Raw genomic sequence first — 63,114 nt, 5'->3', positions numbered from 1 at the left:
TGGTCATGTGGTTACTTGACTTTTGCCTTAGAAGTATAGATGAGTGCCAGATTTTAATAAGGAAATGGAGAGTGGGTGTGTGTGATAAATAGACCGTGAGTGCTGGGCCGTGCTTCTGCCAGGAGAAGGTGTGCAGTACTTCAGAGGCCGTGAGTGGTATCCATTTTGCTCATTCTCTCTGACTTTTTCTCCTGGGCTTCCAATCCCAGAAGAACTTCAGGCCCCTTCCACCAGAATCAAGTCCTTTGCTACCTTCCTGTAAAGCTTGTCACCTCCTCAAAGAACCAGTGCTTTGATAGCTTCCTTTCCTCTCTAGATCTTCATCCCCTGTAGCCAAGGTCACCACACGCATAGAGGTGTGATCTTTCTGGAATTCATCTCTGAACGGTTCTTCAACTTAAGATCCCCTCCAGGTCCTCTCACAGCCTAGAAGACAAAGACTGGTTTCCTTATCCCTCTGTTGGAAGCTCCATGTTAACCCTGCTCTTGATGCTCCAGTTTGCTGACAGGTCCCTTGCCTTTGTGTTTTCTGTTTCATGTCTCAGGTGTGTGATTCCTCTGCAAACTGTGCCCCTCACATTCTTCATACCCAGATCATTGCTTGCTCCCCTCTTATGGAGCTTTGTCTAGCTAATGTCACTTGGGGCTCCTCTATGAACCCCCTCAGTACTTCCCTGGCAAGTCCTAGTGCTCAAAATGTACCAGGTTGATCCTCCTTGTCTTGTTTCAAGTTAATTCCAGTCAGTTTGTCCCAGGTTGACTCCCTAAATATGTCTCAGCCCTACTTAACCAAAACTTTCCCACCTTTCTGAGCTTTCCTAAGTGTATCATGTAGCAATCCCTGGTTTCAAGCAAGAGAAAACCCAACTCAAATAGAATTTATATAATAAAGAGAATTTATTTGCTCAATAAAAGGTTCAAAGGTAATCCTAACTTTAGGTTTGGATATGGTTTGAATGAGTCCCCCCAAGGATTCATGTGTTGGAAGCTTGGTCTCCAGTATGGTGAAGTTAAGAGGTGAAGAGACCTTTAAAATGTGGGCCCTAGTGAGAAGTGATTAGTCATCGAGGGCACGGCCCTCAGAAGAAATTGATGTAGTTCACGTGAGACCTTGGTTAGTTTTTGCAAAAGGGTTGTTGTAAAAAAGCAAGCCTGACCCCTGAAATCACTCTCAAAGACTAGTTTCCTAGTCTTCCTGTCTTGCCATGTGATCTCTCCCTCTTTCACATGCTTCTCTCATTATGCCATTCATACTCACCAGAGCCAAGCCATTGCTAGTAGCATACTCTTGAACCTTTCAAACTATGAGCAAAACCTTTTTCTTTATGAATTACCAGCTTCAGGCATTTTGTTGTAGCAATGGAAAATGGACTAATAAACTGGTATTCTGTTTATTAATAGTCTATTACTATACTATATTTATAGTCTATTTATCATACACTGCTGTCCACTCCCTGGCTATAATCTGGTAGGGCAAAAGGCAAGTCACCAAATAACTAGAGTCATAAGCTGGACAGCAGCCAACTCTCAGATCCTGGTCCTACTAGATAGAACTGAGAAATAAACAGGGTTTATTTCTCAGTTCTATTCCTTTGGTTTTCAGTACATTCTTGCCCATCTTGTTCTACACTGATGGCTCATGAAACTATATCCATCTAGGTTCAAATGCAATATTGAAGAGAGGGAGTCTGTTTATAGACAGCTTAATTTAAGACAAGAAATTAAATTTAACTAACTCTGATTGTCTGACTTTGATCATGTGCCTATCTTGGAAATAATCAATCACTGTGAGCAAGATGAATGCAATCTGTCTTAACCACACTATCAGGATGGCCACGTAGCTATCTAGTAGGACCAGGATCTGAGAGTTGGCTGCTGTCCAGCTTATGACTCTAGTTATTTGGTGACTTGCCTTTTGCCCTACCAGATTATAGCCAGGGAGTGGACAGCAGTGTATGATAAATAGACTATAAATATTACATAAATATAGGCCCCTACTGGAGTCAAGGATGAGGGCAATCCCAGTGCATCCCAAAGGTAGTAAATTCATGGTACTGTGTAGAAGGGGGAATCAGGAAATGGATGTTGGGAAGTTGTTCAACCAGTGTCTACTCTACCCATCTAACAACTTCTGGTCCAGCCCTATTCACTTTTAGGTAAATCTCATATACTTGTTGCCAGTAGGCATGACTCCTTCATCAGGACGGAGCTTTCTTAGACTTTCCCCCAGACACTCCATTTATCACACTGCCAGGCTGATGAATGTATTCATGATAAAGTACGGCATTCTGCAGGTAGCTTATCATGTTCCCTTGTTCTCTGACTTGGATGACTTGCATTTTAAATGGGGCACTCAGTGTATTAATCTAATAAATGAAGTACAACTGTGGAATTTGAGGAAGTGTAGCAGGTTAATGGAGAAGACACTTTTGGAGTTCCATTCATTGTATTCTCTTTTTGGCTTTTCTTCTTATGAGTAGAACTGGATACACTCTTCCCAATCAGGAGTAGCCTGATCTTCTCTGCCAGAAGGGATAAGGAGGCCTTATCAACACCTCACCATTCTCTATGTCAGTACCTGCTGTCTGTGTTCTGAGCTCTGAGTTCCAAGTCCACCTGTGTTCTCCTTTGCCCTTGCCACCTCACTCCCACACTCAGTCTTTGCTCTTCTGTCCCTTCTTGGAGTCTGACTTCCACAACTGACTTCCCAGTTCCTCATCATCTCATTTCTGTTTGGGTGAGACTGGAAGGTGGGAAAGGAAAGGATTTGGGCTATTTTTTCTCTGTTACTTTCCAGTTTCAGCATCATTTTTCTGATAATACTTTTGTTCCTCATAAATACAGCTTCCACCAGGCTCTGGAAACACTGTTCCTCCAGCTTGGGAGTGTTGATAGATTTCCTGCCATTGCTAGTCCCAGGATGCCACAGCATATCTTGTTTGATGCCTTAACCCTGCCTACCCTTCTGAATAGAACTCTGCATCCTAGTCTCTTCATCTAAAACATCTGCAGTGAATTCTGTGTGCTGCTGGGGCCCTAATTAATACAACCTAATTGATACAACATTGGAGGAAGAAGCAACAGACAATCCCCAGGCAAGGCAGGTGCCTGGGCCAAGCTTGTTCTTCAAGAGAATCCTGGACTAGGACACTGGGAAGTGGCCACTGCCTTGCCGTGCAGCTTTGGACATTTCCTTACCCTTTTCTGGGTCCAAGTAGCTCATCCAGCCAAGAGGGCTTGCATTCGATGATCTCCCTTCATCATCCTGAAAGGATGATATGCTATGTTCTTAAATGTCAAACTTGTTCTGTTTTTTTGGAGGGTACAGCTGACTCTTTTCTGTCTCAGGATCTCTTTTCTGTGTTCTGTGGGTAGAACATCATCCATAAAGGTGCCTCACAAAAAACAAAAACAAAAACCAAAAAATCCTCAAAGCATTATGGGTCTGACCAAAGTACAAGGTCCACATCAAAGGGAACAGTGGAAACTTTATTATAAGAGAGCACAGACCAGCTGAGTCTTGATTTCATTATCAGGGAAATCAGTGTAAAAGGAAACAATCTCCTTGTTTTCTGGGCTAATTGAGAACAGATGTAAAAAAATCCTGGAAACACACAAGGTGCTTGTGGGAAAAGGGAGTTTTTATGACAATGACTGTACCAAGATTTGCCTTCTCTTTGCTCTACCATGTATCCAAGGTGGGATGCCCATTGCCTGTTTTTTTTTTTTTTGAGCCCACTACCTGGTTTCTCTTTAGTCAAGTTTTGGGAGAAGTCAGTTAGGCATTCTCTTCTGTTTTCCACAACTTTGGAGGTTGCTGTCTCCACCCTATGGCACTCAGCCCAGCCTGGGCTGCTACAGGCAGCAGGGTGTGGTTGGGGGTGGGAACTGGAAGGATGCCTGGATCCAGAATATAAGGGAACCCAGGGCCAACTGGAGGCAGGTTGGATCTGGGTGCTGCAACTCTAGTCATGGTGCCCAGCTTTTTCTCCCTGAGCTTCTCTCGACTGGGACTATGGGTGTCTGGAGTGATCTTGGTTATAGGCTTCCTCAAGCTCCTTCGCCTGCTGCTGAGGAAGCAGAAGTTGGCCAGGGCTATGGACAGCTTCCCTGGGCCCCCCACCCACTGGCTCTTCGGGCATGCCCTTGAGGTATGTGGGGAGGGGTGGAGAAAGGAGACAGCTCCCTTTCTTCAGAGAATCAGGCCTAATCCCCTAGAGGGCTGGGGTGGGAGACTTGTCAGCTTAGGCAAGGATGTCCTGGGAGCCAAGATTTCTGTTCAGTTTTCCTAATGGGACTGGTTCCTCATTCATGCCTCAAACTGGCTTCAGAAGGAGCAAGTGCTTCAAATTGCGACCAAATCAGGTTACAGACTCCTTCCCACCATTGTGAGACCCAAGGTTCAGAAAAGTTTGTGCCAAAGGCTTGGCGATGACATCGGAAAGGAACAAAAGCCCCCAATAGTGCCCTAGAACTAGGCTATCAGGGTTAGAGCATCATCCATATCCTCTTTGCTCTGTGTAGTATAAAGATTTCCATCTCCAAGGCAGAAAATGAAAGTGAAGACAGAAATAAATGCTGCCATGAGAGACATTCCAGAGTGTTCGAGATTTTGGTGATGGGAAACTGAGGAGACATGACATCTTCCTGGGTTCAGATCCTGGCTCATTCTCCCATTACTGCTGTGTGGTGGGGACCACCATAGCACCCACTTTTAGAAATGTCTTCTGTCATGAGGATCTAGACTAGATATTTCTAAACACAGGATAGGGAATTGGAATCACCTGAGAGAAGCAGATTTCTGGGTTTCCAGCACCTGGAAATTCTAATTTGTCAGATTAGGACCAGGAATCTGAGTTTAAAAACCTCCCTCCGTGATTTAATCTGCAGCCAAGTTTGGGAGCCCAGGTGTGGATGCCAGTGATTAGGGCTCAGGGACATATTTTCTCCTCTTGTCTCTTGAATCATCTTTCCTCATCTTCCATCTAGGAAATGGCCTCTCTTCTGCTAGTGACACCAGGAATGAGCTTGACCGCAAGGTTTATTCTTGCCTCTATAGATAATCCTTTGGAGGTAGCCAAGTAACCTATGTGCATCTTGGGGACATCTAGGAAAAAATAAAGGTGGGTTGGGGAAAAAATCAGAACCTCTCTGGCTCTCATGGAGCTTACTATCTAGAGGGGAAGGCAGACACCAGAGCCCTGACTGGGTGAAGTACCTTCACAGGATTCCACATTAGGTCCATTCTTTTTGTCTTAGTAATTTTCCATCTTTTCCCCTAGTCTGGAGGATGGAGATCTATTCTGATTCATCCCCGGGCTTCCAAGGTTCAGCACAATACCTGGCACAGACCAGCCATCAACAAATGAGCTGACAGGGAATGTTGGAAAGTAATGAGGAGTATCCAAAGAGGAGAGAGAGAGAGAGTGATGAAGAAGATACATGCAGGGGTCAGGAGGGCTTGGGAGAATCTTTGCCAAGTATGGAAGGAGGGTCATGGGAAGGTTGAGGTCTAACCCTAATGAAGTGAATACGAGAGGCATTTAGGGAGACTTTCAACCCACCTTCCACCCCCCATTCTACCTCTTTCCATCAGAGTTTGGTTTGCTTTCAGATGGTGGACTTCCCCAGGATAGGGATCTTGTCCCTTCCACAATTCCGTGCCAGAGCTGACTGTCCTCTTCTCTCCTAACCATCCCCTCTCCCAAAACCTGGGAGTGTGAGGAGCACTGGAAAACAGCCCAGCCCTGGCTTCTCATCTCCAATACAACTACCTGAAGGACTTTTTCTTGGCACCAGGAAGGGCATGCGAGGATCAGAGGGGGGGTTGCTGATACACATTAGAAAGTTTTCCTGGGGAACCATGGCAAGCATAGAACCATTGCATATCTTCAGTTCTTGGCACCTCTGCTGTTGTTTGGATCCACACCTGAATCTGAGAAATGGGGAGGGTGGGGAGGGAGGAAGATTAATTTCCCTAGTGTAAAGATGTGGAAGTTGAGATTTGGAGGGAGAAAAATATTTGCCAAAATCCATACAGTGGCTCAGAAATTGAGTCAAGCCTGGGATCTGGACTTCTGTTTTTTAATTCAGAACATGATTGAGCCATAAAGAGTAACCACAAATTCCCTGGTGCAGATGGGAGCAGGACGGGAAGGAAGAGGATTGGTGGTTGAAGGGTGTGGGGTGTGGAAGAGTTGTCCATCCAGGATGGACTTCTCCCCTTCTGGTCTCCCATCATGAGGCCCTGGAGTGTCTACCTGTCATCCTACTCAGTTCTCAGAATGTGTTCCCTGGAGGTGGGTCAGGTCCTATTCTAGGATTTCCTCATTTTTCTCTGGGGCTTGAGGAGGACTTTGCACATATTAAGTGTTAATTGTGGTTCTAAGGTTGGGGTTTCTGGAAGGGGCTGACAAATTTGATGTGTGTATGTGTGGAGGGGAGCATGTATGTTTCCTCTGAGATCCTTGAGCCCTCATCTCTGGTCCTACCCATCACTGGAACAGTCCTCTTGACCCTGTATGGGATAGCAAAGACACTGGCCCATTTTATTCAACAAAACTGACCAAGGGCCTTTGCTGTGCCTTGTTGGGTAAGTCACTCCCCTCTCTATGCTTCCATTTCCTTATTCATAAAATGGAGATGATCACCTTCAACTTGCTGTATTGGAGTCAGAAGAATATCAAAGGGAATACTGTACAGTCTTAGCAAACTGCTGGGCAGATAAATATCTCATGTTGAAACATTGTAAAGGGATTCTTGATGCAAAACACCCTAAGACATTTGCTTCCTTTGTCCTCATCTTTCCTTCCAAATAAATCCAGTCTTTGGTCCTTCTTTTTCCATGCAACAAACATTTGACTAACAACTCCATGTCTGATCCTGAGCTGAGACCTGAGGGTGAAGACTAGAGGAACAGGATTTGAGGAGGAGATGGTTAACACAACATGTTTATGGATCCTAAGTCTTAAGAAGGGAACTCTCAGCCTGGGAGTCAGAAGAAGTCCAGGGAGGTGATGTTAAGGTGACTCCTACAAGGTCTGGAAGCAGAAGTCCATTGAAATGCAGCCTCATCTGTCTTAGATGAGGCTACCTGGGCATAGGAACAGATGCTGGAAAGAGCACTGTGTGTTTAGGACATTAATTTGATTTTTTTTTGTACTGGGGATTGAACCCAGAGGCTCTCAACCACTAAACTGTATTCACAGCCCTTTTAATTTTTTATTTTGAAATAGGGTCTTGCTAAGTTGCCAAGGCTAGTTTTGAACCTCGTATTCTTCTGCCTCAGCCTCCCAAGTTGCTTAGATTATTAATTTAATTTGTGAGGTCTAGTATGTGCCTGTGTCAGTAGTTCAGCACTTCTGGGAGGTGAGAGAGGGGACAAAAATGGAGAGGATGAGGCCAGAGAGGGCAGAGGTAGGTCACATAGATACTTGTGGTCATGCCAAGAGGCTTTGTTTTTTTCCCCAAGGACAACCATAGGGATTGAAGTAAGGGAGTTACTGAGGTCAGACTTGTGTTTGAGAAAGATTACAAAGCTCATGGTGCATAGATTGACAGAGACCAAACAGGAGTGGGAGAGGCCAGGGTAGAAAGCAAATAGGAGGCAAGAGGCCAGGGTGGAGGGAAAATGGTGGGTAGGAAGGTCAGGGTGCAGGGCAAATAGGGGGCCAGGAGAGTTAGGTGGAGATAATCCAGGCAGATGCTGAGAAGGCAGTTAGTGGGATGGAGAGGAATGAGGGGTAGAGTAGGCCAGGTCTTGACTTGGTGGGCAGAGGAGAGGGGGCATCAAGGCCTCTGCCACAGATGTGAAGGTATCCCCTTCACCACTAGGAATAGGTGACAAAGATGGCCCTTGGAGCTTTGTCAAATTGAAGCATCCATTCTCAATCATAGTGGGGTTTGGCACATGAATGGGATTTGGAAGATTGTAACCCGAGGAATGAATTTCTGTCCAGATTCAAACATGTGGATCTGAGGCCCAGGAAGAAGAGGCTCAGGGTTTGCAGCACATGTCAGTGTCAGGGTGTGGGAGCCTTGGGTATGGATTTGGAGAGTTTCATGACGGGAAACTCCTCCTGGGAGTTCTGGTTCTATTAGCTCTACTTTGCTAATTCCATTGTAAAAGTCACTTGGAGAACCTGCGGTGAGGAGGGTCAGATTCCACACAGGATAGCAGGGACCTTCCTATCACTATACACCATGGAAAGAAATCGCATTCCATATTTCTAGCTGGCACTGAGATTGGTGGTGGTTCCATTCCATGGGCAGGACTAGGTGCAGATTTTGGGGGAAAATATGATATGTATAAATACATATGTGTGCACTTAAATTTCAAAATGCTGGGTTCAATGCCCATGTTTTGGATGAATGAATGAATCCCTGGGTGATTCAATTCAGAGGAGCAAAGCCATTCCCAGGCTGAGCAGCAATGACAACATCCCCTGGGACTATTAAGCATCTCAGGGATCCCTTGATCTCCTGTAGTCTTAGGTGTTTGAATGCTCTCCACACCCCCTCCAACTTGGTCATTCCTGAGGTTGAAGTTTATTTTTGGATGCTGAAGACAGGAGGGGTGCTGGAGTCAGAGCACAGGCTTTGGAATCTAAAACCCTGGATATGGTGTTAGTTGCATGGCACTGGACGAGGTCATTGTCATTTCTTAGTCAAAATGTGATGACTAGGAAAGTCTTGGTAACCCATGTTAATCTCATCCTAAGTCTATTTGCTTCTGTCATTGAGCAGGAGGTTCTTTCTGTGACATGTGTGTTCACATGTGTTGACATGGGCATTTGTCCCTGAAAGGAGGGATGGAGAAGGAAGTCACTGTTAGTAAGAATGAGAGAAAGCCACTTCTCTGCTCCTTGGATCAGTATGCACTCTATCCCTTCTCTCCAGATTCTCTGCTCAACCCTGTTGTTGAATCCCTGATAAGTTTGTGTAAATTGAGTCTTATGTTTACTTCAGAAATGATGCTACTTCTTGCTTTTGGTTGGTTCTTCTTGGCAGGTGTTTTTAATTCTTCAACTTTCTTTGAAATCTCAATGATGGCTCCATAGTTTGGCTATTTGGATGAATGGATTAAGAAAATGTGGTATATATATTCAAAGGAGTTTTATTTGGCCATAAATAAAAATGAAATTACAGCATTTATAGGAAAATGGATGGAACTAGAGGCCATCATGTTAAGCAAAATAAGTCAAACTCAGAAGATTAAGGATCGCATGTTTTCTCTCATGTGGAAGCTAGAGAGGAAAAAGAAAAAAAAATGTGGGGGTGAATCTTCTAAAAATCAAAGGGAGATCAGTAGAGGAAAGGGACTAAGGAATGGGGGGTATGGAGGGAAGGGGGAAATGCTGGGGAGTGATATTGGCCAAATTATTTTGTTATATTGTGTGCCTTTATGAATGCATATCAACACACCCCATCAATATGTAGAACTATAATGCACCAATAAAAATGAGGAAATACAAAAAAAATCTAAAAAAAAAATCTTGTTGCTGACTTGGGCTCACACATACACTGAATCCTGACAATTTTCTGTGGAAGGGAATATGCCCGCATTGGGAAGATGACTGAGGTGATCTAGGGTACCTACAGGCACCTAGGGATGTCCATCCTGGAGGATAGAAGACACAGACCAATCCCTACTAGAATTCCGTGGACAGTGGGGAGCCTAAGTGGTTCCAGAGAGTAGAGCAGAGATGGATGGGAAAGGTTCCAGGCAGGTGACTTTCGGTCCAGTGACTAAGAAGTCTTGTTAAGAATTCTAAGACCAACATCATTCTTAATGGAGAAAAACTGAAACAATTCCCTTTAAAAACGGGAACAAGACAGGGATGTCCTCTTTCACCACTTCTATTCTACATTGTCCTTGAAACTCTAGCCAGAGCAATTAGGCAGACTAAAGAAATTAAAGGGATACGAATAGGAAAAGAGGAACTTAAGCTGTCACTATTTGCTGATGACATGATTCTATATTTAGAGGATCCAAAAACCTCTTCCAGAAAACTTCTAGACCTCATCAATGAATTCAGCAAAATAGCAGGCTATAAAATCAACACGCATAAATCTAAAGCATTTTTATATGCAAGCGACGAAAAAACTGAAAGGGAAATGAGGAAAACAACTCCATTTGCAATAGCCTCAAAAAAAAAAAAAAAAAAAAAAAAAAAAACTTGGGAATCAATCTAACCAAAGAGGTAAAAGATCTCTACAATGAAAATTACAAAACATTGAAGAAAGAAATTGAGGAAGACCTTAGAAGATGGAAAGATCTCCCATGTACTTGGATAGGCAGAATTAATATTGTCAAAATGGCCATACTACCAAAAGTGCTATACAGATTCAATGCAATTCAAATTAAAATCCCAATGATGTACCTTACAGAAACAGAGCAAGCAATCATGAAATTCATCTGGAAGAATAAGAAACCCAGAATAGCTAAAGCAATTCTTAGCAGGAAGAGTGAAACAGGGGGTATTGCAATACCAGAACTTCAACTATACTACAAAGCAATAGTAACAAAAACGGCATGGTATTGGCACCAAAATAGAAAGGTGGATCAATGGTACAGAATAGAGGACATGGACACAAACCCAAATAAATACAATTTTCTCATACTAGACAAAGGGCCAAAAATATGCAATGGAGAAAAGATAGCCTCTTCAACAAATGGTGCTGGGAAAACTGGAAATCCATATGCAACAGAATGAAACTAAACCCCTATCTCTCATCCTGCACAAAAATCAACTCACAATGGATCAAGGACCTTGAAATCAGACTAGAGACCCTGCATCTTATAGAAGAAAAAGTAGGTCCAAATCTTCACCTTGTTGTCTTAGGATCAGACTTCCTTAACAGGACTCCCATAGCACAAGAAACAAAAGCAAGAATCAATAACTGGGACAGATTCAAACTAAATATCTTTCTCTCAGCAAAGGAAACTATCAGCAATGCGAAGAAAGAGCCTACAGAGTGGAAGAATATCTTTGCCACTCATACTTCAGATAGAGCACTAATTTCCAGAATATATAAAGAACTCAAAAAATTCTACACCAAGAATACAAATAACCCAATCAACAAATGGGCTAAGGATATAAACAGACACTTCACAGAAGATCTACAAGCAATCAACAGATATATGGAAAAATGTTCACCATCTTTAGTAATAAGAGAAATGCAAATCAAAACTACACTAAGATTCCATCTCACCCCAATTAGAATGGTGATTATCAAGAATAAAAGCAACAGTAGGTGTTGGAGAGGATGTGGGGAAAAAGGTACACTCATACATTGCTGGTGGGGATGCAAATTAGTGCAGCTACTCTGGAAAGCAGTGTGGAGATTCCTTAGAAAACTTGGAATGGACCCACCATTTGACCCAGTTATCCCACTCCTCGGCCTATACCCAAAGGACTTAAAATCAGCATACTTCAGAGATACAGCCACATCAATGTTCATAGCTGCTCAATTCACAATAGCCAGACTGTGGAACCAACCTAGATGTCCTTCAATTGATGAATGGATAAAGAAACTGTGGTATATATATATACAATGGAATATTACTCAGCTATAAAGAATAATAAAATTATGGCATCTGCAGGTACATGGATGAAATTGGAGAACATCATGCTAAGTGAGATAAGCCAATCTCAAAAATCCAAAGGACGAATGATCTCACTGATAAGCAGATGATGACACATAATGGGGGGTAGGAGTGGGGCAAGAATGGAGTAAGGAGGGACTGTATAGTGAGAAAAGAGGGATGGGAGTGGTGGGGGGGAAGGAAAAAATAACATAATGAAGTAAACATCATTACCCTATGTAAATGTATGATTATGCAAATGGTATGCTGTTACTCCATGTACAAACAGAAACAACATGTATCCCATTTGTTTGCAATAAAAATAAATAAATAAAAAAAGAATTCTGACAGTCCTAAATATGACTGTTTTGAAAAGCAGTGAGTTTCCTATTGCTAAAGGTTTCTGAACTGTCAAGGCAGGGATACTCACAGGTTGGAGGTCTGGGGCCAGGCCACTGTGATGTTGAGAGTCTGAGATCAACATGACCTGCATTCAGTGGGCTGCAACATGCTGGGGAAGAGGAAATCTCTGTCTTCTCCCCTCCCAACTGTCTTTTTTCCTAAATGTCCATCACCATTTTGTGACAGATTTATTTTGGTTCTCAAGCACACCCTGGGAGAGCTGTGGCTACAGAAGACTGGAGAAGCAGGGAGTTTGTTCCTTGGACATTGGCCAGCTAAGCTCAGGACAACTGGTTGGTGGCCTAAGAAATCTTATTAACAAGAAAGACAGCAGGAAGAACCTTAGTCACGATTCTTGGTTGACTCTAACTTATGTAGGACTGTTTCCACACAAGTTCCCTTTGGTCTTTGGTCTGCATTGTTCCCACGTATAAAGAGAGATCATGGTTTGACTAGGCAATATTGACGTCTCCTTCTGATCTGATTCTTGGAGCAAAACCTATTCAGACTCTTGGGGAGTAGAGCAGGGAGGGATGACTGACGCCTGCTTTTCCTGGTTCCTCCGATTGTTTATTTCTATTAGGGTCAACAGGAGTACAAATGAGAGGATGAGGTGGGTGGGGCCGGGGAGCTGGGTTCGGTGAATTATCTCCATATCCTGATTTTCCCCTGCTTCCTTCCTTCTGGAGAAAAACAAGCTGTCCCAGAGTTCCCAGTAAGTGTCCCAGCTCCGGAAATCTGAGGACAAGTCTGATGCAACCTGTTGTGTAATCTAGAACTGGCCAGCAGTCATAGGTGACCCCAGAAGGAGGACATTCCAGCACTCTTGGAGTGGCTGCAGCTGCAGGACAGGGGCTAAGAACTGGGAGCTGTCACACTCACCCTAGGCTCCTTGGGCAGTCAGTGGTACAGGGAGACTATGGCAAGCTGACTATGATTGAAGTCAGGGTCACATGAGGTCAGGGTCTCCTGTCTGTGGCAGGGTGCTGAAGGACACAAGCGTGGCTGACAAGAAGGGGAGCAGGGCTCAGATGAACCATCGGCTCTTTTCAATGGGATACTGAGTCTGGCTTTTCTATGACTTAAGCCTTTTCCTGCCACATCCAATTTGGCTCCCTGGACCTGGGAGAATGGGGAAAGGGGAGTGGCCCTGGTGATCAGAAAACTGATTAGGAAAACCCAGGAGGGCGGATGGAAAGAAAAGAGACAGGATGGAAGGGAGTCCTTCCAGGGATAATAGCTTGAAAGGCATACTAGAATTTTCTCTCTTAATTGTAGGTAAAGATGATTTTTATCACTTTGTGGGTTGTTTTTGGTTTTATATATATATAAAACCAAACACACACATATGTACATATGTATGTATATATATTTTAAAAATATTTTTATTGGCATTATAATTATATATAATAGTATTTGTACATGCACACAATTTGGTCAATTTAATTCCCCAGTAGCTCCCCTTTCCCTCACTTTGTGCTTTTTGGCAATGTGTGCTCAAGGGTAATGAAAACTCTTACAACCACCTTGGGTTGAGCTCGATCCTGAGGGATGAACCTGTTGGGAGAAAACACCGAACTGTGCAGAGGGCCTGGGAGGAGAGGAACACCAGAGAAGGCACAGCTGATGACTGGAGACCAAAGTAGTCCCAATCCTCAGGAACCTGAGCAGGTAGTGGCTTGGGTCAGATGAGGATCCCTGGACTTAGAGCAGTGGCTGAGGGACTGGAGAGGGTACTGCATCTGGGCTGTTGAGGAGAGGGTGTGCAGGGAAGAGGGGAGAGAGCCTGCAGCTGCATGCGCTGCCTCCCTTCTTCTCTGCTTAGGGACCTGGGGCCTGGCTAGTGACACTGAGTTCCTGGCTTTCTGTTACCATTTCAGATCCAGCAGACAGACAGCCTTGATAAGGTGGTATCCTGGGCCCACCAGTTCCCCTATGCCCATCCACTCTGGTTTGGACAGTTCCTTGGCTTCCTGAACATCTATGAACCTGACTATGTCAAAGCTGTGTACAGCCGTGGGGGTGAGGTACCCCAGGGGCAGGGTGGGGCTTCCTGAGAGCAAAGGGCTCAGGGCCTGGGCCTCTGTCCTAGGTCTGGGAAGAGGATGGCTAAGGTCCTGATCCCATTCATCAATGAGCCTCCTCTGGGAACCCCCACCCCTGCTTGACCCACTTCTACTTCTCCTGCAGACCCCAAGGCCTCAGATGTGTACGATTTCTTTCTCCAGTGGATTGGTGAGTGAGCACCTGCCTTCCCTTCCTTTCCTTTCGCACCCTTGGTGCTGGGTAGCCAGGATCCTATCCTGTGTGCCTTATTTAGTCACTGATCCCATCCATTGGACAGACCAGCCCCAATGTGCCTGTTCTGGCTCAGTTGCTCAGTGGGAGAATCAGAAGCTCCTGGCTGGCAGGGAAAGTGGGACCAGATACCTGCCCTTACTGGGCCTGTTATCTTGCCTCCTTTCCAGGCAGGGGTAGGGCTCTGGGATACGTGTGGGTGTGAAGAATGACTTCCTGTAGAACGTGGCTCTAGAATTGCTCCTTCAGGACATTTTGGTAGGTTGTGCTGTCAGAGGAAAGTTATGGTGATAGGACCATGGCTGGTGTCACCAGAGGCAAAGAGCTCTCAGAGACTGGAAGGCAGACCTTAATTAGGAATGAGGCTGGGCAGGGAGGGTTGGTTACCCTGGGCTGTCAGGATGAGGGCTGTGGATTGATGTTGAGAACAGGTAGAAGTCATTGAGTATTCTTGAAACAAGGTCATATGCTTTTCCAAAGTCCTTTGACTTATGGTCCCCAGGTATCCTCAGGAGCTCCCTGGAGCTGAGAAGGGCAGGGCAAGAGGAAGAAAACAGTCCCAACACTATTTACTTGCAGAGTAACACAGGGACATCTTTTTGTGGACCTCAGTGATTCTTACTCTATTTTCAACTATCAAAGGGATGATAAAAAGAAAAGACAAAAGGCTTAGGAAAATGAGATGCAGTTTTGAAGATAGGAATGCATTTCCATGGCTGGGTATGTGTGAGTGGTAGGGGTCAGCGACTGGGAGGGAGGATAGGATTCCACCTGAGGCCACAAAGCACAGACATGGCAGCTTGTCCCCCAGGTCCTGAAGCTGCGGCCACAGTCCCAGCAACTGAGAGCCTAGACCCAGCTGGCTTTCGTCCTGCCTGATTGTTCCTAGGGAGCCAGATCTCCTTTGTGTGAACTCAGTGTCCTATGAACCCTGACTTTGTAAGTGCTACTGAGGGACAGAAATTGTGTCATCTTGTCCGGAAGAAGACACTTACTCAGTTAAGAACTGCTGCTGCCTCTGTGTCCCTAGTTGGTTGGGATACAAAGGGCAATATCAGGTCTGTTAGTGGCCCACCCTAGAGGGTTTCAGACTAGGGGATCAGAGATGGGGAGTGCTTGATCCCAGGTTGCCAGGGGGAGAGCAGGATTGCCTGGATTCACCAGCCCTCCATCTTCCATCTCCTCCCAGGGAAAGGCCTGCTGGTTCTTCACGGGCCCAAGTGGTACCAGCACCGCAAGCTGCTCACACCTGGCTTCCATTATGATGTGCTGAAACCCTATGTGGCTGTGTTTGCTGAATGCACACATGCCCTGCTGGTGAGCTCCCTATGGCAGGCTCCTGGAGCTGTGGGTGGCTGGGTCAGCCCTCTGCACCCTCATTTTGCCCTGGGGGAGGTCAGGTGCTCGGTAGCAGGGAGATCCCCTAAGTCTCTGAGTCTACCTTCTGCTTGCAATACGAATGCCCTGCTCTACTGCCTTCCTACTGCATGACACTATTGGCTAGTTGCTGAAACACCAAGGGTCCTGGTAGCCCTGGTTTTGTCCCTACCAGTAGATCCAGCCCTCTTTCTTGTCAGACCAAAGGGCTCTTGGAGGCCTCAATAAAGGCTCGACTGGAGCAGATTTGAGGGCTGCCTATATTTTAAAGTATCGGGAAAGCCCTTCACATGTAAAGTGTCTCCTTTTCATTTTCTGCTATCACAGTTCCTAACACTGATGTGGCTACAACTTATCTCTAAGATGGATGTAAAGTCAGGCTTGGAATCTCAGGGCTGGAGAATTCTTAGAGCCTCCCCACACTAATCTTTTCCTTTGTAGAAAACTCCTCTCCAGCATTACTGCAGGCCTGATGTGCACAGGTGTGCTGCAGGTGTGCTGGGGACCTCCCCTCTTTTTGGCACGCCTGTTCTCTTATAGGCTGCCCCTGACTGGTAGGAAGTGTCTGTGTGCTGTGCAAGATCTGCCTCTGGGTCCTGCCTTCTGGACCTGATGCCCAGAGGCTACCAAACCCCACATTCTAGCAGGATACAGGGCAGGGCAGTAACTGGGTGTTCATGTAGAAGGAAACTTGGTGGCAGAGGGGAGGTTATGGGTCCTGAAGGGGAGGGAGGGGCATCCAGCCCAGCTGACCCACACATTGTCTCCCATGTCTGGGTTCCAGGACAAGTGGGAGAAAAAGGCTCATGAAGATAAGAGCTTTGACATCTTCTGCGATGTGGGCCACATGGCACTGGACACACTTATGAAATGCACCTTTGGCAAAGGAGAAAAAGGCCTAAGCCAAAGGTCAGGGGGTACCTCAGGACAGGCCCCCTAATTCCCATCCCAAGCTAGCTCAGAGGGGAGAGGTGGCAGGGCTCCTGGGCCCTGACTGGAGAGTAGATAGTGCCCTGTCCTAGAGAGCCCTGCTGGGATGAGCCAGGTCTTGCTGGTGCTTGCTTTAGAGAGAAGGGAGGGGAGGAGCAGCAGGTTCTGTGCTTGGGCTGGATGCTTGGAAGGGAGCTGCTCAGGGCTCTGCCCTTGGTACACCCTCTGCTATGCAGGGACAACAACTACTACTTGGCAGTCAGTGACCTCACACTACTGACACAGCAGCGCCTCGAGTCCTTCCAGTACCACAATGACTTCATTTACTGGCTCACCCCACATGGCCGCCGCTTCCTGCGGGCCTGCCAGATCGCCCATGACCATACAGGTGGGTCTTCCCTGCAGGGCCCACTCCCAGGTAACCTGGGTTCTTCCTCCCTGCCCCTCTGCATGCCTCCTATTACAGGACCTCAGTTCCCTTTTGGGCAGAGGATGGGTTCCCAGGCAGTGACAACCTGTGCTCCTGGCCCAGACCAGGTCATCAGGAAGCGGAAGGAAGCCCTGAAAGATGAGAAGGAGCGGGAGAAGATGCAGAAACGGAAGCATCTGGACTTCCTGGATATTCTCTTGGAAGCACGAGTGAGTGTGCATTTGCCCACACCCACTGAGAGCTGTTTGCAGAGGGGTCTTCTGCCTAGGGCCAGCTGCACAGCAGAAGAGGCTTTAAGCACCCCTTACCTTTTTACCCGGAAAATATAACCTGCTCCTTGTCCTATCACACATATCAACAAAGCTGCAAAGGTTCAGGGTGTGTCGGCTATGCTGTGGCATCAGAGACCTGAGAGTTTGGGTCACTTGGTAGAAGCCTGAAGACATTTCTAGACTTCTAAAAGCCCCAAGAATCTTGGCATTGTACAATATTATAATTTAGAATTTAGACTTCATTCATTCATTCAGTCTTTAATTTCCGGGTTCTATAAACTCATTGAGTACCTGCATTGACTCTGTTTCTGTACTAGGGTACAGGGCTGGGAAAGATCTGGCCCGTCCCTCCAGGTTCTTGTAGTCTAGTGGAGGGAATATAGTTGGTGGTCATTGACAAAGATGTCTTCCTTTGCCAGGTGGCATTCTGTGTGTCAAGTGAGCAGAGCTGACAGTTGGGGTAGGGTAAGGTCACAGGTCATTTGGTGAGAGGGATCAGGGATTGCTTCGTGGAGTAGGAGGCATCCAGGCTGGGCTTGAAAGATAAGACTGGGGGGACATGTCTCTAACTCCCAGTCTGCGAAGCAGCTTTCTCTCCCTACCTCACACCTGCATTTGACAACTACTGTTTCAGGTTCTGCTTAATATCTATCTCAAATGCTTTGAGCTGTCCTGTTACCCCTTAACCCAGGATGAAAGTGGGCTCAGGCTGTCAGACACAGACATCCGGGCTGAAGTGGACACGTTCATGTTTGAGGGCCACGACACCACCACCAGTGGTATCTCCTGGTTTCTCTACTGCATGGCCCTGTACCCTGAGCACCAGCAGCGCTGTAGAGAGGAGGTCCGTGAGATCCTAGGGGACAAGGACTCCATCCAGTGGTGAGTAAGGTTGAGAGTGAGCCCAGTCTGTCCTGCTCAACCCAGGGAGAGGCTGTGCCCATCCTGTCCTGTGCCATCTGAGCATGACACAGCACCATCCTGGAGATGAGGTGAGGCGACTGACCTGTTCCCTCTGGTGTAGCTTTTGTGGGCGGCTGAGTGTGTATGTACCCCTGAGCCTACTTCCCCCAAATGGAGTCATTTCAGTGTCACACAGAGGCTGATTTTTATAAACTGACAGAGTAGGGAGGGCTAGGAGAGAGAGAAAGAGAGGAGGAAGCAGATAGGGCAGTAGGGAGAGCAAGACTTTGCCACCTGCCTCTGGGTGGTAGTACACAGCCTCTGGACTCCTACATCTTTCCCCTGGTGAGGGACAAAAGACTGTTTCCCAAACTCCATCTCTTTAAAACTGCCAAATGTTCCACCTTGTTTCTTGGCTAAAGACTGAAGTCCTAAACACAACAGCTGATTTGTCCCAACATTTTTTTGCAGTGTGATCTCTAGGAATCTCTCACAGCCTCTCCTCTCCTTTGACTGCCTCCTCCCCTCCTGCCAGGCACCTCAACTTTCTGGGCTTCTACACTGCCTATAGAACAGACAAGGTCCCAGTCATCCCACTCCTGGTTTATTCCAAAAGGACTTAAAATCAGCATACTACAGTGATGCAGCCACATCAGTGTTTATAGGAGCTCAATTTACAATAGCTAAACTATGGAACCAACCTAGGTGCCCTTCAACAGATTAATGCATAAAGAAAATGTGGTATACACAGGATGGACTATTACTCAGTCTTAAATAAGAATGAAATTATGGCATTTGCCAGAAAATGGATGGACTTGGAGAATATTATGCTAAGCAAAATAAGCCAATCCCAAAGAACCAAAGGCTGAACATTTTCTCTGATATGGAGATGCTAATTCACAATAAGGTGTGTCAGAGAGAATAATGGTATTTTGGACTAAACAGAGGGGAGTGAAGGGAGGGGAGGGGTATGGGGGTAGGAATGACATTAGAATGAATTGGACATTGTTACCCGATGTGTATATATGATTATATACCTATGTAACTCTATATCATGTACAACCAAAAGAATGAGAAGTTATATTCCATTTATGTATGATGTGTCAAATGCATTCTACTGTAATGTATAACAAATTAGAATAGACAAACAGAATAGACAAGGCACATAGCAGGGGTACAGAAAATGTTCAGTCAGTGGAGGAACTTTGGATTCACTAGAAGGGTCTGACCTATAATTCCAGGATTGGAGACTTGGAAGAGTCTCTATTATTCATTTTTATTGAATGTTGGAAACCTTCCAGCTTCCAGGGTGTCCAGTCAGGTGCCAGGTTATTATATGGGGTGCAAGTGGCAAGAGGAGGAGAAGCCAAGTTGCTGTGTTTGGGAGGTTTTTAGAGAGACAAATTCACATAACTGAAAATTCAGAAAAAACACAGGGAGGAGTAAGATTGAGGGGCCTGGATATTGAGGGGAGAGGCATCAGAAGGGGTGGGGCTTGACTTGACTTTATAAGGAGGATTAAAACTCAGGCAAAGAGAAGGCCAGGCATTCTAGGCTGGGCAACAATGTGAACACAGCCTGAGGCAGGTTGTTCAAACATTTTATTTTCACTTTATTCCATTTAGAACTTGAAGCAACTTAGAGGACACTTAGTCAATAAAATAGTGCAAAAAAATGAAAAATCAGGACCAGAGGGAAAATAACTTGGGTTTGGAGCTTTGTACTAAGGTATTGCACAGTAGTTATAGTTGGATCTCACATTTGTATCTGAGCTTTCTGGTAGGTGTGTGTGTGTGTGTGTGTGTGTGTGTGTGTGTATGCGATTTATCAGTTTATCATTCTGCCATTCTGCACCCATTGAACAATTCATGAATAATGATTGGCTAATTCAATCAACACAAGCTTCTATCCTTTCCATTCGAAGTCTACAGCAGAAGCTAGCAGCACCTAAAGAATTGTCCCTTGTGGGCTTCAGTGGGGTACTGAGATATATACATAGATCTGACCTTGTCTTCGACGGCCGGATGCATATATTTCTAGGGTATTTTGTCTTTCTCTCCTAGCAGCAAAGATGGGGAGGGAATGGAAAATAGTGGGACCAGATTTCTGGGTCTGAGTGGCCAACCTGTACCTGATCTGGTTGGGCAGTTGAAGCTTTTGTGCCCTCTCTGACTCTTGGATGGATGTTGGTGGTCAGATGGGAAGCTTGGGCTGGGGCCTGTCTTCTTCCAGAATTCCACTACTCCCCATTCCCAAGTGTCCTGTGTTGCTGGCAGGGATGATCTGGGAAAGATGACCTACCTGACTATGTGCATCAAGGAGAGCTTCCGTCTCTACCCACCTGTGCCCCAGGTGTACCGCCAGCTTAGCAAGCCTGTCAACTTTGTGGATGGCCGCTCGCTGCCTGCAGGTGTGATGGGGTGGGTTTGTGGTGGTAGAACCAGAGTCCTCTGGATCCTCTTCCGAAGCCTCCTATATCATTGGTCAAATCTTTGCATCAAAGGGAAAGAACTCAGGCTTTGCATTCAGAGCCCTGGGTCAAACCAGCTTCACAACATATGAATAAATTCCTCTACCTCTAAGCCTCCACTTCTTATTATGTAAAATGGGGGTGAGGAGAATAGCTACTTTTCAAGGTTGTTGACAGGATTTAAGAGACAATGTTCATCAGAGCTCTCAAGTACCAACATGCATACCCAGGTTGTGTTCTAGACAACTTCAGGGAGCAAGGTTTACATAGACTATGATGTTGTACAGCATACAACATATACAGCAATCTGTGATGACTTTGTAAAGAGTGTGTAGCCCTCCACCCAGCCCAACACGTAGTACATACCAATGAGTGGTAGCTATTACTATTGATAATATAATGTTACGAATAAGAAACTTACTGAGAGTTCATTGAAAGCAGAAAGGATATTAAGTCCCTGTCTGTCCTACTTAATGGTAGGGTGGGTTTATTCCTCCTTTATTTCTTTCCACAAATGTCTGTGTCAGGAGCGTATCAGTGCTGGGACTATAGGAACCAGGCATTATGATGATCAAGGTACTTTGATGAGTGAGTGTGGACATGAGCTCACTGTCACTGGCAGAGGTCAGGCAGGGGCTAGTGTCCCAGATAGGGAGGTAGTAGAGGATTTAGGCCCTGTGTGGAGGTTGGCCTGGTTGTCCCAGAACACCTCATCACCAGGCCTCTGTTCCACCTACAGGCAGCCTGATCTCTCTGCACATCTATGCCCTCCATAGGAACAGCGCCGTGTGGCCTGACCCTGAGGTACTCCATCGCCGAGCCTTGGGGGTCAGACTGGGTGGGAGTGGCTATGGGGCTTATACTATGCCAGGACCTGGTGGATATTTAAGCAAAGTTTGATCCCTCAGGTTTTTGACCCCCTACGCTTTTCTCCTGAAAATATGTCTGGACGCCACCCCTTCGCCTTCATGCCCTTCTCAGCTGGGCCCAGGTAGGGAGAGACCTGGTATCTTCAGGCTCTCAGGGCTGTGGAGGGAGGGTGGAGGACATCATGGGGGAGGCATGATTATGGGTACTCTACAATGAGAGGGGCCATGCAGGGTGTGTGGATATTGTAATGCAGGGTAAGCTCCAGGGACTTTTTTGCTATTGTATTCCTGTCCTGGGGAAGTGGGTGGGAGGAGAGACCCCAAACTAGAATCCCCAGTGTAAATCTACTCAGCATGGGCTCCTTATCCTTCTCCCAAGATCTGTTTCTTAAATTGAAGCCAATTAATCCACCAGCCAGTCATGCAGCCAAAAATAGTTATTGATATTTGTTGGCTGCTAGGAGCACTGAATTTCACCAATCTCAACGCCCCATAGTGCAATGTCTCTTTGTGCTGCTCACTGTAGGAACTGCATCGGACAGCAGTTTGCCATGAATGAGATAAAGGTGGTCACAGCCCTCTGTTTGCTCCGCTTTGAGTTCTCTCTGGATCCCTCGAGGCTACCCATTAAGATGCCCCAGCTGATCCTGCGCTCCAAGAATGGTATCCATCTCCACCTGAAGTCTCTTAGTCGTGGGCCTGGGAAGTAGCTCTGTAGAGAGCAAGGCCCGAGATAACCTAGGCAGTGGGTTCTCTCTGGCCACTCCCTTCAGGGTTGATGTGGAGTGGTGGAGGCTCCCTGGCTTCGGGAGGCTTATAGTTTGGGAGGGGAGTAGGCACTGACATAGACAGCCTCCTAGAGGACAGTGCCACATCAACATGTATGTCTACAAATGCTTGCTATGCATGTATTCTAGAACTGATTCATTCACTCAACAAAATCAGCACCTATTTGCTTAGAGGAACTTTGTGTCCCATAATTGGCAATTGTTCTAAAATGTAACAAAACATACATTCCAGCCTTAGTAATTCACAGTGATGCAATGGAAGCTTTGCCTCCAGATTCATGGTAACACATGACTCGGGGCATTGTCCCTTCATTGAGATGTGTTTTTGTGTGTGTGTGTGTGTGTGTGTGTGTGTGTGTGTGTGTGTGTTTGGAATATAACAGACATAAAGAAAAATCATAAATAAAAACTGAACAAAATAATGGATGATTCTAAAGGAAACTCTCCCACGGACATTGAAGAATTTGGAAGATGGTTTCTCCACAGGGACTCCTAGGATGGGTCCCTGAGGCATCCCTGCCATTTTCAGTAGTGGTATCTCACAATGCTCTGAGCATTCAGAGTGAGGCTGGGGAAGGAGGGACTTTCTGGGAGAAAGAAAGTCCTTCTTGAATCAGGTGTTGACTTATGGGTGAGATATGAAGGTGCCAAGAAGGACTTTCAGGGAGGACCTCAAACTGGGAACCACATGAAGACCCCTGGGTGGCACCCAAGCTTAATTCAATTCACTTCACTTATCTCTGGATCTTTAGCTTTCAGACAGTTACCTGGTGTCAGCGGGGTTGATGACCCTCTGATGGCAGTAAACTCTGGTCCCATTTCAATATTAAGGGGAGGAACCTGTGATGCTTATCTGGGAGAAATGAGCTGAGGCCTCCTGACTCAGGCATATTTTGACCAAGACTCCATTACTAGTACTGACAGTCTCCCTGAGAGTACGTCTGTGAAAAACTGATCTGAGAGCTCTGGTGCCAGAGGGGAGGAGAGGCTACGTGGGGGAGGGAAGATGGAGGCTGGGGCTGATGGGCTTCACAGTTGACTTCTACTTAGTCCATCTAGTTCTCCAAACGTACCCCTCTGTCTCCTGTAATCCCGGGCACCCATCTGCATGTGTGCGTGGGTAGAGTGTGGAGTGTGTAACGGGTGTGTGTAGGAGTGGTTTACACGAGTGTCTCTGTGTTTGTGTTCTGGGAGATGTGTACGTGAATGTGAACTCAGCCTGGGTCTTGCCTATTACTTGAAGCGATCAGGGTCACTTTTTTGGTAACACACTTTTTTGGAATCTTGTGGGTAGAACACCTGTCCATGGTTGGCAAACCAGAATTCTGAGCTTCTGTTTTCCTGTGCTCTCTAAGTATGGCCAGTATGAACCCTCTGTATCACCTGATACCAGGGAACCTGCTAAACATCCTACTGTGACATTCCCAGCTCATTCTCCTGCCCTGACTCTCTCCTATCCCCTTAGTCAAACACCAAATGTCCAGCCCTTTCCTGTCCTTCTTCAGACCAGGACTGAACAGTTTAGTGACTTGGGAGGTTCAGAAACGAGGAAGGCAACCTGGGGAAAACCCCTTCCAGGAAGCAGAACACTGGATAGTGAGGAAGCAGAGGACTCCAGGGAGGTCTGTCTGTGGCATCCAGAGCCCTGAACTAGGAACGGTTCAAGGAAATGGGAACCTGTGCTCAGATCCAGCAAGAAAGGCACAGTCTGGTTTGAGAGAGGATGACTGAAGTAGGGACACCAGCCCAGGGAACATGGTGGGAGCACGTGGGGATATGGGTGCTGAAGATCCAGAGATAAGGGAAGCAGATGCAGCTGTGTGTGGGCACCACACAGGGGTCATCCCAGGGTGAAGAACACTAGCACCCAGGCAGTCACCAGATGTGGGCAGGGGCAATGAAGCCTCTCCTTGGGATGGCCAGTCATTTGCTAATCTGGACTCCTCCCGGCCCTTGCTGGAAAACTGTCCACTCCTGAGCCTCCTGAGGAGGTTTTAGTTCCTATGGGTGAAGATGGAGGCTGGGACTGGTGGGCATCAGGTGTCTGATGCCATGGCCTGGCTGGGCTCTCTTCTCACATCTCACTGGGTCTGTGAAGAGCAGGGTCCCCAGGCAGGTGTGTTGGTGCATACTTATGATTCCAGTTACTCTGGAGGCCAAGGCAGGAAGATTGCAAGTTCAAGGCCAGTCTCAGCAACTTGATGATTCTCTCAACATCAAATAAATAAAAAGGGCTGGGGATGTAGCTTAGTGATAAAGTGCTTCTGGGTTCAGTTCCTAGTACCACAAAAAGAAAATAAAAATAATAAAAAAAGAAGAAGACACAAAAAAGGTCCCCCAGGTCTCATGCCAGACCAGGACTACAAGTCTTTCCTGCTCAGCTCAGCTCAAGAAGGGCTCTAGCTGGGACCATTCCTGAAAAAATCTAGGATGAGGAACACACCTTGAAAAGAGGCCTGGTCTCTTCTCCCGGTAGGTTTAAGCCTGTCCCTCTGAGCTCCCAGACAAGAGAACCTTTCTAAACTCAGTTACTACATGGGATCCTCAGCAGCTAGGGGGCACCAGGGGTCACATGGGTGAGACTGCCTGGAGAGGTGGGCCAGGCAGGAGTCCTGGTACTACAGGACAGATGTCATCTCCTGTTCCTTCCTCAGAAAAGACCAGTCTCTGCCCTTCTCTCTTCCCCTCTATCTCCTTCCAAGGAAAGAAAGACACTAAATGTGACATTGGGAACTTTATTGCAGGGAGATGGAGAGGCATGTGTGAAAGAAAATCAGGTAGATAGGAAGCATTCAGGAGAGGTTTAGATAGACAGGTGAGGTGCCATTTGGGGAAGGACTCTGCTAGGTTCATTACTGGCTTCTAATGTTGCTCAAGTACTAAACTTTAGAACCCATGAATATTTTATCCCATACGTCAAAAGGAACTCAAGTTTTAATTAAGTAAAGGATCTTGAGATGAAGAAATTACATTGGATCACCTGGATGGGCTTGATATAATTACAAGGTTCCATATAAACTGGAAGGAAATGTGAAAACAGTAAGAGAAAGAAGTTTGAAAACTATGCTGGCTTCAAAGAAGGACAAGGGATCCAGTACAGAGGAAAGCAAGGAATGCAGCTTGAGACTGAGAAGTCAAGGGTAAAGATTCTCTCTAAACCCTGCAGAGGAAGGCTGGTCACATCCACAACTTCTCTCCGTGATGCCCATTTTGGATTTCTGATCCCAAAACTGTAAAAGAATAACTTTCCATTATTTTAAACCACTAAGGTTGTGGTCATTTATAGCAGCAATAGGAAACTAAGAGAAAAATGAGCAGGTGGAAAGGGGAAAGAGGTGGAGGGCCAGGCAGGCTGGAGTTAGGTGCAGTCAGGGATGCAGGCAGGTGGGAGATAGGCAGACAGACAGATAAGTAGGGAGCCTGGAGGCAGGTGAGAGGGGACAGGCAGATGGGAAGAAAGGCAGGCAAGCAGGTAGGAAGCAGGATGTGGGCGGATAGGCTGGGAACAGGAGCAGGTGATAAAAGATGGCAGTTTGGAGGCCTTCAGAGCCTGCTCTTGACCTACCAGGGTTAGTGGAGTTTTCTGAGACGCAGGTGGATCCCATTCTTGGACTTCAATACAAGTTGTGGTATGAGAAAGGGGATCCTGGTGGGATCTGGCAGCAGCTCAAAGCGGAGCAGGGTCAGGGCCACAGCCACCTTCATCTCATTCATGGCAAATAGTTTCCCAATGCAGTTCCTGGGCAGGGCAGGAACAATGAAGTGAGCATTGGTCTCAGGCCCTGTTCTGGGCTGGGCAGGCAGTGGTCCCTGAGCACCAGCCTAGAGATGGACATTCAGGGTCCTCTTCCATGGGGCCTGTCTGACACCTTTACTTACAGGTCACACATACCTCTACCCCCAAGCCTTGCTTCACACTTTCCTGATCTTTAACAAGGCTTACCACTGTTTCAGGGCTAGCTCTGACCGTACTTCTGCTTTCAGAGGCATGAAGTCTCTATTGGGACAGTGCTAATATTCTAAGGGACAGAGTCCAAGCACATGAATAACTTAAAGAATTAGTTTTTGGTTAGTACATTCCAGTTAGGAGGATCCAGGAACTGAGTTCCTCATAGGGAAGCCAGATATCAGTGAAGAAGCTCCTAGAGTGGGTAATGGTTTGGGGATCCTCAAGCTGCAGCCCCATCTGCCTCCCACAGACTGGTTAGGTTCCTGCCACTCTCTAACTCCCTCATTCCACTAGGATCTGTAGCCTTCTCATTACATTCCAGAAATGTCCCCATTTGCCATCTTCATCTGAAGGTTGAAGTCCTCTCCTGGACTCCTCTGGTATTGCTGCCTCTCTCCCTACATGCTGAAGCCTCAGCCCAACTCAGAACTTCCCATGCCTTCCATCATGCCCTCCATGTCCAAATGCCCAGGCTCCCTCCACACCTCTCTCTGGATTATTGCCTTACCCACCTCTTGCCTCTCTGGCCTCACTTCCTAGTTCAACTCATGCTGTTGTGATCACAGAGAATGTTCTCCTTCCATCTCTGCCTGCATACCTTAAAAGCTCAGATTAGTGGCCAGTTTGCCCTCACCCTTGTGCTAGCTGCCCCTCTCCCTCCCAGACCTTCAAGGTGCCATCCAAGCTTTATTTAAGGACACACCATAGTTCGGGGCCATTCTGGACAGTGCCAGGGATGTGGAATATTCCACAAACTGCTCATTGAGTGATGAGTGAGTGAAAGAATGAAGAAGGGAAAAATGTGTCTTAAGCATAGGTATTTATTTGTCTCTAGAGATTGCATTTTCTTTCTTTGAATTCTTGGAGTCAGGGACAGTATCTTTCATCTCTATGTTCCTGTCACCTAGCCTATATAGAACCTGACACATAGAGGCTGGCTTAATGATTTATTTTACACTGACTTAAGTTAATTAATGTCGCTTGAGTTTAAAAATTCAGTTCACTTGAGTTTAATAATAGAATGTAAAATAGAATGGAATACAATGAAAGGGAATACAGGTTTTGACCTAAAAATTAAACTATGCGACACTCTCCTGCCCTCTAGTGGTAGCAACATGACTTGCAGTTATTGTAGGAAGAAGTATTCAATCCTGGAATTAAATCCCAGAAAATCAATTTCTGGAAAAACAATTTGCTTAAAGCCTGTTCTGTGAAAGCTGATTTACCTTTTTTTTTTTATGGTGCTGGGGATCAAACCCAGGGCCTTGTGCTTGCAAGGCAAGCACTCTACCAACTGAGCTATCTCCCCAGCCCGCTGATTTACCATTTGAAGGATTCATAGGAGTATGAGCTGAGAAAAGCCCATTTTTACTAGCTTTTAATAAAATTTATATGATCTTATGTCTCACTGGAAGATTTTGGCAGCTTTTGTAGATGACCACAGCAGCCTTTTGGAGTGTATTGTCCTGCTGCTTCAGGGGGGCTTTATGTTGCACACACTGGGAACCTTTCAAATGCTATGTGCCACATACCAAATAGAGTGGCTTTCTCTCAAAGGCAGTTTACTGTCCTCATTTTTATGCTTTTTGTCTGAAGTTGGATTATAAGTATTTCAAGGTATGCAGATCTTACTTCACCTGTCAAATTGTGACAACTGGGAATGTTGTACAAGGAACATGAACATTGACATGCAGTCAAACATTGTGTTGGGAGAGACTGCAAATGCTGAGGCTAAGAAACCATACACCCTGGTGTGACACTTTCTTCAAATAGCTAACTTTTCAAGTATCTAACTGAAGAGTTGGCACATTCCAGGCTTTGGGAAAACAAACACTGGCAAAGTAGTCACTTTCTTCAGTGATCTGAGGATTGGTGACCCAAAACAGAAAGGGTGGTGGGCTGAATTGAGAATGTGTGGGAAGAGAGGGATTCATCTGGTAAGAATCCTGGCAACTGAAGTGAAATTTATAAGGGAATTTCTAATTCACAAAGTCATAACCCTAAAGTGAGAAAAACACCAGAACATGCTGATGTGTGGAACACCCACTGACAATGAAATTTGTCTGACTCCTGGGAAGGGCAGTGGATCAACATCTCCGTGGTGCGCCTGCCGTGGTTCTTTTGTGCACTGAAACATGCAAATGAGGTTTCTTTGCCATAAATACCAACAAACAATGCCATACCTGAAGATGCTGTACAGTAACTTAAGGGATCATAAACTTTGAGAAGATGCCCAGACATGACTCCTCTTTTCCCCATCCCATGACCAACCAGTACAGGACCCCTCACCTGGCTCCTCCTGAGAAAGGCAAGAAGGAGTGGCTGTGTCGGGTAGAATCGGGTGCAAACCGGAAAGGGTCATACACCTGCAGAGAGAGCAGCAGGACCAGGATAGATAGAGGTCAAGCTCCTGATTCTAACCCATGCAGGGACAGGATATCAAGAAGTGGGTGTAGAAGGAGGTGGTGTCCTCAGAGATCATCCCCTCCCATCCCCTAAGGACCTCCATACCTCTGGGTTTGGCCACACTTTTGAGTTGTGGTGAAGGCCATAAAAGGACAGTACGACTGGGACACCTGTGGGGCAGAAGAATGATTATGCCCATGGGGTGAAGCCCTGGTTATTCAGCCAGCAGGGGACATGCATGTACAGAAGGCCTGGTGCTCTAAGTCATGACTTTGAGCAGGATGCTCCTGTTATGAAAGATGTTGGAGGACTTGGCAAAGCACCTGAGTACTGGCAAGGAGCAGAAAACCACGAATCCAAGAGAGAGAAGCAAGAAAGCACTGTACCTTTCTTTTTGGAATAAATGTAGGAAGAGCTTATATTTTTGAAAGATTCCCACTGAGGAGTATACATTAATTCATTTGGTTCTCACAACAACCCTCCAAGGAAGGTGGTTGGATCCCTGTTTTTCAGATGAGGCAACTAAATTTCAGAGAGGAATTACCTATGATCACATAGGTAGGATGTGGCAGGGCTGGGATTCAGACCTAATGAGGTGTGAGCCAACAGATGGTTGGCTACCATGGTTGGGTTCTCATATCTGGTCATCAGCTGCTCTCTGCCATCAATCTGAGGGCTCCTGAGAGACTGGGTCACATCTGACCCATGACATGGAATTTGCTAACTTTCTTTATTTGCCTTGACAGGACTAAAGAACCACCTCTCCCTAGCCTCTGTCTGATACTTCTCTACCTTCCACATCTCAGGAAATAGAATTTTAGAGCTAAAGTCATGAGATACCACATCCAGAGGCTAACATTTACAGATATGTACCTACAATTATTTGCATTTCATCAAGTTTTCTACACATAATACCAAATACAGAGGATGATAAAAATGATGTGACAATGAGGACATGGAATGACAGGGATGCACATGAATCCTACAGTGTCGAACTAGCGTCTAGAGTATTAGAATCAAAGAACAACAGTGCCAGCAAACTAGAATTAACTAGAACATCATAAGACTAGAGATTCTAAAGAAGAAGGAACATTAGCTAAAGAACAAAAGAAGCTTAGGATGCTACTTTTGTGGACTATTAGAATCAGAAGGAAACTTATAGGTCATCTGGGCATATGTCCCATACTGGGAAAATATAGTTTAAGAGTAAGAAGCACTAATTTGCTGACAAGAAAAGGGCGGCAGAGACAGGTTCAGAACTGCTGAAGCACATGTGGATTTCTGATCTTTTTGTCTCTGGGAAAATCTTATGTGAATGAGTCTGTGGAGATCATACCTTTGGGTAAAGAACGTCCATCAGGGAAGGTGACAGGTGTTTTGAGTTCTCTGACAACAACTGGTACTGGTGGATAGAGCCTCAGGGCTTCCTTGATACACATGGTGGTGTAGGGCATCTGGTCCATGTGGTCCCTGAAGCGAAGGCCATCCTGAGGGGCAGGTGAGGCCCAGGATGACCAGCAGCTTGTCCTTACCAGAGGCAGAGCTCTCCCACCTCTTGACCTCTCACTCACCAGGTGATGGAGGATCCGTCCCCCAGGAGGCTCTGGACCTCCTCCCTGCACTTCTGCTGATGCTCAGGGTGTGTGGCCAGAGCATAGAAGATCCAGGAGATACCACTGGCCGTGGTGTCATGGCCCTCAAACATGAAGGTGTCCACCTCTGCACTCAGGTCCTTATTAGACAGGCTGCTTCCATTCTCCATCTGGGGAGGCCATGGATGAGAGAGCAGGGTTTGTCCCTTGCTCTGCTCCTGGGGAAAGTCACAGGCTTCTTTCCCACACACTCACTTTGGCAAACAGGAGGATGTCCAGGAAATCCAAGTGCCTCTTTCTCCTGACCTTCTCCAGTTCTTCTTCATCCTGCAGCTGAGCCTTTCTCTGCCTGATCACTTTATCTGTTCCACAAGAGCAGTTACCAGGCAGGGCTGAGAGCTACAGCAACCCCCAGAATCCCCATGTGCCTCCCTGCACCAATTTGGGTGCCCTGTAGAACTCAGGATGAGTGTGGTATGTGGGGCAGGGGGTCCAGCACCATCTGATGCAGGTCAAACCTCCCCTCTGGAATACAGCACATGGAGTATCTCTATAAGCTTTCGGGATGGGTCTCATCAATATCACCAATGTGATGGCACAAGTAATCTCTTGCACACTGTCTTGCACCCTAACATCTCAGCTCCCAACCCTTGCATTAGGAAAGTGCTCAGCATTTGTGTGTCCAAGGTCCTGCAGGAATGCCAGGGGACCTGGCTCTGCTTGAGGAGTTGTGGCCAGCTACATAGGCTGCCCCTGGTAAAGAAGAGGAAGCAAGGAGGAGACAGAACCTGTGTGCTCATGGGCAAGCTTGCAGGCACGGCGGAATGAGCGGCCATCAGAGGACAGACTGTAGATGATATCATTCTGGTGAAAAGCATTTCTCATGCGGTCAAAAAACAGGTTGTTCATGTCCCCAATGACTTTGATGTAGGACTGGGAGTTCCTGAGGGAGAGCATGCAGAACATATTGGACTGTGAAGAGATGTGAACTGCAGGCAGAGTGGGCTTTGTGTGGGGTTTTCCTGAATTGTGGGGACAGACAATACTGAGATACACATTACTTCTGCCTTACAATCCTTGTGACTAGGCTGCCACCTATATTGGGGATCAGGGTTCTGTGGCTGAGACAGGGTTGATTTTGGTCAGGAATTAGGGCTCAGCCTGGGGCTGGGGTCAGAAACTCTCTTTTTTGTGGAGGTGTTCATCCATACTGCCCTATCTGCCTCTCAGGTGAGTCCATAACAATTGGTAAAAACAAGGACTCTGTAGCTGAAGGGTGGTCACTGACCTGTCCAGCTGGACACTGCCTTGGTAACTGAAGGCACATTTCATGATGGAGTCCAGGGTCATCAAGGAGATGTGTTGAAAGATCTCCAGTGGGGAGTCCTGGTCGATGTGTTTCCCCCATTTGTCCTGTGGTGGGATAGGGGCAATGATCTCATTTTCCCTAGAAGGCTTGTGCATCTCCAGATAACCTGTTCCTTGTCCCTGACTTTAGAGAGCAGATGCACTCAAAATAGCTAAAATAAATGTTTGTTAAATGGTGCCTATATTCTCACAAATTATTTAAAAATTAAGCATAGCATTCTGTAATGTTTTGAATTTTGAGAGCCAGTTATAATGTTTTGTTTGACCATTAAAATATAGAGCTGAGCTCCACCTGAAGACTTAGTGGGACTGTAATATTAGGGGACAAATGTCTAGAGGCCAAAGAAAATGTAGGTTGCCACTATGGGCACTTCCAATGGACCATTAGGGACTTTGATTTCTGTTTATTTAATGAAAGTTTGCTGACAACAATTGGGTCAGAAATCAGAGTTTTGACTACATTAAGGTTTTATCTCAATCCCATTGGAAGGGCAATTATCAAGAATGCAAATGACAATAAAAATCTGGTGATGATGTGGAGAAAAAGGTACACACATATATTGTTGGTGGGACTGCAAATTAGCACAACTACTCTGGAAATCAGTATAGAGGTTCCTCAAAAAAATAGGAATAGATCTATTGTATGATCCAGTTCCACTCCTTGGTATTTATCCAAAAGATCTAAAATCGGCATATTATAGTGATGTGGCCACTTCATAGTTTATAGCAGCATGATTCATAATAACCAAGATATGGAATCAGACCAGATGCCTGTCAACAGATGAATGGATAAATAAAATGTGGTGTATATACATAATGGAGTTTTTTGGAGCCATAAAGAGGAATAGAATTATAACATTTGCTGGTAAATGAAAGGGACTGGATAATAGCATGCTAAGCGAAATAAGCTAGACTCAGAAAATCAAGATTGAGTGTTTTATCTAATATGCAGAAGCTAGAGCAAAATAAGGAAAAAGGGGAGGGGGCATCAGATATCAAAAAGATATAGGGAAGATCAGTGATGTAGAAGAAGGGGTTGAGAGGGAGGGGGAGGGATGGGAAAGGGGAAGAAATACGGAATGAATTTGATGAAATCATGCTATGTGCATGTATAAATACAACATAGTGAATTTCACCTTTATGCATATCTATAAAACACCAATCAAAATAAGTAAATAAATGAGCAAAAGGAAGATCAGTAGAGAAGAGGAAGAATAGGGGGAGGGAGGAGGGGAGGAAGAGGAAGGGGCACCAGTCACTGAAATGGAGTAAATTAAATTCTTTGCAAGTATGATTTTGCCAAATGAATCCAACTATTGCATACAACTATATTGTGCTAATAAAAGAATAAAAAGAAATTGGAGTTTTGATTGGAGTTGATGGCATGGCAGGTTGGCAGTGAGAATACAGACCTGGTGTTCATTTCATTGCATATATTACACAAGTCCATGCAGAAGCCCTGGGCCTTAGGTTAGAACCTGTCTGAGTGACATCCTGGCAGTTCTAGACTGCCTCTGAAGATGCCATTACCCAGATCAGCCAGTCCTGCTGTCTGGCATGATTGACTACTCCTCCAGTTTATTGTTCTGAAGACTTGGAAGTGGGAGATGGGGCCTGTATTCACCATGATGCTCTCTGACTTGCACCATAAGCAAAGTGTGGCTCTATCCTGATGCCTGGGTCCTCTCTGTCCCATCTACTTTTTAGGAACCTACTCTCACAGTAAGATCCTGAGAGTGTTATTTCATGTGACTGTGTCTGATTACTATCTGTGTTAGACAGGGGAATCTGAGTGTGTGCCTTGAGTGGGTGAGTGAAAATGAAAGAAAGAACAGACTCACCAGCATCACTCGGACAGAGTCAGCCACAATTCCCACATAGGGCTTCAGGATTTCATAGTGGAAGGCTGGGGTCAACATTCGCCGGTGCTGGAACCATGTCTGCTCATTCAACAGGAGCAAACCATACCCTGGACCAGAGATAGGTGTGTATATGTGTACAGAGGAGACAGAATAAGAGATACCCCTGGGATAATTAGGAGGTACTGTGGGGTAGAGCTGGAGAAGGCAACACTGAAGAAGGTTGAATTTCTTGGACAAAAGCAGGAAGGGCATGGTGCATTTCAGGAATGTGAATTTCCTAAATGGGCTGGTACATTGGCTATGATCATGAAAACTGTGAGATAAGGGCTGAAAAAGTGTTGGGAGCAGGAAAAGGAAGGATGTAATTGAATGTCAGCCTGGGATGTTTGGAGAAGAGATGTGACAGAAGTTGAGGAGGTATCATACCAGCATTAGGATGGAATGAGGGTCTGGTTAGAAGAAATGAAACTTGATTTGGGGATGGAATATTCCTTGGCCTGGTGTTCCTGCGAGTCAGAGAATGGCCCTGGGAAACCTAATTTAGACATACATACCAATCCAGGGAGCCAGGAATCTGTAGGTACCAGGTGCCTTTGGATCTGAAAGATTTAAAGTAAAGGTTTAATAGGAAACCAGGGACCAAACAGTGCAGTCCCAAGGTAGCTGCGGTTTAGACTGTATGCTGCCCAAGTTCTCAATGACTGTCAGTTGGCAATTTGTTCCCTCCCATTTCCTTTTCTGTGCTGACAGTCAGCTGGGTCCAGGGAGGCAGCTCCATAGATCAGCAGCTGAACGCCTCCAGGACTGTGATGAAGAGTCAAGAAATAGGCCCTGTCCTCAATGCCAAAGAATAAGAGAGAGATTTATGGTTTTTCTTCAATGGATAGTGGCTTAGTCATCCTGTGACCCAAGACAGGTGACAATTTAGAGATTTCAAATCCAAGTTGGTATGGATATAAAGTTTATTTTTTGGGTCTGGGGCAATTAACCTAACAGATCGCCTCAAGATTTGATTTAAAAAGAAAGACTAAAAAGTTGAAAAAATTTGGCTCCACACAATTGTGTTAAAGCTTCAGTACGGACTATTATTGGCCATATGCTGGGTTGTGGCCTGGGTAAATGGTTCTCAGTGGCTAGGATTGATGGTTGAAGCATCACTCTGCTCCGGAATTTGACAGATAAGGGGCATATACAAAAGAGGGAGGAGCTTCTTTTGCCAGAATGAGGTTTCTCTCACCTGATCTCCCAAGAATCACCTTCATGTAGTCAGGGTCATAGATAACGATGCGAGCTCTGCTACCCCAGAACCAGCGGGGAAAGGCACTGGGGAACTTCTCTGCCCATGACAGAGTCTGTTGTAGCTCCTGGTCCTTTTGGAACTGTCACCAAAAGAAAGAAAAATGAGCCAAATATTTTGTTTAGGTCTAGTCCTTGCAATGGAGCGATGATCTGGATGACCACAGGGACATAGCAATGGAACCTGGAGCTGTTTTTTGCTACCCTATCTGTGCTGTCTTCCAGAACCCTGGTGTCTCCCAGGACTTGCTCAAAGCTGGGATCCTTTGGCCCTGTAGGATGGAGCTGTTGGCATCAGAGCCTCATTCTTGACAAGAGCTCCATTTCTTCCTATTCCTCTTAAGTGTGTTTAATGCACAATCCCTTGCTGAGCCCCTCTCTGTGCTCCTGGCTTTGTGCCTTCCACCCCCAGGACTGTCAGTATAGGGGGCTGGTACTGCTCCTCCACAGCCCTTTGGTTTCTCCTTTCTCTCCTTTTTCCTGTGACTCTGAATACCTGTGCCAGGCTCTGTGCTGGGCACTGAGGTACAGCAAAGGACCTCACAGTGCAGGGTGAGTGGGAGCTAAACAGACCTTATTTAATAGGGCAACTCAAACATCAGTCTCCCTCATCCGGAAGGCGTAGTGCTTCTGTCCCACTCTATGATCATCAGGGTTTCAGGCCCTAAAATCACCCATTTTGAAAATTCCGAGTCTTTGGCAAACCTAGCTGGTTGGTCCCTCCAGTTGACATTACCCGCCCACTGCAGCAAAGTGAGCTCTTTTCCTGTGGTCTGAAGCCTCCTGAGGTTCTTTTAAAGTCACCAGACAGCATAATTCCTCAAGGGAGGGGTTCCATAAAAATCCAGGTAAGATTGGGATTGGGCACTGATGGCATTTAGTGACTGGGGCAGGCAAGCATCTAAAAGACTGATTCTTTGAGAACAGCTGAGGGAGATAGGGTAGTCAGCTTGGAGAGGAGAAGACTCAGAAAGTGCCAACCATAGTCCTCCAAATTCAAGGCTTCCAGGACAGATGTCAGATCTGCATGGTGATGGAGTGAGGGACAGAGCTGAGTAACAACAGGACAGGTTGTTTCTTCTTCTTCTCCTCCTCCCTTCTCCTCCTCCTCCTCCTCCCCTTTCTCCTCCTCCTCCTCCTCCTCCTCCTCCTCCTCCTCCTCCTCCTTCTTCTTCTTCTTCTTCTTCTTCTTCTTCTTCTTCTTCTTCTTCTTCTTCTTCCTCTTCCCCTTCTTCTTCTTCCTTTCCTCTTCTTCTTCTCCTTCCTCACCTCCTCCTCCCCCCTTTCTTCTTCTTCTTCTTCTTCTCCTTCTTCTTCTTCTTCTTCTTTCTTCTTCTTCTTCTTCTTCTTCTTCTTCTTCTTCTTCTTCTTCTTCTTCTTCTTCTTCTTCTTCTTCCCCTTTCCCTTCTTCTTCTTCCTCTTCTTCTTCTCCTTCCTCACCTCCTCTTCCCCTTTCTTCTTCTTCTCCTCCTCCTCCTCCTCCTCCTCCTCCTCCTCCTCCTCCTCCTCCTCCTCCTCCTTCTCTTCTTCTTCTTCTTCTTCTTCTTCTTCTTCTTCTTCTTCTTCTTCTTCTTCCCCTTCCCCTTCTTCTTCTTCCTCTTATTCTTCTCCTTCCTCTCCTCCTCCTCCTCCTCCTCCTCCTCCTCCTCCTCCTCCTCCTCCTCCTCCTTCTCCTCCTTCTCCTTCTTCTTTTTGGTACCAGGAATTGAACCCAGGGTTTCTCAACCATTGAACCACATCCCCAGCCCTACTTTATATTTTATTTAGAGACAGGGTCTTGCCGAGTTTCTTAGGGACTCGCTAAATTGCTGAGGCTGGCTTTCATCCTCCTGCCTCAGTCTCTTGAGCCACTGGGATTACAGGCATGTGCCACCATGCCCAGCAGGGTGGGCTTCTTTTGAAGGAGTGGGTTTCTGGCACTGGGATGAGCCCAGCTGGGAGGTAATCTGGGTGTTCCTCAGATACCAAGTGCATGCAAGAGGCTTTGTCCTGTGGACTTCCTGGCCAGTCTTTGGGCTGCAACCTCCCTGCCCTCCTACTCCCCTTTCCATTCTTTCCTACCTTGTGCCCAAAGAGCCAGTGGGAGGGCGGGGATGGAAACTGCTGGAAGGCTTTGAGCAGCCACTGCCTGTGCAGGTAGAACTGGACAACCTTGAAGAACAGCAGAAGCAGGCCAAGCAGGGAGGCCAGCTGGAGGAACCCTGAGATTCCACCCAAGAGTCTGGTGAGGCTCAGTGCAGAGACACCCATGGTGCAGAAGCTTCTGGATCAGTCACTGAATGTCACTGTCACTGAACCCTTGACTTCCACTACTTATATTCTGGGAGGATCTCCCCACCCACCTGGGGGAGGGAGAAAGATGAAGGCGGAGTTTGACCTCAGAGTTCAGAGTTAACTGGAACCATTCACACAATTCACCCTGGGAGACAGAAATTTTTGGTCAGCTGAAAATGGTAACGGTCATGCACACATCCATTTTCCCCTCTCTATATTATTTTTTGTATATATTTATGGGGAATAATGTGATATTTCAGTACATGAATACAGCATGTTCTGATCAAATCAGGATAATTATCATTTCTTTATTCTTACATACTTATCATTTCTTTTTTTTTTCTACTGCAAAAGTTTTATATTTTACCCATCAAACAAGGTTATCACACAAAAATAGCTATTCTGCTAAAACTGTTAAAAAGAGGGGGTCGCCATGCCCTGGGCCTCTTCCAGACTTCATGGTTTATTAAGGTTGCCTCAGCAGAGAGTTCCTTGAGTTCACTCAGCAAGTCCAACACCTGCATATTTACATCTGAATTGCCAATGCCAAGTTCTCCTGGTAGGTGGTGAGTGATCATCAATTCACAGCACCTTAGTACTACTGCTGCCAGTCTCCCTCCAGGTGTATCCACTTCATGGGCAGCTGGTGCTGCCTGGTGTCCAGGGCTGTGGGGAATGAATGTCTTGTACTGCTCCTTGAAGCATTTAGCCACTGCCTGGGAGGACCGAGCATGCTCTGGGCTTTGGGCACATCTACCAGCTCCCGCTTCCTCTAATAGAAGTCTTAGCCTCAGCTCACAAGCCTTTTCCTGTAGCTTCTCCTTCCTTGGCACACTATCAATAAATTCTTTTGTGCCTTTTCTTTGAACTGAGTGAGGCTGTTCTCCATCACATGCTTTCTTTGCTTTTGTGGAGCAGGTCGGGTTTCCTTCCGCCTTTACTCACCTTCCACTGGTTTTTAACCCCTCTGCTGCAGGAGCCTTTTGGGTCATGTTCTTCTTGTACTGCAAGTAAGGATACTCGACCATTCTCTGATCTTGCACTCTTTTCCTTTTGTCTTGGTGCCAGTGGGGGTGTTGGAAGAGATCATGGAAGGTTGCTCAGCTGCAACCTGAGGAATCCTCAGAATCCCCTCTTCCACTAGAAGGCTGGCTCTTCAAGCTATTGTTTCTTTCTTTTGGGAACCTTTGAACTCTTCTACTTATAAAATATATAGTCACCCTGCTGTGCTGTAGTGGTACCATCTTTCCTAACTGTAGTTCGGTATCCTGGTTCTGAACTCCCTCGTATCCCTCTTCCCCTCACCCTTCCTAGTCTGTAGTGACCACTGTTTTACATTCTACTTTTATGAAGCCAGCTTCTTAGCTTTCACATTTGAGTGAGACAATGTTAGAGTCAGGCCCCTCTAGCAGGTCTGGTGTATGGAATATTCACAGCAGGAGGAGTGGGCACTCTCAGCTTCTGAGGGTCCTGAAAATATACATCACCAGTGAGATGCATTGACGGGCACAGGTGTGGTGTCAGTCAATTTCTAAGGGCTGCACACATGCCTTCATGGTGAGTTAGCCCAGTGGGTTATTCAGAGGGAGCTTCCTGGGTGCTTATCAGGGCTGCTGGTGGGTGGAAAGGCCACCAAGGTTCTTGGTGGGATGTAGTCTTGGCTCAGCCACGTAGGGAAGGCTGCCTGACTGCTCTGTGGTACCTTATGAATTTGGATGTGGTGACTGGCAGCATCATGGGACTACACTTGAGTGGGGCTCAAGGTGCTGTTGTTCAGTAGAAGCTTGTGTAGTGGAGGACAGAAAATGGGAGGGGCTCTTTCTTTGGGGCAACAAATCAGTGCAGATTCTCTGACAGCTCTGGACACCATGTGAGGGTTGCAGGCTTATCCAGTAGCAAATTCTTCAGGTGTCAGAGGGTTTAGTGGGGACTGCTGTGGGTCTCTTATTTACCCATTATTTACTGTGTGAAGTTTAGGTTTTATCTTGTGTGGCGAGATATGGTGGTAGGAACTGTGTGCTGCACTTCCTTTTTTACAAAGCCATCCTGGGTATATAGGCTCTGTGTGGTCTCCATCATGACACTACTGTACTCCTACACTCTCCTTAAACACTCCAGTGAAATGGGAGTATTGTTTTCTTTGCTTTGATCCTTGTTCATGGAGGGAAGTGTGCCCAGTACCTCTAATCTGGCATTCTGCTAATAACAATCCACCAGGCACTTCCTGAGAACCAGGTAGGATGTAGGTAGTAGGCACAACAGTAATAAAAATAGACAAAAATCCTGACTTAAAAGAATTCATAATTTAGTTTACCAAATATTCAGTAAACATGATTGGTTGAACTATCATTCTTATTTTAGTGATAAGAAATTGATGGCAGGGTGGCAAAGTGATTTTTTTAAAAAGGCAAATGACCATTGATAGTCTGTGGCAGGATTAGAATCTTTCTCTATTGAACTATAAAACTGCCTCCCCCAACAACTTGTGAAATGTCCCCAACAACCTTCACCATTATCTTTCCTAATAACAAGTAATCCATTACATAAACCATGGGCCTAGATGGTTTTATGTTTGTTTGTTTGGTTTTTTTTTCCTTCTTAATCCTGGGCTCTGTAAAAAGCAAGGGTAAAAGGGCATGCATTTATTTACATCCCATTTTGCTGAACTTTCCTCTAATTCTCTGGTTATTTTCCATCCTTATCTTTGTTCCTCTTCCCTAACTTGGGACACTTGAACCTTGACTTGTACCTTACTTGGCTCAGCACTTGCTTTTCATCTACAGGATAAGGGACAGTAATGGGAAGACATGTGGAGTCGGAGTCTGGCTTTGAATTGTGGTTGTGGGTGTTTCTGGCCCTCTCTAAATCCCAAATTCTTCTTTTTAGTTGAGCTCATAATATGATAAAAGCTAACATTTAGTGAGAAGAGAGTATACTAAGGGCACAGAGCAAGGAACTTTACCTGCTTCTCCTCACAACAACAGAACAGTTAAAAAGACAACAAAAAAACCCCTCCTATTATAGATGGAAATATGAGGCAGAAGCAGGTTAATTGCTTTCTTAGCATCAACCAGTTGATAAGAGGTGCTGTTAGAACTCACCCATCAGTCTTGATCCAGAGATTTAGCTGTTAGACATTAACACAAAGGAGATGAGGCCTAGGTTGAGCCTCATTACACTCCACTGGGCACTTACCTTTCACTGAAGGTCCCAAATGTTCAAGGAGGTATTTTGTGTTTGCTATCTTTTATCCAGTGGTCTAAGTAGCAGGAGATGTGATGGATTATCTAGTCCACATATGAGCATAAATTCAAGCCTCAATATACAAGGTAGCCCCCGTGAGATGTAGGGAAAATCATGTGATTAAACATGTATAGTCATTGAGAATGGTGTTCATGAAGAATTTTGAAGGATGAGTAAAGATTATAAGAAAGTGATAAAAAGAATATAAAACCGTATATAGATTATGAGCTTAACTCTTACAAAAACTTTGATTTTCATCATCACTATTTATTAATACATAAATACCTTGATCATTTATTTTGTATTCAGACATTTCAACCAAAGACTTTTGCAAAGTTGTTACTGGGTATTGTATGTCCTTATGTTTCCCACTGCATGGAACAGAAGTCTGTGCCTACTGATCCTGGGAAATAAATACTGACTAATTTGGTGAATGAGGGAGAGAGGGAATGGATAAAACTCTGGTGTGACTGGATTTCCATCTCCACCAGACTAAATTCAGATTTGGATGCCGTGGTTTATAGTAAAATGAAATCAATATTTTCCCTCTCACAAGCTTCCTGGTTGAGTTTATAAGCAAAGAAAGGCAGAAGAGAAGCTGTGGATTCTGATGGGGTATCTTGAAGCAGGTATTGCTTTGGGAAGTTCATCCCAGGCTTTACTTGTTTTCTTTTAAAGCCAAGTTTGATGCTGATACAATTTTGCTTATATTACTTACTCTTAATCCTCTACAAAGGCTGAATCTAGCAGAAAGAAACATTTTTATACAAACAGCTTTGTTCAGATATAATGTATATGCCATAAAATGTATTCATTTACTACACTTTTTATATTAATTCTTAAATTTTTTAATTATAGGAAACATATAGAACATAAATTAGATGCTTCTACCAATTTTTATTGTATAGCCCAATGGCATTGATTACAATTACAATGTTATACAACCATGAAAAGTTCAAATTTTTCATTATAAACAAACAGAAACTTTGTAACTGTAAGGCAAAACCCCCTGTTCTTCCCTTCTCCAGTCCCTGGCCATCTCCAGTCTACTTTCTACAGTCTACTTTTTGGCTTTATGAATTTGCCTATTCTACTATCTATTGGTGGAATCATGCCATATTTGTTCTTTTATGTTTGACTGTTTTTCACTTAGCATACTGTTATCAAGGCCATTCATGCTGCAGCATGTATCACAACCTAAGTCTTTTTTGTAACTGAATGTAATTCCATTGTATGTATGTATCACATTTTGTGTGTTCATTTAGCTGTCATGGAAATTAGGGTGTGTTCTATCTTATGTCTACTGTAAATAATGTTGCAATGAACACTGGCTTACAAGTGTCTGAATCTCTGCTTTCAATCCCGTTGGAATTCCTTCGTACTGGAATTGCCAGGTTATATGGAAACTCTATTTTCAGCTTTTTTGGGAACCACCAAACTGTTTTCAAATTGGATATGCCAACTTATATTCACTTGCAATGATGCATCAGAGTTCCAATTTCTCCACATTTTGCCCAACATTTATTATTTTCCATTAAAAAATAATTACAGTCACTCCAAGGTGTGTCTCATCGTGATTTTGCTTCTCATGTCCTTAATGAGTAAGGATGTTGAACATTTTTAAAATGTGCTGTTTATTGACATTTACATGTCACCTTTGGGAAAGTGGCTATCAAGAACTTTGCACATTTTTTCAATGGGTTATACTTTTGTTAAGTTGGGAGTTCTTTATATATCCTCTTCAGATTTGAAATTATTTTCTGTCATTCAGTGGGCTGTCTCTCAGTTTTGTTCTTTTTGTGTGTGTGTTCATGTAGGCAAGAATGCAATATCATTCTTTTACATTTGGACATTCAGGTTTTTCCCTCTAGCTGGCAATGCCCTTCTCTTGGATCAATGTCAGGTTTCCACTTCTCTTAACTTTCTGGGACCTGAACATTGACATTTTTGCTTGTAGGATTGAACTTGAGCTCCCTCTTTCACCCATAGGACTAGGGGTAGTAATGGGAGTGAGCTTCCAGTGTCCTGTGCTCTCTGAGCCTGGCCTCAGAAATATTCCCTGGGACTTGTCCTATCCACTTTCCAGTTATGTCCCAGGGTAGGTGGATGGAGCACTGTACTTGTACTTGAGGAGGCTCAAGGCCCAGGTCAGCTTCTTAGTTCATACGTAGCCAGTAACTTATCCTCTTTGTACCTCAGTGTCTGCTTTTATAACATGGGGTAGTAATTCCTTTCCCAAATACCCCAGAATAGCTCTTTTTCCAATAACTTACTGCTTTAACAAACATCATTTTTTTTTTTTTTTTGCCTTATGGTCTAGTGGGTAAAGGAAAAAAAAAAAAAAAAAAAAAAAAAAAAAAAAAAAAAGCCAAAAGCCAAAATAACCATACAATTAGACAGGATAAACGTACACTGGGAGAATGAAATGTCCACCAGATATAGAGAAGACTAAATTACAGTGGGGTCTGGAAAGACAAATAGGCATTCACCAAGTGGGGGATGCTGGATGGAGGAACAGTCAACAACAAAGTCATGGAGAGGAAGGATGGGGTCATGTTCTTCTTCAAGCTCTTCACCATCACTTTTCTCCTGATTATCACCCCCAAAGGTCAAATCCCCCAAATGCAGAATGAAGTGAATAAAACAGAAAGTGTATTTCAGGAAGAATTCCATAAAAGCTAGATTTCTTAGGTGCTGAGTTTGCTTTTACTTAATCCCTTACCCATAAGCATACTTTTTCTTATCACGTTCCATCTTTGCCTTACTTCACAACGAGTGATTCATTACTCAATCCAGGGGCCTGGAGTTCTGCTCTTTCCTGAATCCTGAGCCCTTTCAAGACCAGAGGGCAAAGGGGCATGCAACTATTTACACTTCATTCTGCTCAACTTTGCCCTTGTTCTGAGGTTACTTTTCATCCCCAAATATTTGTTGCATGAATTAAATAATGAAACATGAGGTATTTAGGAAGGGGAATGTTGTCATGCCCACCCTCCCCCACCAGGGCCTCTTGAACATCGACTCTTGCCCCACTTGGCTCTATACTTGCTTTCCACCTACTGCATGAAGGATAGTAGTGGAATGTTATGTGGAGTCAGAGGGTCTGACTTTCACCTGTGTTGATGGCTCTTTTTTAAAATCTCTGAATCCTCAGTTCCTTTTAGTTTGGCTTATAATGGGGTAATTGCTATCATTTAGTGAGTGGGAAATATATATATATATATCACAAATATATATATATTATACAAATATATATATATATTATACAATATATAATATATATATATCATATATATATATTATAATATATATATATATCACAAAATCATATCCACACAGGATAAGATTTGAATTTTTAAAATATGTTAAGAACTCTTTTTTTGTGGGTGACCTAATATGTGGTCTATTCTATTTCATTCACTGTTGAGAAGAATGTGTATTCTTCAGTAGTTGAATGTAAAGTTCTGTAATTATCTGCTAAGAACATTTGACTTATCGTGTTAGTTAGTTCTGATGTTTCCTTAAAAATTAAAAAAAAAATTTCTCATAGCATAGGTAGGAAGTCTAAGGTAGAAAGAGGATGGCTGCTTGCCCAGCATCACCCAGTTGGTTAAGAGGAACAGACTGGAGTTTAATCCAGTTAGTCTGCCTCCAGAAATTTGACTTATAAATTTTAATGATTTAAAAATCATTAGTGTAAAAGAGTTGATGATTGGGTTAAGTCAATATGATAACTCCCCAAATTTCTGGGGAGCATTACATGTTTTCTAAGTTTCTGAGAAGCATGAAGATGTGGCCAATTATGAACTTCATATTTTGTCATAAATACAAGCCTCACAATCCAGTGAAGCTGCTGTGAGAAGGTGCGTGGGAAACCATGTGAAAAAATATAGACACTACTTGAAAATGATGTATATGGAGGAATTTGAAGGATATGAGCAAAGCTTGTAACAAGCACTATTAGGCCTAAAGGAAAAATAGGCTCCAGTACGATAATAGTGGGGGATTTCTACAACTCCCTTTCATCAATGGGCAAATCATCCAGACCAAAAAAAAAAAAAAAAAAAAAAAAAAAAACCAAAAACAAAAACAAAAAAACCCACAAAGAATACATATTCTTTTCATCAAGGGATGGTACTTTCTCTATAATTGACCATACATTAGTTCACATACACAAATACTCTTAACAATTTTTAAAAAAAATCAAATTATATCCTGTATCTTCTGATCACAATGGAATAAAACTAGAAGTCAACAATGAAAGAAATTTTAGAAATTAGACAAATGCGTGGAGACTGAACAACATATCTTTGAAAAAAATGGGTCATTGAGGAACTCATAAGAAAAATTAAAAATTTTCCTGAAACAAATGTACATGGAAACATAACATATCAAAACTTGTGGGATGCTGCAAAAGCAGTACAAAGAGGGAAGTTTGATGGGATTAGTACCAACATTAAGAACAGAAAAATTTCAAATAAACAACCTAATGATGCATCTTAAGGACTTAGAAAATCAGGAACAAACTAAGCCCAAAATTAACAGAAGGAAATAACAAAGATCAGAGCACAAGCAAAGATAAGAATACAATATAAAATGTAAAAGATCAATGAAACAAAGAGTTGGTTCTTTGAAAAGATAAATAAAATCAACAAACCTTTAGTAAGACTGCCCAAGAAAAAAAGAGAAGATTCAAATAAAATAAGAGATGAAAAAGGAGCCATTACAACTGAAGTCACAAAAATACAAGATCAGTGAATGAATGGATAAGGAAAATGGGACTATTTGAGATTATTTTTAAAAACTGTATGCTAACAAATCAGAAAACCTAGAAGAAAGGAACAAAATTTGGCAAATATGACCTAACAAAATTGAATCATGAGGACATAAAAAATGGTTCTGCATATACAATTTAATAAATATAATATACCACATTGAAAGAATGAAGGACAAAAATCATATGAATATGATTATGAATATGCAGGAAAAGCATTTTACAAAATTCAGCATTCCTTCCTGATAAAATTTGAACAGAAGGATCACACCTTAACATAACAAAAGCTATATGTGACAAACCCACAGCTACTTTCATACTGAATAGGGAAAACTGAAAGCATTTCCTCTAAGACCAGAAAATATACAGTGGTATCTACTGTCACTGCCTTTATTCAATATAGTACTAGAAGTGTTAGCTAGAACAATTAGGTAAAAGAAAGAAAAGGCATAATAGAAATGGAAGAAGTTAAATTATCCCTGTTGCAGATGATATGATTCTATATACAGAAAAATCTAAAGACTCTACCAAAAGACTATTATGACTGTTAAAAAGTTAAGTAAAGTAGCAGGATACAAAACCAATGTACAAAAACTGGTAGCCTTTCTACATAACAAATTTTCTGAGAAAGAAATCATTAAAGAAATTCCATTCACAATAACTAAAGTAATTAAAATACCAGGGATAAACTTAACAAAGGACATAAAGGATTCTACAATAAAAAATTACAAAACACTGAATAAAGAAACTGAAGAAGACAAAAAAATTCAAAGACCTTTCATGTTCATGAATTGGAAGAATGGGTATTGTTAAAATGTTCATACTTTCCAAAGTGATGCACAAATTCAATTCAACCCCCATCCAAATACCAATATAGTCTTCACATAACTAGAAAAAACAATCCTGAAATTCATATGGAAGAGGAAAAATAGTGGATTAGAGGAATGAACAATATCATAGTATCTCCCAGAGACTGAATAAAAATAAGTTCTGTGGCAGCATGTTGAGGTGGGAAGGCTGTGAGAAAATGCTGTAGGCAACTCAGAGTCTGAAATCAGTGAAAACCAGAAATATTGGTTTCTAGAAGAGGAAGATAATAAGAGGAATAGACAATGCAGTGCAGGGTGCTCAGTGGCTCAGTGAGGGGGATGTTTGCCTCTATTGAGCTAAAAGAAAATTCTCCCTGAAAATTTAAGAATAACAGGTGCAGCCGTCCAACAAATCTGTAATCTGAGCAGAAAATAAACTCAGATATGGTGAGCTAAGATGGTTCAGGAAAAAATCCCATCACTTCTTAAGTGAAGTTAGTGAAAGTGGGGAAGTAATGTCAGCTTACAAAGACTGAATTTCCTGAGTGGGAGACTAGAAATTTCTGCAATGTACCTTTATTTTTAATTTTTTCCTATTAAAAATTTTTTTGTCTTGTTCTTGGTAGGTTTGCTTTTTGAATACCCAAGACCAAACAGCCACTTAGGTTTTACTTTTCACTAATTAAGTCAGTGAGCAAGCTGTGAGTCAGTCTGGAAACAGGAGGTGAGACTATACAACAGACTTGGGGGAAGGTCCGAGTGATGGGAACCACAGTGTCCAGTCTACACGCCTGCAGAGTGGGAAAGAACCAGGGGAATTTTATTTGAAATTGACAGTCTGAACTGGGTTAAGGAATGGTGTTGACAGGGGTGGAACTGGGACAGATCGGAGTTTGGTGAAAGTCAGTAACCCTGAAACATCTACTGCAGGCCAAGCACAACCATCCCCATACCCAGAGAGGTCTGGATGATAGACAGAGTCTCACACACCCCTTGCTGTGCATGGATGGAGGTTCAGAACAAGGGTAGTAATGTAACCTGGGTCAGTCCACAGGTTGTGATGGTGAGAAAGATGACTAATAATGCTGCCAGGCTTACACTCTACCCCAGGTCAAAATAACATAACCACTTTGAAGATGAAGTCTACTCTGGAATGGATAGTGTTCCACCAACAGATGCTGCCAGGCAAGGAGGTGGAAGAGCTCAGCATACAAACTCAACTAAGAAGTGTGACTGGATTGGGTCTAAGATGAGAACAAACAAACAACATATCTGTGGCACACAAATTTCCTCATAGCTAGGAGATTTTAGAATTGAAACGCTAGAAAGAAATGTTAACATTTAAAAAAACTCAGCAAGAAAATGGAATCTCTTTATGTCTGGCATTGTATTAGCACCTGATGTAAATTGGTTCCCAGTGTCATCCCACACTGAGTTTTTTCAGAATTCTACCTAATTTTGCATATTTTATCAATTAACTGGATTCTTTCTCAATGCCTCTTTTCTTCTTTCTCATATTCATACCCTTCCTTTCTCTTTCATCCTTCTTTCTTTTCTCATTTTATCAATGGCTTCCTTCCCTTCCCCAGCCTTTTCTTTTTTCTTTTCTCTTTTCCTCTCTACTTTCCTTATTTCAATCCCTTCTTCCAATTCAATTTAGTGTACTGTCATTAGGGTTTAATGTTCTCAGCCTCTTCTATTTCTCACACATTTTTCTCTTTTGTCAGAGAATCATTAGTAACAATTTTTAAGCAAATGCTGATGTACAGTTTGCTCTTAAATTACTCTTTTTACTGGCAGTTACTCTTTCCTCTCACTGTGGCATTATTGGTTAAATTTAATACTTTTACTCTGATCAGATGTGTTGAGGCTAGGATGTAACTCCTCCCCAGAGATAACTACTCACTAAACAACCCTCACATAAAAGAGATAGAAAAATCCATCTCATCAGATGTGCAAATAATATAGGACCTCAGAAACATACCAACTAGATGCCTCTAGAAATTTATAACTCTTCAATAACAGACTCCAGAGACAATGAAGTAGATGAAATCCTGGAAAAAGAGTTTAAAGTTTATTGCTAGCATAAATCTTTTTTTTTTTTATTCTTAATATTTGTAATTCTAAACAAATTTATCTATGGAAATTAAAAAAGTTTATTGCTAAAATTATTAATAAATTTAAAAATATAAGAAATTAATTAAGGGAGAAAATATAAGATGAGGAAAAGCATTTCAACAAAGAGAGATTCTGAAAAAGAACCAAACAGAAGTCCTGGAAATAAAAGACTCAATAAGTCAAATAAAAATTCAAATTAAAAGTCTCATCAATAGATTAAAGTAGAATTTAGAATCTCAGAGCCTGAAGACAAGGTGACCAGCCTTGAATATTCAGGCAGTGTTATGGTTGAGATATTAGACATCCCCCAAAAGCTCATGTGTGAGACAATGCAGGAAGGTTTAAAGGTGAAATGATTGAGTCATTGGGGCATTAACTTAATTAGTGAATTAATCTCCTGATAGGGATCAACTGAATAGTGATTGTGGGTAGGTAGGGTATGACTGGAGAAGGTGGGTCAGTGGGAACATGCCCTTCAGGTTTATATTTTATATGTGAGAGGAACTCTCTGTCTCTGATTCCTGGTGCCATGTCCCAGCTACTTTTCTCTGCCACACACTTCCACCATGATGTTTGCCTCATTTTGGGCCCTGAGAAATGAAGTTGACCATCTATGGATTGAGACCTCTGAAACATGACCCTCAAATAAACTTTTCTTCTTCTAGAATTGTTCTCATCAGGTCCTTTGTTCATAACAGTGAAAAAGCTGACTTAAAACAGACAGTATTAGAGAAAAATTTGAGAAACTATGATCAGAATATGCAAGAACTCTTGGACAACATTGAAAGGAAAAAACTTATGTATCATTGACATCATGAAAGGAACAGAAAATGCAGGCATTGCTTATCTTTTAGTAAAACAATAGCAGAAGTTTCCAAGTCTTGGAAATGAGATGAACATCCTAATATAGGAGGCATTTAGATCTCTAAAGAGATGACATCAAAAAAGAATCTTTCCACAACACATTGTAATTAAATTGTCAAATATAAAGAATGAGGATAGGATTTTCAAAGCCTCAAGAGAGAAAGGTCAGGTCACATTTAAATGTCAACCAATCAGAGTAACATATTATTTCTCAATAGAAACCCCAAAGTCCAGAAGGGCTTGGAATAATGAATTTCATTAGAAGAGTAGTTAAGCATATGATAATTTGGATCACATTTAACATTAGAAATAAATAAAAGTGGCAGTAGATAAAAAATCATCTCTCTGTAATGACATTTAGTATAAAAGGTCTCAACTCTGCAATTAAACACAGGAGAGGCGCAGTCAGGCTGGAGGCCAGCAAGTGATCAAGCATTAGGTGGACAGTCAGAGATACAGGCAGCTGGGAGACAGGTAGATAAAATGCAGGTAGAGAGCCTGGAGGAAGGTGAGAGATGGAAGGGCAGATAGGAGGCAGGAGGAAGGACAGCCTTCAGGTGGGAAGAAGGGCAACTGAGCAGATAGAAGGCAAGATGTGGGCAGACAGGTGGTGACAGCAGCAGGTGACAAGACAGAATTGCTGGCAGCAAGCCCACAGAACTGTCTTTATCCCCACAAGGATTATTGGAGCTTCCTCAGATGCAGGTGGATCCCATACTTGGACCTCAATACAACTTGAGAGATGTGAAAGTTGATCCTGGTAGGAACTGGCAGCAGGCCAAAGTGGAGCAGGGTCACAGCCACCTTCAGCTCATTCACGGCAAATTGTTTCCCAATGCAGTTCCTAGGCCAGGAAGGGCCAATGGCATGATAAGTGACCTCAGGCCCTATTCTGAGTTGGGCAGGCACTGGCCCCTGAGCCCCACCCAGAGTTGGGCATTCAGGGTCCTCATTGATGGGGCCTGCCTTACCCTTCCTTATAGGTCACACACATATCTAACCTAAACCTTAGCTCATACTCTCCTGACCTTTGATAAAGACTACCACAGTTTCAGGACAAGCCCTGACCCTAATTCTAGTCTTGGAGGAATGAAATCTCTGTTAGGTTAGTACCAGAAATCTAAGGGACAGGGTCCAATGACATGAAGATTTAGAGTTAATCCTTGGTGCCTTCACTCCCTTCACTCAGTTTCTGATTTCTCAGTGTGGAGGCCATTGGTTATTGTCATGGAGAGGGTGAACCACATTCCAATATCACCATTAGAAGGACACACAAGGACTCAGTTTATCAGAAAAAGGATAGGATGGGTAAGAAAGGGACATTAGAAGGGCATGGGGAAAGCTTTGTGGACAGAAGGGTAGTATTGTGGTTTGGATGTGAGGTGTCTCCCAGAAGCTCACTTGTGAGACAATATGAGAGGTTCAGAGGGGAAATGATTGGGTTGTGAGAGCCTTAATCCAATCAGTGAATTAATCACCTGATGGGATTAATTGAGTAGTAACTGAAGGCAGATGGGGCATTGGGGGCATGACTTTGGGGTATATATTGGTATCTGGCAAGTGGAGATGACTCTCTCTGCTTTCTGATTATCATGTGAACCATGTCCCTCTGCAACACTCTTCTGCCATGATGTTCTGCTTCCCCTCAAGCACTGAGGAATGAAACCAGCCTTCTATGGATTAAGATCTCTGAAACTGTGAGTCCTCAAATAAACTTTTCCTACTCTACAGTTGTTCTGGACAGATCTTTTAGTCACAACAGCTAAAGAACTGATTAAAACAGGTAGGGATCCTGGAAGTCACCTTCCCTCACCTTTCAGTTGCTCTTTTGGCCTCCTACTCAGTGGTCAGACTCCTGCCTCATCTCACTCCTTCAGTTCATTAGCATCTGTAATTTTCTAATTTGACTCCACAAATGTCCATTCTTGCCAACTTCAGTTCCCTCACCTGGACTTCTCTGGTGTCCCTGACTCCCCTCCTCCACACTAAACCTGCCCTGCCCTCCATCACGTAGAACGGTGTCTAAATGCCTTAGCTCCCTGCATGCCCTCTGTGGGCTACTGCCTTGACTGCCTCTTACTTGCAGTCCAGCTCCACTTCGAAGCTCAGCTCAAGCTGCTGAGGTCACTGAAGATGTCCTCCCTTTACCTCTGCCTTTGTATCTTCAAGAATCAGGCCAATGATCAGATGGTCTTCCAGGCCCCATGAGTTTTATTCAAGAACATACTGCAGTCCAGGGATTTGGAGAGTGCCATGGGCATAGAATATTCTACAAACTGGTTGTTAAAAATATTGAGCCAGTGAAAGGATGAAGGAATGATGTCTGTCTAAATATAGGTATCTGATTCTGCACACCCTACTTTGTCTGTGACTCTAAGCTCTTGGAGGTAGGAACAGTATCATTTATCTATTTACATCACTTAGCATAGGATTGATATGCAATAATGTTCTGTCTCACCAAAGGTCTAAAGTGATGGGATCAAGTGATTATGAATTGAAATATCTGAAACCATGAGTCCAAATAAATATTTTCTCCTTTAAGCTGATTTTCTGAGTTATTTTATGACAGCAAGGAAAAACTGACTAATATACACGTATTTAGAATTGTAAGAAACCACTTGTTCTATGGTTGAAGCCATATATGTGAAAACTGAGGAAGCTAGGGATGCTCAGCATGAAGAGGAGACTCAGGAAAGACCAACCACAGTCTCCAAGCACAAGGCTGCCCTGACAGGTGACAGTCTTTCACAGGGAAGGAGTGTGTAACAAAGCAGAATAACAGCAGGTCCAGCTGCTTGTGAGGGAATGAGCTTTCTTTCACAGGGATGAGCCTAGCCAGCCCAAGAGGTTATCTGAGTGTTCCTCAAAAACTTCATGTTTGTTCCATAGAGGCTTTGTCCTGCGGATATGCTGGCCAGTCTCTGTGGGCTAAAACCTGCCTGCCCTCCAACTCCACTTCCTCCTGCTTCCTACCTCGTGCCCAAGGAGGGCAAGGATGGGAACTGATAGAGGGCTTTGAGCAGCCACTGCCTGCAACATTTAATGCTGAACTTCCTTGAATAGCAATAGAAGCAGGCCCAGCATAAAGGCCACTTGGAGGAATCCAGAGATACGTCTTGAGAGTTTGGTGGGATTCAGTGCAGAGATGCTCACAGTGCAGCAGTTTTTAGATGACTGACTATCCCTCAGTATCACTGAGCCCTCTAAGTGACCCCACCTAAGTCCTAGGAGGATCACCCTTACCACCTGTGGGAGGGATGAGGGTGAGGGCAGAGCTTGATCTGAGTCCAGAGTTGGTTACTCTGAAAGATTTACCTTGGGAAACGGTGAAGTCAAAGTCTTTTCAACTGACAGAGGCAAGGACCCTGAAAACACTCACCTTCCCTTCTCCATATTGCTTACTAATATTTGTTAGGTACCAATTATGTGCTAGTCAATATCTTAGTGGTGGGGCAGAGCTACTAAAATAACAGACACGAACCCAGACTTCAAGAAATTCATAGTGTAATTCATCAGATGTTCAGTCCATGATTGCTTGTTCTCTTTACATAATTTTAGTGATGAAAAAATTTTCTCAAGAGGTAAATTGAGTTGCTCAGAGGAAAATAGCTATTGAAAGTAGGTGGCAAGATTAGAATCCTTTCCTACTGGACTCCCAAACTGCTTGCCCTATTCACTATACATTGTGACTGTGGAGCACTGGAGTTGGATTCAGGAGGTTCCAACCTTATTACATCTGTAGCCATCCACTTACCCTTTCTGAGTATGGTGTCTTCTTTTGCAGAGTGGGATAATAATCCCCTTTGAATTACCCCATAGAACACCTCATTCTTTCTCTCAACAAATTCAACAAATATTTCCTGATCTCTCAGTAGAGTGGATAAATGCAGCAAATGACATCAGTATAGTAAAATATGATGAATCTATGCTGGAGGAATGAAGTCTCCAGGAAAGAAGAAAATTAAAATGCTAGGATGTTAAAGGAGGAATAATTTACCTGGCTGTAGGGTGCACTATAGAGGATCAGGGGGATATGCTCATCTTTGAGAATCTCACTCTCACAATTTCATGATTCCTTAGGGTCAAATCCCACATGCCGAATTCAGAAAGTAAAATACAAAAGATATTTGAGGAGCTGCAAGTTGTCTCCTGGCCTGACCCCTTACCTACCCAAATGCTTTCTCTAATCCCTCCTTCATTGTCTTATATTGTGACAAGTGATATATTAGTCAACCCCTGGGGCCAGAATTCTTTTTGTTCTTATCTGAATCCTCAACTCTGTCAGAACCCCAGGGCAGAGGAGCATGTAACTATTTATATTCCATTCCACTCAGTTTTGCTCTCATTTTGAGGTTATTTTCCATCCCAGCATTCTTCTTTAGAGTAGTGAGCACTCTATGTTAAGGGCAATGTTCAAATCTTTACCAGCTTTATTTCACAGCAATCATAAGAATAGAAAAAAAAAAAAAACAACCCCCCTGCCAAACTTCAAACCATCTCATAGCATAGATGGGAAACCTAAGCATAGATGACTGCTTGCTCAGGGTCAACCAGTTGGTCAGAGGCACAGCCAGGATTCTAACCCAAGCAGTCTGGATCCAGAGATTTTGTTCTTGATCCTCGTGTGAAGGAGGCAATGATTAGCTGGAGGTGCAGCTGTACAGCATGTCCCAACTTTGCAGTGAGCATTTCTTGTCCACCAAGTTTCATTCAGTGTTTTCAAGTAGCTGGAAGACATAACAGATCAGCTACTCCACTTAATGGCACAAATGCAAGACTCACTACCCAGCTCCTGTGAGAAGGCACAGGGTCAACCATGTGGCTAGATGCATGTAGTCATTTAAAATGATTCTTATGGAGAATATAGCAGTATATGACCAATGCTTACAAGAAAGTGACAAAAGTAGAATACAGAATTACATGTGAAGTGTGAGCTGATGTCTTAGAAACACTCAGGGTCAATCGCTAATGAAAATCATGGAGGGCAAGGGATGGAGCCATTTTCATCTTTAATATCCTCACCCTCACTTCTTTATGATTCCTGAAGGTCAAATCCAAAGTGCAGAATTCAGACTAAAACACCAAAAATATTTCAGAAAGAGTCCCTTGGAAATCTGCTCTCCCAGGGGCTCCCACTTTGCTCTGGGTCTAATTTTGATCTCATGTCAATGTTTACTTAGATGTAAACATTTTCCCCATCTTTCAGTATCCAGACACCCCACACCAAAGACTTATGGAAGGTTATCCCTGAGCAGCAGATGTCCTTCTCCTTCCCATAGCATGCAGAGACACTTACTGTGATGCTCCCAAAATATTTCTTGATTTGATGAATGAGTGAGAGGGAGTGAATAAAACTAAGGACTGGTTTGATCATCATTGTAATCAGACAAGGTTCAGTTTGGATGCCTTATTTTATAGAAGTTTCTATTTCTTTTTTTTAATACCATTGCAACCATTTTATTTCCTCTTTCTGCGTATATTCAAAATTCATAATAAATTAGTATTCATTCATTCATTTAGTCACAGGTTCAAACTGAATATTCCTGCATTCTTCCTGATCCAGTTTACAAGTGAAGGAAAGCAGAGAAGAGGCCATGGATTCTGAGGTGGCAGTTTGGAACAGGTTCTCCTGTGGGTAGGTTACTCCAGGCTCTTTTCCTTTCAGAATTTTCATAAAGTTGAGTTTGATAGTGATGCCATTTTCTATTTCTCACTTATATTTATCTGCTACAAAGGCAGATAAATGCCTTTGCCAGACATATGCCTTTGAAACCTGAATGTTTGCTCCTTTTCCTCCCTAAAGGAAGGCACAGAACTGTCATGTTTATTTTTTGACTGGGGATGCTCTGTACCTCCACTTCTCCCTGGCATTATAGGCAAAGTTGAGTCTGAGAAAGTGAGAATCCTCCACCTTAGTACATTGCACAATGCTGGCATGCAGGAAGGCTTAAAAAATGTCTCCTCTGTATTTGCACAGTGTTTAGACTTTGCAAAACATATCTATGCCTCAGTTTACCAGATTTTAACTTATCTTATTTTACAGTCAAAAGAACTAATGTCCAGAGATTTTAAACGATATTTTTCAAAGTCACTAGAGAAGTGAGTGTCAGAGTTAGGAGCATCATTGTTGGGAATATTTGGGGTCCTGGACACCACAGAAGCCAAAATAAATACTTAGAGACTAATCAGTTCTGTGGGAAGGGTAAGAATTTTACTTCCACTTGCAGAAGGGTGCCGAGCAATCAAAATCAAAGCAGGTGCACCAAGCAGGCAGTCTGCTCAGCCTTCATCCCTGGTGCAAAGATACCGGGTCATTGCCCATTGATCAGGGCTGACTTCATAATCTTTGGCAAGAAGGAAAGAGGGTACTCGAACACTACTCATTGGTTGCAGTGACTTCACTATCTCCTATTGGGTTATTTAAATAAATATAAATCTTAGTTGTCTCCACCTCCCTTTGTTCCCTTGGGACAGGAAAGTCCTCCTGGGTGTTTTTAGTTTTTTTTTTAATTAGTCATTAATTTCTTTTATTTATTTATTTATTTTTTATTGTAAACAAATGGGATTCATGTTGGTTCTCTATTTGTACATGGAGTAAAGGAATACCATTTGTGTAATCATAAATTGACATAGGGTAATGTTGTTTGATTCATTCTGTTATTTTTTTCCCTTCTTCCCCACCCCTCCCACCCCTCTTTTCCCTCTATACAGTCCTTCCTTCCTCCATTCTTACCACCCTCCTTATCCCTAACCCTAAACCTAACCCTAACCCTAACGCCAACCCCTCCCACCCCCCATTATATGTCCTCATCCGCTTATCAGTGAGATCATTCGTCCTTTAGTTTTTTGAGATTGGCTTATCTCACTTAGCACGATATTCTCCAAGTTCATCCATTTGCCTGCGAATGCCATAATTTTATCATTCTTCATGGCGGAGTAATATTCCATTGTATATATATGCCACAGTTTCTTTATCCATTCACCAACTGAAGGGCATCTAGGTTGGTTCCACAATCTGGCTATGGTGAATTGAGCAGCAATGAACATTGATGTGGCTGTATCTCTGTAGTATGCTGATTTTAAGTCCTTTGGGTATAGGCCAAGGAGTGGGATAGCTGGGTCAAATGGTGGGTCCATTCCAAGCTTTCTGAGGAATCTCCACACTGCTTTCCAGAGTGGCTGCACTAATTTGCAGCCCCACCAGCAATGTATGAGTGTACCTTTTCCCCCACATCCTCGCCAATACCTATTGTTGCTTGTGTTCTTGATAATTGCCATTCTAATTGGGGTGAGATGGAATCTTAGGGTAGTTTTGATTTGCATTTCTCTTATTACTAGAGATGGTGAACATTTTTTCATATATCTGTTGATTGCTTGTACATCTTCTTCTGTGAAGTGTCTGTTCATTTCCTCAGCCCATTTGTTGATTGGATTATTTGTATTCTTGATGTAGAGTTTTTTGAGTTCTTTATATATTCTGGAAATTAGTGCTCTATCTGAAGTATGAGTGGCAAAGATATTCTCCCACTCTGTAGGCTCTCTCTTCACATTAATGTTAGTTTCCATTGCTAAGAGAAAGCTTTTTAGTTTGAATCTATCCCAGTTGTTGATTCTTGCTTTTATTTCTTGTGCTATGGGAGTCCTGTTAAGGAAGTCGGGTCCTAAGCCAACAAGTTGAAGATTTGGACCTACTTTTTCTTCTATAAGATGCAGGATCTCTGGTCTGATTCCGAGGCCCTGAATCCATTTTGAGTTGATTTTTGTGCAGGGTGAGAGATAGGGGTTTAATTTCATTCTGTTGCATATGGTTTTCCAGTTTTCCCAGCACCATTTGTTGAAGAGGCTATCTTTTCTCCATTGCATATTTTTGGCCCCTTTGTCTAGTATGAGAAAATTGTATTTATTTGGATTTGTGTCCATGTCCTCTATTCTGTACCATTGATCTACCTGTCTATTTTGGTACCAATACCATGCCATTTTTGTTACTATTGCTTTGTAATAGAGTTGAAGATCTGGTATTGCAATACCCCCTGCCTCGCTCTTTCTACTGAGGATTGCTTTAGCTATTCTGGGTTTTTTATTCTTCCAGATGAATTTCATAATTGCTTGTTCTATTTCTGTAAGGTACATCATTGGGATTTTTTTTTTTTTTTTGCTTTTAATAATCTTTTTTTTTTCTTCTTTTTTTTATTGTAAACAAATGGGATACATGTTGTTTCTCTGTTTGTACATGGCGTAAAGGCATACCATTTGTGTAATCATAAATTTACATAGGGTAATGTTGTTTGATTCATTCTGCCATTTTTTCCCTTCCCCCCCTCCCCTCCCACCCCTCCCCTCCATCTATACAGTCCTTCCTTCCTCCATTCCTGCCCCCCTTCCTAAACCCAACTCCAACCCCAACACTAACCCTTCCCACCCCCATTATGTGTCATCATCCACTTATTAGCGATATCATTCTTCCTTTGTTTTTTTTTGAGATTGGCTTATCTCACTGAGCATGATATTCTCCAGTTTCATCCATTTGCCTGCAAATGCCATAATTTTATCATTCTTTATGGCTGAGTAAAATTCCATTGTATATATATACCACATTTTCTTTATCCATTCATCAATTGAAGGACATCTAGGTTGGTTCCACAATCTGGCTATTGTGAACTGAGCAGCTATGAACATTGATGTGGCTGTATCTCTGTAATATGCTGATTTTAAGTCCTTTGGGTATAGGCCAAGGAGTGGGATAGCTGGGTCAAATGGTGTTTCCATTCCAAGTTTTCTAAGGAATCTCCACACTGCTTTCCAGAGTGGCTGCACTAATCTGCAGCCCCACCAGCAATGTAAGAGTGTACCTTTCTCCCCACATCCTCGCCAACACCCATTGGGATTTTAATTGGAATTGCATTGAATCTGTATAGCACTTTAGGTAGTATGGCCATTTTGACAATATTAATTCTGCCTATTCAAGAACTTGGGAGATCTTTCCATCTTCTAAGGTTTTCTTTAATTTCTTTCTTTAGTGTTCTGTAGTTCTCATTGTAGAGGTCTTTCACCTCTTTTGTGAGATTGATTCCCAAGTATTTTTTTTTTTTTGATGCTATTGTGAATGGGGAAGTTTTCCTAATTTCTCTTTCTGAAGATTCATCACTTATGCATAAAAATGCATTGGATTTATGAGCATTGATCTTGTAACCTGCTAATTTACAGAATTCACTTATGAGTTCTAAAAGTTTTCTCATGGAATTTCCAGGTTCCTCTAAATATATAATCATGTCAAGTGAACAGGGATAGTTTGAGTTCTTCTTTTCCTATTCGTATCCCTTTAATTTCTTTGGTTTCTCTAATTGCTCTGGCTAGAGTGTCAAGGACAATATTGAAAAGAAGTGGTGAAAGAGGGCATCCCTGCCTTGTTCCAGTTTTTAGGGGGAATGCTTTCAGTTTTTCACCATTTAGAATGATATTGGCCATGGGCTTAGCGTAGATGGCCTTTATAATGTTAAGGAATGTTCCCACTATCCCTATTTTTTCTAGTGTTTTGAGCATGAAGGGGTGCTGTATTTTATCAAAAGCTTTTTCTGCATCTATTGAAAGAATCATGTGATTCTTGACTTTAAGTCTATTGATATGGTGAATTACATTTATTGATTTCCTGATGTTGAACCAACCTTGCATCCCTGGGATGAAACCCACTTGATCATGGTGCACTACCTTTTTAATATGTTTTTGTATGTGATTTGCTAAAATTTTGTTGAGATTTTTGCGTCGATGTTCATTAAGGATATTGGTCTGAAATTTTCTTTCCTCGATGTGTCTCTGTCTGGTTTAGGTATCAGGGTGATATTGGCTTCATAGAATGAGTTTGGTAGGGTTCCCTCCTCTTCTATTGTATGGAATACTTTGAGGAGTATTGGAATGAGCTCTTCTTTAAAGGTTTTGTAAAACTCGGCTGAGAACCCATCTGGTCCTGGACTTTTCTTTGTTGGTAGGCTTTTGATGACCTCTTCTATTTCATTGCTTGAAATTCATTAATTTAAGTTGTGTATGTCCTCCTGGTTCAGTTTAGGTAATTCATATGTCTCTAGAAACTTGTTGATGTCTTCAAGGTTTTCTGTTTTGTTGGAGTATAGATTTTCAAAATAGCTTCTAATTATGTTTGTATTTCACTCGTGTCTGTTGTGATATTTCCTTGTTCATTCCGAATTTTAGTAATTTGAGTTTTCTCCCTCTTTCTCTTTGTTAGTGTGGCTAAGGGTTTATCAATTTTGTATATTTTTTTCAAAGAACCAACTATTTATTTTGTTAATTTTTCCGATTGTTTCTTTTGTTTCAATTTCGTTGATTTTGGCTCTGATTTTAACTATTTCCTGTCTTCTACTACTTTTGGTGTTAGTCTGCTCTTCTTTTTCTAAGGCTTTGAGCTGTAGTGTTAAGGAGCTTATTTGTTGATTTCTACTTCTTTTTTTGAATGCGTCCCATGAAATAAATCTTCCTCTAAGTACTGTGCTCATATGTCCCAGAGATTTTGATATGATGTGTCTTTGTTCTCATTTACCTCTAAGAATTTTTTTATTTCCCTCCTGATATCTTCTTTTATCCATTCATCATATAATAGTGTATTATTTGATCTCCAGGTATTGGAGAAGTTTCTGTTTTTTATTCTGTCATTTATTTCTAATTTCAATCCATTATGATCTGATAGAGTACAAGGTAGTATCTCTATCTTCTTGTATTTGCTAACAGTAGCTTTGTGCTGATTTATGCTTCTCTTAAGCAGTATGTAATGTCCTTCTTTATCCCTTCTGCCTAGTTTTGGCTTGAAGTCTACATTATCTGAAATGAGGATGGATACTCCAGCTTTTTTGCTGTGTCCGTGTGCATGGTATGTTTTTTCCCATCCTTTCACCTTTAGTCCATGGGTATCTCTTTCTATGAGATGAGTCTCTTGCAGGCAGCATATTTTTGGATTTTTCTTTTTAATCCAATCTGCCAGTCTTTGTCTTTTGATTGATGAGTTCAGGCCATTAACATTAAGGGTTATTATTGTGATATGATTTGTATTCCTAGTCATTTGACTCATTTTTGTTTTTTGACATGATTTGGTTCCTCCTTTATTTGACAATTCCTTTAGGATAGTTCCTCCCTTTGCTGAATTGCTTCTTTGTTTTTCATCTTTTCCTCATGGAATATTTTGCTGAGAATGTTCTGTAATGCTGGCTTTCTTTTTGTAAGTTCCTTTAGCTTTTGTTTATCATGGAAGGATCTTATTTCATCGTCAAATCTGAAAGTAAGTTTTGCTGGGTATAAGATTCTTGGTTGGCATCCATTTTCTTTCAGGGCTTGGTAAATGTTGTTCCAGGCCCTTCTAGCTTTTAGGGTCTGGATTGAAAAATCTGCTGATATTCTTATTGGTTTACCCTGAAAGTAATTTGATTCTTTTCTTTCGCAGCCTTTAAAATTCTGTCTTTATTTTGTATGTTAGGTATTTTCATAATAATGTGCCTTGGTGTGGGTCTGTTGTAATTTTGTGTATTTGGAGTCTTATAAGCCTCTTGGACTTGGTTTTCCATTTCATTCTTCTCATTTGGTAAATTTTCTGATATTATCTCATTGAATAGATTGTTCATTCCTTTGGTTTGTTTCTCTAAGCCTTCCTCAATTCCAATAATTCTTAAATTTGGCTTTTTCATTATATCCCATAATTCTTGTAGATTCTGTTCATGATTTCTTACCATCTTCTCTGTTTGGTCAACTTTGTTTTCAAGATTAAATATTTTGTCTTCAATATCTGAGGTTCTGTCTTCCAGGTGTTCTATCCTATTGGTTATGCTTTCTATGGAGTTTTTAACTCTGTTTATTGTTTCCTTCATTTCAAGAATTTCTGTTTGTTTTTTTTTCAGTATCTCTAACTCTTTATTGAAATGATCTCTTGCTTCCCATATTTGGTCTTTTAACTGTTGATTGTGCGATCATTTAATGCCTGCATTTGCTCTTTCATCTCCTCCTTCAATGCCTGCATTTGCTCTTTCTTCTCATCGTTTGCTTTCCTGATTGCTTTAATTATGTACATTCTGAACTCCCTTTCTGACATTTCTTCTGCTGTGCTGTCATTGGGTTTTATTGATATAGTATCTAGGTTTGTTTGGGACATTTTCTTCCCTTGTTTTCTCATATTGGTCAGATATCATTGGGACTCTGAGATATTGCAGATTTCCGCTATTGGCTTATAGTGTCCCTGTAGATTTCCACTGTATCATCTCCCAGCCTTCAGTAGCCTGAAGTCTTGGAGGAACCTGATAATGCAGTGCTTCCGAAGAAAGCTTCCTCTAGCCCGCTACTGGTTCCAGGGCTTGGAGCTGGCTTTGTGCGGAAAGGCTCTCACTGGGCGGTCTGCTCCGAGAAGCTGACCGTGAAAGGCACCTGCCACTGGAGGGAGCAGGGCTGCTTGCGGAAGTCTCTGGCTGCCCTGTCCTGGTCCCTGAAGCTGCCTGGGGGCTGGAGGCTCCGGGACTTGGAGCTGGTTCTGTGCAGAAAGGCTCTCACTGGGGGGCCTGCTTCGAGAAGCTGGCCGTGTGGGAGGAGCCCACCGCCGGAGTGAGCAGGGCTACCTGGGGAAGACTCTAGCTGCCCTTCCCTGCTCTGAGAAGCCGCCCCATCCGGGTCTGCCACCCAGGCCGAGCTTCACCCAGTGGGGGACTCACCCTGTGGCTCTATTTTAGTCTGTGTCTCTCAATGCCTCCCATTCTTGAATCCTGGGTTCTGTAGCGACTGGAGATGCAGTCACCCTCTAGTCCACCATCTTGGATCGCCTTGAATGCCTTTTGGCAGTTTATCTCTCTTGTCCCTTCTCACCTTCTTGTCAAGGGAGTGTGAAGTTTTTAGCTGGTTGTAACTTTCCATTCTGCTCTCCCCTCCAGCTTCCTTCCTTACGTCTCAAATAATTTACATTTAAAGCTAAATACTGTATTTTGAAATGGGCCACTGGGATTTCCTACTTCTCATATAATTTCAAAATCCAATCTCTGTTTTTTCAAATACTTGCGTACCATTTATTTAGTTTAACACCAGCAACATGTTGGGCATGGAGACAAGGATTTGCATATATTTTCTTTCTTCATTCTGCTTATATCCTGTCATGGAGTACACATCATCCTGCCCTGACCTCTCCAACCTCATCTCAGGTGACTGTCTTATCACGGGACTTCTTTATGAAATATCATGAGGTTTCCCACCCCAGAGTCTTTGTTCTTGTTGTTCCCTCCTCCCACAATGTCCTTCCCATACTCTTCATACAGTCAGATTCTTATCATCCTTCTAGGCTCATCTCAAATGTTCTCTCCAACATGAAGCTTTCTCCAGTTGTCCTCTCCAAGCAGGTCTTGCTCTGTTGACCTCTCTGGTAACACCGTCTTTGTTTCCTTCCTACACTTTCTATTGTCTGTGATATTTACCCTTAATTGACTACTTGCCTATTTTCCCTCTTCTGCATAAAATGAAAGAGCAGGGCCACAACTTTCTCATTCCCCTGAGATGGCCAGAATTGAGCCCTGCACATGTAGGTTCTAAATACAAAGGATGAGGGGTACTTTTAAACAAAAGGAGTGGGTATCTGGGTGGCTTATCTGTTGCACAATAAGCAGATATTACTCTTATTATGAAAAACCTCTCCAGGTTGAGAAAGAAGTTCTCCCTGAGTTACAGGAAGAGAGGTGGTTGGTGTTAGGTGCCAACAGGAGCAGTTGGCACTGTTGAGTTAACCTAGGTGTGAGAAGAGGTGATTTGGATTTAGAGTAGTGACTGAGACTGGAGATGGCACTGTGGCAGAGCTGTTGAGGGTGTGCAGAATGAGGGAGGGAAGCCCCAGGGCCTGCATGAGCCTCCTCCCCTCTCTGCCTGGAGACTTTGCACCTGGCTGGTGACACTGTGTTCCTGAGAGGTCCTGGCCTTCTATCACCATATCCTATGCAGTAGATAGAGAGCCTGAACAAGAAAGTGTCCTGGGACCACCAGTTCCACTATGCCCACTGCTTTAGTCAGCTTTTTTCACTACCGTGACTAAAAGAACTGTCAAGAACAATGTTAAGGAGGATAAGTGGGGGGTAACACCTTTGGTTACCACTTAGTTAATCTTTATCAGGGGATTGATTCACTGATTGGGTTAAGGCTCTCATAACCCAATCATTTCACCTCTGAATTGTTTCACACATGAGTTTTGGGGGACACCTCACATTCAAAACAC

The 63,114-nt window shown here is 43.3% G+C and overlaps 2 protein-coding genes across 3 annotated transcripts; one reads left to right on the top strand and one right to left on the bottom strand.

Annotated features, from left to right (window-relative positions):
* Positions 1-3,934: 3,934 nt before the first annotated feature.
* LOC124963612 (cytochrome P450 4B1) lies at positions 3,935-32,480 on the top strand. Of its 2 annotated transcripts, none has more exons than XM_047523405.1 (12): positions 3,935-4,151; positions 13,870-14,011; positions 14,180-14,224; positions 15,477-15,604; positions 16,449-16,573; positions 16,831-16,982; positions 17,127-17,233; positions 17,988-18,178; positions 20,476-20,609; positions 21,409-21,473; positions 21,578-21,660; positions 22,065-32,480. In XM_047523405.1, exons 1-12 carry the CDS (start codon positions 3,972-3,974, stop codon positions 22,246-22,248), a joined length of 1,536 nt encoding a protein of 511 aa, XP_047379361.1. In that variant the 5' UTR covers positions 3,935-3,971; the 3' UTR covers positions 22,249-32,480. The 2 variants fall into 2 exon arrangements, with proteins under 2 accessions (XP_047379361.1, XP_047379369.1); XM_047523413.1 differs by lacking the exon at positions 3,935-4,151 and adding an exon at positions 13,526-13,660.
* Positions 25,048-37,075, bottom strand: LOC124963626 (cytochrome P450 4A11-like). The gene is made up of 13 exons (XM_047523422.1): positions 36,861-37,075; positions 34,741-34,882; positions 34,058-34,102; positions 33,483-33,610; positions 31,562-31,686; positions 31,062-31,216; positions 30,529-30,635; positions 30,253-30,443; positions 30,018-30,151; positions 28,787-28,851; positions 28,565-28,641; positions 25,892-26,065; positions 25,048-25,556 (listed from the first exon to the last, which is right to left on the bottom strand). The coding sequence occupies exons 1-12, from the start codon at positions 37,047-37,049 to the stop codon at positions 25,897-25,899; spliced, it is 1,527 nt and encodes a 508-aa protein (XP_047379378.1). The 5' UTR covers positions 37,050-37,075; the 3' UTR covers positions 25,048-25,556; positions 25,892-25,896.
* Between the last annotated feature and the right edge of the window lie 26,039 nt (positions 37,076-63,114).

Source organism: Sciurus carolinensis, chromosome 1 (genome assembly GCF_902686445.1).
Source record: "Sciurus carolinensis chromosome 1, mSciCar1.2, whole genome shotgun sequence".
NCBI classification, from domain to species: Eukaryota; Metazoa; Chordata; class Mammalia; order Rodentia; family Sciuridae; genus Sciurus; species Sciurus carolinensis.
The sequence above is the reverse complement of the archived record's forward strand: the minus strand, read 5'-3'. Positions and strand labels throughout refer to the sequence as shown.

Bases quoted from the DNA above. Each gene is read 5' to 3' on its own strand.
- LOC124963612 (XM_047523405.1), top strand. From the start codon at position 3,972: ATGGTGCCCAGCTTTTTCTCCCTGAGCTTCTCTCGACTGGGACTATGG. The intron at 14,225-15,476 runs GTGAGTGAGCAC...ATCTCCTCCCAG, and splicing joins TTTCTTTCTCCAGTGGATTG to GGAAAGGCCTGCTGGTTCTT. The intron at 17,234-17,987 runs GTGAGTGTGCAT...CCCTTAACCCAG, and splicing joins ATATTCTCTTGGAAGCACGA to GATGAAAGTGGGCTCAGGCT.
- LOC124963626 (XM_047523422.1), bottom strand. From the start codon at position 37,049: ATGGGTGTCTCTGCACTGAGCCTCACCAGACTCTTGGGTGGAATCTCA. The intron at 34,103-34,740 runs GTGAGAGAAACC...TAAATCTTTCAG, and splicing joins GGTGATTCTTGGGAGATCAG to ATCCAAAGGCACCTGGTACC. The intron at 30,636-31,061 runs GTTCTGTCTCCT...CTTGTGGAACAG, and splicing joins GCTTGCCCATGAGCACACAG to ATAAAGTGATCAGGCAGAGA.